This window comes from Schistocerca americana, unplaced genomic scaffold, assembly GCF_021461395.2.
Source record: "Schistocerca americana isolate TAMUIC-IGC-003095 unplaced genomic scaffold, iqSchAmer2.1 HiC_scaffold_16, whole genome shotgun sequence".
In the NCBI taxonomy this organism is placed as follows: Eukaryota; Metazoa; Arthropoda; class Insecta; order Orthoptera; family Acrididae; genus Schistocerca; species Schistocerca americana.
The window spans coordinates 1,262,716-1,334,804 of record NW_025725687.1 but is presented as its reverse complement, the minus strand read 5'-3'; positions in this window follow the sequence as shown (position 1 = coordinate 1,334,804).

Here is a 72,089-nt window from a genome sequence, read left to right as displayed (position 1 = left end):
ATAAAACGGTCCAAGGTATACAGAAAACCTGAAGTAAATCATCGGAATCTAAAACTAGTCTTACAGGAGAGGTTCAAATCATAGAAATTTATTGTGTCGGTCCTCTTGTACTTAAGACGGCGTTGTGCCTTTTGTATTAAATTCGGATGCAATATCTGAGTTTCATCGGCAATAAGAAGGTCCAAGTGATACAGTAAACCTGAAGTGAGGAATCGGAATCTAAAACTGGACTCACAGGAGAGTTTCAACTCATAGAAAGTTTGAGTGTCAGTCCTCTTGTACCTAAGTCTGGATTGTGCCTTTTGTATTAAATTCGGATGGAATTTCTGCGTTTCATCGTCAAAAAGAAGGTCTAAGGTTTACAGTAAACCTGAAGTTAAGCATCGGAACCTAAACTGGACTCACATGAGAGGTTGAAATCATAGAAAGTTATAGTGTGAGTCCTCTTGTACTTAAGACTGGAATGTGCCTTTTGTATTACATTCGGATGAAATTTATGTGTTTCATCGGCGATAAGTATGTCCAAGGTATACAGTAAACCTGAGGTGAAGCATCGGAGTCTAAAACTGGACTCACAGGAGAGGTTCAACTCACAGAAAGTTAGAGTGTCAGTACTCTTGTACGTAAAACGGCATTGTGCGTTTTGTATTAAATTCGGATGCAATTTCTGTGTTTCATCGTCATCAAGAATGTCCAAGGTACACAGTAAACCTGAAGTGAAGCAGCGCAATCTAGAACTGGATTCACAGGAGAGGTTCTAACCATAGAAAGTTAGGGTGTCAGTCCTCTTGTACTTACGTTGGCATTGTGCTTTTGTATTAAATTCGGATGCAATTTCTGTGTTTCATCGTCAATAAGACGGTCCAAGGTATACAGTAAACCTGAAGTCAATCATCGGAATCTAAAACTGGACTCACAGGAGTGGTTCAAATCATAGAAAGTTATTGTGTCAGTCCTCTTGTACTTAAGTCGGCATTGTGCCTTTTGTACCAAATTCGGATGCAATTTCAGTGTTTCATCGTCAATGAGAAGGTCCATGGGATACAGTAAACCTGAAGTGAAAAATCGGAATCTAAAACTGGACTCACAGGAGAGGTTCAACTCATAGAAAGTTAGAGTGTCAGTCCTGTTGCACTTAAGTCGGCATTGTGCCTTTTGTATTAAATTCGGATGCAATTTCTGTGTTTCAACGTCAATAAGAAGGTCCAAGGTATACAGTAAACCTGAAGTGAAGCGTGAGAATCTAAAACTAAACTCGCAGGAGAGGATCAGATCGTAGAAAGTTATTGTGTCAGTCCTCTTGGACTTAAGTCGGCATTGTGCCTTTTGTATTAAATTCGGATGCAATTTCTGTGTTTCATCGTCAATTAGAGGGTCCAAGGGATACAGTAAACCTGAAGTGAAAAATCGGAATCCAAAACTGGACTCACAGGAGAGGTTCAACTCATAGATAGTTAGAGTGTCAGTCCTCTTGTACTTAAGTCGGCATTGTGCCTTTTGTATTAAATTCGGATGCTATTTCTGTGTTTCATCGACAATAAGAAGGTCCAAGGTATACAGTAAACCTGAAGTGAAGGATCGGAATCCAAATCTGGACTCACAGGAGAGGTTCAACTCATAGTAAGTTAGAGTGTCAGTCCTCTTGTACTTATGTCGGCATTGAGTGTTTTGTATTAATTTCGGATGCAATTTCTGTGTTTCATCGTCAATAAGAAGGTCCAAGGGATACAGTAAACCTGAAGTGAAGCATCGGAATCTAAAACTGGACTCACCGGAGAGGTTCAACTTATAGAAAGTTAGAGTGTCAGTCCTCTTGTAATTAAGTCGGCATTGTGCTTTTTGTATTAAATTCGGATGCAATATCTGTGTTTCATCGTCAATAAGAAGGTCCTAAGTATACAGTAAACCTGAAATGAAGCATCGGAATCTAAAAGTGGACTCAGAGGAGAGGTTCAACTCACTGTAAGTTAAAGTGTCAGTCCTCTTGTACTTAAGTCGGCATTGTGTATTTGGTATTAAATTCGGATTCAATTTCTGTGTTTCATCGTCAATAAGAAGGTCCAAGGGATACAGTAAATCTGAAGTGAAGCATCGGAGTCTAAAACTGGACACACAGGAGAGGTTCAACTCATAGAAAGTTAGAGTGTCAGTCCTCTTGTACTTAAGTCGGCATTGTGCCTTTGTATTAAATTCGGATGCAGTTTCTGTGTTTCATCGTCAATAAGAAGGTCCAAGGTATACAGTAAACCTGAAGTGAAGCATGGGAATCTAAAACTAAACTCACAGGAGAGGTTTAAATCATAAAAAGTTAGAGTGTCATTGCTCTTGTACTTAAGTCGGCATTGTGCCTTTTGTATTAATTTCGGATGCAATTTCTGTGTTTCATCGTCAATAAGATGGTCCAAGGGATACAGTAAACCTGAAGTGATCCATCGGAATCTAAACCTGGACTCACAGGAAAGGTTCAACTCATAGAAAGTTAGAGTGTCAGTCCACTTGTACTTAAGTCGGCATTGTGCCTTTTATAATAAATTCGGATGCAATTTCTGTGTTTCATCGTCAATAAGAAGGTCCAAGGGATACAGTAAACCTGAAGTGAAGCATCGGAATGTAAAACTGGGCTCACAGGAGAGGTTCAAATCATAGAAAGTTAGAGTGCCATTCCCCTTATACTGAAGTCGGCTTTGTGCTTTTGTATTAGATTCGGATGCAATTTCTGTGTTTCATCGTCAATATGAAGGTCCAAGGGATACAGCAAAACCTGAAGTGAAGCATCGGAATCTAAAACTGGGCTCACAGGAGAGGTTCAAATCCTAGAAAGTTAGAGTATCAGTCCTCTTGTACTTAAGTCGGCATTGTGTCTTTTGTATTAGATTCGGATGCAATTTCTGTGTTTCATCGTCAATATGAAGGTCCAAGGATTATGGCAAAACCTGAAGTGAAGCATCGGAATCTAAAACTGGACTCATAGGAGAGGTTCAAATCCTAGAAAGTTAGAGTGTCAGTCCTCTTGTACCTTAGTCGGCATTGTGTCTTTTGTATTAAATTCGGATGCAATGTCTGTGTTTCATCGGCAATAAGAAGGTCCAAGGTATACAGTAAACCTGAAGTGAAGCATCGGAATCTAAAACTGGACTCACAGTAGGGGTTCAACTCATAGAAAGTTAGAGTGTTAGTCCTCTTGTACTTAAGCCGGCATTGTGCCTTTTGTATTAAAAACGGATGCAATTTCTGTGTTTGATCGTCAATAAGTAGGTCCAAGGTATACAGTAAACCTGAAGTAAATCATCGGAATCTAAAACTGGACTCACAGGAGAGGTTCAAATCATAGAAAGTTGGTGTGTCAGTCCTCTTGTACTTAATTAGGCATCGTGCCTTTTTTACTATATTCGGATGCAATTTCCGTTTTTCATCGTCAATAAGAAGGTGCAAGGGATACATTAAACCTGAAGTGAAGCATCGGAATCTAAAACTGGACTCACAGGAGAGGTTCAATCATAGAAAGTTAGAGTGTCAGTCCTCTTGTACTTAAGTCGGCATTGTGCATTTTGTGTTAAATTCGGATGCAATTTCTGTGTTTCATCGTCAATAAGAAGGTCCAAGGGATACATAAACCTGAAATGAAGCATCGGAATCTAAAACTGGACTCGGAGGAGAGGTTCAACTCACCGTAAGTTAGAGTGTCAGTCCTCTTGTACTTAAGTCGGCATTGTGCATTTTGTATTAAATTCGGATTCAATATCTGTGTTTCATCGTCAATAAGAAGGTCTAAGGGATACAGTAAATCTGAAGTGAAGCATCGGAATCTAAAACTGGACTCACAGGAGAGGTTCAACTCAAAGAAAGTTAGAGTGTCAGTCCTCTTGTACTTTAGTCAGCATTGTGCCTTTTCTAATAAATTCGGATGCAATTTCAGTGTTTCATCGTCAATAAGAAGGTCCAAGGGATACAGTAAACCTGAAGTGAAGCATTGGAATCCAAAACTGGACTCACAGGAGAGGTTCAAATCATAGAAAGTTAGAGTGTCAGTCCCCTTATACTTTAGTCGGCATTGTGCTTTTGTATTAGATTCCGATGCAATTTCTGTGTTTCATCGTCAGTATGAAGGTCCAAGGGATACAGAATAACCTGAAGTGAAGCATCGGAATCTAAAACTGGACTCACAGGAGAGGTTCAAATCCTAGAAAGTTAGAGTGTCAGTCCTCTTTTACTTAAGTCGGCATTGTGCCTTTTGTATTAAATTCGGATGCAATTTCTGCGTTTCATCGTCAATAAGAAGGTCCAAGGGATGCAGTAAACCTGAAGTGAAGCTTCGGAATCTAAAACTGGACTCACAGGAGAGGTTCAAATCATTGAAATTTAGAGTGTCATTCCCCTTGTACTTTAGTCGGCATTGTGCCTTTTGTATTATATTCGGATGCAATTTCTGTGTTTCATCGTCAATAAGAAGGTCCAAGGGATATAGTAAATCTGAAGTGAAGCATCGGAATCTAAAACTGGACTCACAGGAGGGGTTCAAAACATAGAAAGTTAGAGTGTCAGTCCTCTTGTACTTAAGTCGGCATTGTGCCTTTTGTATTAAATTCGGATGCAATTTCTGTGTTTCATCGTCAATAAGAAGGTCCAAGGGATACAGTAAACCTAAAGTGAATCATCGGAATCTAAAACTGGACTCACAGGAGAGGTTCAACTCATAGAAAGTTAGAGTGTCAGTCCTCATGTACATAAGTCGGAATTGTGCCCTTTGTATTAAATTCGGATGCAATTTCTGTGTTTCACCGTCAATAAGAAGGTCCAAGGTATACAATAAACCTGAAGTAAAGCATCGGAATCTAAAACTGGACTCACAGGAGAGGTTGAAATCATAGAAAGTTAGAGTGTCAGTCCTCTTGTACTTTAGTCGACATTGTGCCTTTTGTATTTAATTCGGATGCAATTTCTGTGTTTCATCGTCAATAAGAAGGTCCAAGGGATACAGTAAACCTGAAGTGAAGCATCGGAATCTGAAACTGGACTCACTGGAGATGTTCAACTCATAGTAAGTTAGAGAGTCTGTCCTCTTGTACTTATGTCGGTATTGGGCTTATTCTATTAATTTCGGATGCAATGTCTGTGTTCATCGTCAATAAGAAGGTCCAAGGAATACAGTAAACCTGAAGTGAACCATCGGAATCTAAACCTGGAGTCACAGGAGAGGTTCAACCCATAGGAAGTTAGAGTGTCAGTCCTCTTGTACTTATGTTGGCATTGTGCCATTTGTTTTAAATTCGTTTGCAATATCTGTGTTTCATCGTCATTAAGAAGGTCCAAGGGATACTGTAAACCTGAAGTGAAGCATCGGAATCTAAAACTGGACTCACCGGAGAGGCTCAAACCATAGAAAGTTAGAGTGTCAGTCCTCTTGTACTGAAGTCAGCATTGTGCCGTTTGTAATAAATTCGGATGCAATTTCTGTGTTTCATAGTCAATAAGAAGGTCCAAGGGATACAGCAAAACCTGAAGTGAAGCATTGGAATCTAAAACTGGACTCACAGGAGAGGTTCAAATCCTAGAAAGTTAGAGTGTCAGTCCTCTTGTACTTAAGTCGGCATTGTGCCTTTTGTATTAAATTCGGATCCTATTTCTGCGTTTCATCGTCAATAAGAGTGTCCAAGGGATATAGTAAACCTGAAGTGAAGCATCGGAATCTAAAACTGGACTCACAGGAGAGGTTCAAATCATAGAAAGTTAGAGTGTCAGTCCTCTTGTACTTAAGTCAGCATTGTGCCTTTTGTAATAAATTCGGATGCAATTTCTGTGTTTCATAGTCAATAAGAAGGTCCAAGGGATACAGTAAACCTGAAGTGAAGCATCGGAATCTAAAACTGGACTCACAGGAGAGGTTCAAATCATAGGAAGTTAGAGTGTCAGTCCCCTTATACTTAATCGGCATTGTGCTTCTGTATTAGATTCGGATGCAATTTCTGTGTTTCATCGTCAATATGAAGGTCCAAGGGATACAGCAAAACCTGAAGTGAAACATCGGAATCTAAAACTGGACTCACAGGAGAGGTTCAAATCCTAGAAAGTTAGAGTGTCAGTCCTCTTTTACTTAAGTCGGCATTGTGCCTTTTGTATTAAATTCGGATGCAATTTCTGTGTTTCATCGTCAATATGAAGGTCCAAGGGATACAGCAAAACCTGAAGTGAAGCATCGGAATCTAAAACTGGACTCAGAGGAGATGTACAACTCATAGAAAGTTAGAGTGTCAGTCCTCTTTTACTGAAGTCGGCATTGTGCCTTTTGTATTAAATTCGGATGCAATTTCTGCGTTTCATCGTCAATAAGAAGGTCCAAGAGATGCAGTAAACATGAAGTGAATCATCGGAATGTAAAACTGGACTCACAGGAGAGGTTCAAATCATAGAAAGGTAGAGTGTCATTCCCCTTGTACTTTAGTCTGCATTGTGCCTTTTGTATTAAATTCGGATGCAATTTCTGTGTTTCATCGTCAATAAGAAGGTCCAAGGGATATAGTAATCCTGAAGTGAAGCATCGGAATCTAAAACTGGACTCACAGGAGAGGTTCAAATCATAGAAAGTTAGAGTGTCAGTCCTCTTGTACTTAAGTCGGCATTGTGCCTTTTGTATTACATTCGGATGCAATTTCTGTGTTTCATCGTCAATAAGAAGGTCCAAGGGATACAGTAAACCTAAAGTAAAGCATCGGAATCTAAAACTTGACTCACAGGAGAGGTTCAACTCATAGAAAGTTAGAGTGTCAGTCCCCTTTTACTTAAGTCGGCATTGCGTCTTTTGTATTAAATTCGGATGCAATTTCTGTGTTTGATCGTCAATAAGAAGGTCCAAGGGATATAGTAAACCTGAAGGTAAGCATCGGAATCTAAAACTCAACTCACAGGAGAGGTTCAACTCATAGAAAGTTAGAGTGTCTGTCCCCTTGCACTGAAGTCGGCATTGTGTCTTTTGTATTAAATTTGGATGCAATTTCTTTGTTTCATCGTCAATACGAATGTCCAAGGTATACAATAAACCTGAAGTGAAACATCGGAATCTAAAACTGGAATCACAGGAGAGGTTCAAATCATAGAAAGTTAGAGTGTCAGTCCTTATGTACTTAAGTCGGCATTGTGCCTTTTGTATCAAATTCGGATGCAATTTCTGTGTTTCATCGTCAATAAGAAGGACCAAGGTATACAATAAAGCTGTAGTAAAGCATCGGAATCTAAAACTGGACTGACAGGAGTGGTTCAACTCATAGAAAGTTAGAGTGTCAGTCCACTTGTACTTAAGTCGGCATTTGCCTTTTGTATTAAATTCGGATGCAATATCTGTGTTTCATCGTCAATAAGAAGGTTCTAGGTATACAGTAAACCTGAAGTGAAGCATCGGAATCTAAAACTGGACTCACAGTAGGGGTTCAACTCATAGAAAGTTAGAGTGTTAGTCCTCTTGAACTTAAGCCGGCATTGTGCCTTTTGTATTAAAAACGGATGCAATTTCTGTGTTTGATCGTCAATAAGTAGGTCCAAGGTATACAGTAAACCTGAAGTGAAGCATCGGAATCTAAAACTGTACTCACAGGAGAGGTTCAACCCATAGAGAGTTAGAGTGTCAGTCCTCTTGTACTTAAGTCGGCATTGTGCTTTATTATTAAATTCGGATGCAATTTCTGTGTTTCATCGTCAATAAGACGGTCCAAGGTATACAGTAAACCTGAAGTAATTCATCGGAATCTAAAACTGGACTCACAGGAGAGGTTCAAATCATAGAAAGTTGGTGTGTCAGTCCTCTTGTACTTAAGTAGGCATCGTGCCTTTTGTACTGAATTCGGATGCAATTTCCGTTTTTCATCGTCAATAAGAAGGTGCAAGGGATACATTAAACGTGAAGTGAAGCATCGGAATCTAAAACTGGACTCACAGGAGAGGTTCAATCATAGAAAGTTAGAGTGTCAGTCCTCTTGTACTTAAGTCGGCATTGTGCATTTTGTGTTAAATTCGGATGCAATTTCTGTGTTTCATCGTCAATAAGAAGGTCCAAGGGATACAGTAAACCTGAAATGAAGCATCGGAATCTAAAACTGGACTCGGAGGAGAGGTTCAACTCACCGTAAGTTAGAGTGTCAGTCCTCTTGTACTTAAGTCGGCATTGTGCATTTTGTATTAAATTCGGATTCAATATCTGTGTTTCATCGTCAATAAGAAGGTCTAAGGGATACAGTAAATCTGAAGTGAAGCATCGGAATCTAAAACTGGACTCACAGGAGAGGTTCAACTCAAAGAAAGTTAGAGTGTCAGTCCTCTTGTACTTTAGTCAGCATTGTGCCTTTTCTAATAAATTCGGATGCAATTTCAGTGTTTCATCGTCAATAAGAAGGTCCAAGGGATACAGTAAACCTGAAGTGAAGCATTGGAATCCAAAACTGGACTCACAGGAGAGGTTCAAATCATTGAAAGTTAGAGTGTCAGTCCCCTTATACTTTAGTCGGCATTGTGCTTTTGTATTAGATTCCGATGCAATTTCTGTGTTTCATCGTCAGTATGAAGGTCCAAGGGATACAGAAAAACCTGAAGTGAAGCATCGGAATCTAAAACTGGACTCACAGGAGAGGTTCAAATCCTAGAAAGTTAGAGTGTCAGACCTCTTGTTCTTATGTCGGCATTGTGTCTTTTGTATTAAATTCGGATGCAATGTCTGTGTTTCATCGTCAATAAGAAGGTCCAAGGGATACAGTAAACCTAAAGTGAAGCATCGGAATCTAAAACTGGACTCACAGGAGAGGTTGAACTCATAGAAAGTCAGAGTGTCAGTCCTCTTTTACTTAAGTCGGCATTGTGCCTTTTGTATTAAATTCGGATGCAATTTCTGCGTTTCATCGTCAATAAGAAGGTCCAAGGGATGCAGTAAACATGAAGTGAAGCATCGGAATCTAAACCTGGACTCACAGGAGTGGTTCAAATCATTGAAAGTTAGAGTGTCATTCCCCTTGTACTTTAGTCGGCATTGTGCCTTTTGTATTATATTCGGATGCAATTTCTGTGTTTCATCGTCAATAAGAAGGTCCAAGGGATATGGTAAACCTGAAGTGAAGCATCGGAATCTAAAACTGGACTCACAGGAGAGGTTCAAAACATAGAAAGTTAGAGTGTCAGTCCTCTTGTACTTAAGTCGGCATTGTGCCTTTTGTATTAAATTCGGATGCAATTTCTGTGTTTCATCGTCAATAAGAAGGTCCAAGGAATACAGTAAACCTAAAGTGAATCATCGAAATCTAAAACTGGACTCACAGGAGAAGTTCAACTCATAGACAGTTAGAGTGTCAGTCCTCATGTACATAAGTCGGCATTGTGCCCTTTGTATTAAATTCGGATGCAATTTCTGTGTTTCATCGTCAATAAGAAGGTCCAAGGTATACAATAAACCTGAAGTAAAGCATCGGAATCTAAAACTGGACTCACAGGAGAGGTTGAAATCATAGAAAGTTAGAGTGTCAGTCCTCTCGTACTTTAGTCGACATTGTGCCTTTTGTATTTAATTCGGATGCAATTTCTGTGTTTCATCGTCAATAAGAAGGTCCAAGGGATACAGTAAACCTGAAGTGAAGCATCGGAATCTGAAACTGGACTCACTGGAGATGTTCAACTCATAGTAAGTTAGAGAGTCTGTCCTCTTGAACTTATGTCGGTATTGGGCTTATTCTATTAATTTCGGATGCAATGTCTGTGTTTCATCGTCAATAAGAAGGTCCAAGGGATACAGTAAACCTGAAGTGAAGCATCGGAATCTAAAACTGGACTCACCGGAGAGGCTCAAACCATAGAAAGTTAGAGTGTCAGTCCTCTTGTACTGAAGTCAGCATTGTGCCGTTTGTAATAAATTCGGATGCAATTTCTGTTTTTCCTCGTCAATAAGAAGGTCCAAGGGATACAGTAAACCTGAAGTGAAGCATCGGAATGTAAAACTGGACTCACAGGAGAGGTTCAAATCATAGAAAGTTAGAGTGTCAGGCCCCTTGTACTTAAGTCGGCATTGTGCGTCTGTATTAGATTCGGATGCAAGTTCTGTGTTTCATCGTCAATATGAAGGTCCAAGGGATACAGCAAAACCTGAAGTGAAGCATCGGAATCTAAAACTGGACTCACAGGAGAGGTTCAAATCCTAGAAAGTTAGAGTGTCAGTCCTCTTGTACTTAAGTCGGCATTGTGCCTTCTGTATTAAATTCGGATCCTATTTCTGCGTTTCATCGTCAATAAGAGGGTCCAAGGGATATAGTAAACCTGAAGTGAAGCATCGGAATCTAAAACTGGACTCACAGGAGTGGTTCAAATCATAGAAAGTTAGAGTGTCAGTCCTCTTGTACTTAAGTCAGCATTGTGCCTTTTGTAATAAATTCGGATGCAATTTCTGTGTTTCATAGTCAATAAGAAGGTCCAAGGGATACAGTAAACCTGAAGTGAAGCATCGGAATCTAAAACTGGACTCACAGGAGAGGTTCAAATCATAGGAAGTTAGAGTGTCAGTCCCCTTATACTTAATCGGCATTGTGCTTCTGTATTAGATTCGGATGCAGTTTCTGTGTTTCATCGTCAATATGAAGGTCCAAGGGATACAGCAAAACCTGAAGTGAAACATCGGAATCTAAAACTGGACTCACAGGAGAGGTTCAAATCCTAGAAAGTTAGAGTGTCAGTCCTCTTTTACTTAAGTCGGCATTGTGCTTTTTGTATTAAATTCGGATGCAATTTCTGTGTTTCATCGTCAATATGAAGGTCCAAGGGATACAGCAAAACCTGAAGTGAAGCATCGGAATCTAAAACTGGACTCAGAGGAGATGTACAACTCATAGAAAGTTAGAGTGTCAGTCCTCTTTTACTGAAGTCGGCATTGTGCCTTTTGTATTAAATTCGGATGCAATTTCTGCGTTTCATCGTCAATAAGAAGGTCCAAGAGATGCAGTAAACATGAAGTGAATCATCGGAATGTAAAACTGGACTCACAGGAGAGGTTCAAATCATAGAAAGGTAGAGTGTCATTCCCCTTGTACTTTAGTCTGCATTGTGCCTTTTGTATTAAATTCGGATGCAATTTCTGTGTTTCATCGTCAATAAGAAGGTCCAAGGGATATAGTAATCCTGAAGTGAAGCATCGGAATCTAAAACTGGACTCACAGGAGAGGTTCAAATCATAGAAAGTTAGAGTGTCAGTCCTCTTGTACTTAAGTCGGCATTGTGCCTTTTGTATTACATTCGGATGCAATTTCTGTGTTTCATCGTCAATAAGAAGGTCCAAGGGATACAGTAAACCTAAAGTAAAGCATCGGAATCTAAAACTTGACTCACAGGAGAGGTTCAACTCATAGAAAGTTAGAGTGTCAGTCCCCTTTTACTTAAGTCGGCATTGTGTCTTTTGTATTAAATTCGGATGCAATTTCTGTGTTTGATCGTCAATAAGAAGGTCCAAGGGATATAGTAAACCTGAAGGTAAGCATCGGAATCTAAAACTCAACTCACAGGAGAGGTTCAACTCATAGAAAGTTAGAGTGTCTGTCCCCTTGCACTGAAGTCGGCATTGTGACTTTTGTATTAAATTTGGATGCAATTTCTTTGTTTCATCGTCAATACGAATGTCCAAGGTATACAATAAACCTGAAGTGAAACATCGGAATCTAAAACTGGAATCACAGGAGAGGTTCAAATCATTGAAAGTTAGAGTGTCAGTCCTTATGTACTTAAGTCGGCATTGTGCCTTTTGTATTAAATTCGGATGCAATTTCTGTGTTTCATCGTCAATAAGAAGGACCAAGGTATACAATAAAGCTGAAGTAAAGCATCGGAATCTTAAACTGGACTGACAGGAGTGGTTCAACTCATAGAAAGTTAGAGTGTCAGTCCACTTGTACTTAAGTCGGCATTTGCCTTTTGTATTAAATTCGGATGCAATATCTGTGTTTCATCGTCAATAAGAAGGTTCTAGGAATACAGTAAACCTGAAGTGAAGCATCGGAATCTAGAACTGGACTCACAGGAGAGGTTCAACTCATAGAAAGTTAGAGTGTCAGTCCACTTGTACTTAAGTCGGCATTTGCCTTTTGTATTAAATTCGGATGCAATATCTGTGTTTCATCGTTAATAAGAAGGTTCTAGGTATACAGTAAACCTGAAGTGAAGCATCGGAATCTAAAACTGGACTCACAGTAGGGGTTCAACTCATAGAAAGTTAGAGTGTTAGTCCTCTTGAACTTAAGCCGGCATTGTGCCTTTTGTATTAAAAACGGATGCAATTTCTGTGTTTGATCGTCAATAAGTAGGTCCAAGGTATACAGTAAACCTGAAGTGAAGCATCGGAATCTAAAACTGTACTCACAGGAGAGGTTCAACCCATAGAGAGTTAGAGTGTCAGTCCTCTTGTACTTAAGTCGGCATTGTGCTTTATTATTAAATTCGGATGCAATTTCTGTGTTTCATCGTCAATAAGACGGTCCAAGGTATACAGTAAACCTGAAGTAATTCATCGGAATCTAAAACTGGACTCACAGGAGAGGTTCAAATCATAGAAAGTTGGTGTGTCAGTCCTCTTGTACTTAAGTAGGCATCGTGCCTTTTGTACTGAATTCGGATGCAATTTCCGTTTTTCATCGTCAATAAGAAGGTGCAAGGGATACATTAAACGTGAAGTGAAGCATCGGAATCTAAAACTGGACTCACAGGAGAGGTTCAACTCAAAGAAAGTTAGAGTGTCAGTCCCCTTATACTTTAGTCGGCATTGTGCTTTTGTATTAGATTCCGATGCAATTTCTGTGTTTCATCGTCAGTATGAAGGTCCAAGGGATACAGAAAAACCTGAAGTGAAGCATCGGAATCTAAAACTGGACTCACAGGAGAGGTTCAAATCCTAGAAAGTTAGAGTGTCAGACCTCTTGTTCTTATGTCGGCATTGTGTCTTTTGTATTAAATTCGGATGCAATGTCTGTGTTTCATCGTCAATAAGAAGGTCCAAGGGATACAGTAAACCTAAAGTGAAGCATCGGAATCTAAAACTGGACTCACAGGAGAGGTTGAACTCATAGAAAGTCAGAGTGTCAGTCCTCTTTTACTTAAGTCGGCATTGTGCCTTTTGTATTAAATTCGGATGCAATTTCTGCGTTCATCGTCAATAAGAAGGTCCAAGGGATGCAGTAAACCTGAAGTGAAGCATCGGAATCTAAACCTGGACTCACAGGAGTGGTTCAAATCATTGAAAGTTAGAGTGTCATTCCCCTTGTACTTTAGTCGGCATTGTGCCTTTTGTATTATATTCGGATGCAATTTCTGTGTTTCATCGTCAATAAGAAGGTCCAAGGGATACAGTAAACCTGAAGTGAAGCATCGGAATCTAAAACTGGACTCACAGGAGAGGTTCAAAACATAGAAAGTTAGAGTGTCAGTCCTCTTGTACTTAAGTCGGCATTGTGCCTTTTGTATTAAATTCGGATGCAATTTCTGTGTTTCATCGTCAATAAGAAGGTCCAAGGGATACAGTAAACCTAAAGTGAATCATCGGAATCTAAAACTGGACTCACAGGAGAAGTTCAACTCATAGACAGTTAGAGTGTCAGTCCTCATGTACATAAGTCGGCATTGTGCCCTTTGTATTAAATTCGGATGCAATTTCTGTGTTTCATCGTCAATAAGAAGGTCCAAGGTATACAATAAACCTGAAGTAAAGCATCGGAATCTAAAACTGGACTCACAGGAGAGGTTGAAATCATAGAAAGTTAGAGTGTCAGTCCTCTCGTACTTTAGTCGACATTGTGCCTTTTGTATTTAATTCGGATGCAATTTCTGTGTTTCATCGTCAATAAGAAGGTCCAAGGGATACAGTAAACCTGAAGTGAAGCATCGGAATCTGAAACTGGACTCACTGGAGATGTTCAACTCATAGTAAGTTAGAGAGTCTGTCCTCTTGAACTTATGTCGGTATTGGGCTTATTCTATTAATTTCGGATGCAATGTCTGTGTTTCATCGTCAATAAGAAGGTCCAAGGGATACAGTAAACCTGAAGTGAAGCATCGGAATCTAAAACTGGACTCACCGGAGAGGCTCAAACCATAGAAAGTTAGAGTGTCAGTCCTCTTGTACTGAAGTCAGCATTGTGCCGTTTGTAATAAATTCGGATGCAATTTCTGTTTTTCCTCGTCAATAAGAAGGTCCAAGGGATACAGTAAACCTGAAGTGAAGCATCGGAATGTAAAACTGGACTCACAGGAGAGGTTCAAATCATAGAAAGTTAGAGTGTCAGGCCCCCTTGTACTTAAGTCGGCATTGTGCGTCTGTATTAGATTCGGATGCAATTTCTGTGTTTCATCGTCAATATGAAGGTCCAAGGGATACAGCAAAACCTGAAGTGAAGCATCGGAATCTAAAACTGGACTCACAGGAGAGGTTCAAATCCTAGAAAGTTAGAGTGTCAGTCCTCTTGTACTTAAGTCGGCATTGTGCCTTCTGTATTAAATTCGGATCCTATTTCTGCGTTTCATCGTCAATAAGAGGGTCCAAGGGATATAGTAAACCTGAAGTGAAGCATCGGAATCTAAAACTGGACTCACAGGAGTGGTTCAAATCATAGAAAGTTAGAGTGTCAGTCCTCTTGTACTTAAGTCAGCATTGTGCCTTTTGTAATAAATTCGGATGCAATTTCTGTGTTTCATAGTCAATAAGAAGGTCCAAGGGATACAGTAAACCTGAAGTGAAGCATCGAATCTAAAACTGGACTCACAGGAGAGGTTCAAATCATAGGAAGTTAGAGTGTCAGTCCCCTTATACTTAATCGGCATTGTGCTTCTGTATTAGATTCGGATGCAGTTTCTGTGTTTCATCGTCAATATGAAGGTCCAAGGGATACAGCAAAACCTGAAGTGAAACATCGGAATCTAAAACTGGACTCACAGGAGAGGTTCAAATCCTAGAAAGTTAGAGTGTCAGTCCTCTTTTACTTAAGTCGGCATTGTGCTTTTTGTATTAAATTCGGATGCAATTTCTGTGTTTCATCGTCAATATGAAGGTCCAAGGGATACAGCAAAACCTGAAGTGAAGCATCGGAATCTAAAACTGGACTCAGAGGAGATGTACAACTCATAGAAAGTTAGAGTGTCAGTCCTCTTTTACTGAAGTCGGCATTGTGCCTTTTGTATTAAATTCGGATGCAATTTCTGCGTTTCATCGTCAATAAGAAGGTCCAAGAGATGCAGTAAACATGAAGTGAATCATCGGAATGTAAAACTGGACTCACAGGAGAGGTTCAAATCATAGAAAGGTAGAGTGTCATTCCCCTTGTACTTTAGTCTGCATTGTGCCTTTTGTATTAAATTCGGATGCAATTTCTGTGTTTCATCGTCAATAAGAAGGTCCAAGGGATATAGTAATCCTGAAGTGAAGCATCGGAATCTAAAACTGGACTCACAGGAGAGGTTCAAATCATAGAAAGTTAGAGTGTCAGTCCTCTTGTACTTAAGTCGGCATTGTGCCTTTTGTATTACATTCGGATGCAATTTCTGTGTTTCATCGTCAATAAGAAGGTCCAAGGGATACAGTAAACCTAAAGTAAAGCATCGGAATCTAAAACTTGACTCACAGGAGAGGTTCAACTCATAGAAAGTTAGAGTGTCAGTCCCCTTTTACTTAAGTCGGCATTGTGTCTTTTGTATTAAATTCGGATGCAATTTCTGTGTTTGATCGTCAATAAGAAGGTCCAAGGGATATAGTAAACCTGAAGGTAAGCATCGGAATCTAAAACTCAACTCACAGGAGAGGTTCAACTCATAGAAAGTTAGAGTGTCTGTCCCCTTGCACTGAAGTCGGCATTGTGACTTTTGTATTAAATTTGGATGCAATTTCTTTGTTTCATCGTCAATACGAATGTCCAAGGTATACAATAAACCTGAAGTGAAACATCGGAATCTAAAACTGGAATCACAGGAGAGGTTCAAATCATAGAAAGTTAGAGTGTCAGTCCTTATGTACTTAAGTCGGCATTGTGCCTTTTGTATTAAATTCGGATGCAATTTCTGTGTTTCATCGTCAATAAGAAGGACCAAGGTATACAATAAAGCTGAAGTAAAGCATCGGAATCTTAAACTGGACTGACAGGAGTGGTTCAACTCATAGAAAGTTAGAGTGTCAGTCCACTTGTACTTAAGTCGGCATTTGCCTTTTGTATTAAATTCGGATGCAATATCTGTGTTTCATCGTCAATAAGAAGGTTCTAGGAATACAGTAAACCTGAAGTGAAGCATCGGAATCTAGAACTGGACTCACAGGAGAGGTTCAACTCATAGAAAGTTAGAGTGTCAGTCCTCTTGCACTGAAGTCGGCATTGTGCCTTTTGTATTAAATTCGGATGCAATTTCTTTTTTTCATCGTCAATTCGAATGTCCAAGGTATACAATGAATCTGAAGTGAAGCATCGGAATCTAAAACTGGAACCACAGGAGAGGTTCAAATCATAGAAACTTAGAGTGTCAGTCCTCATGTACTTAAGTCGGCATTGTGCCTTTTGAATTAAATTCGGATGCAATTTCTGTGTTTCATCGTCAATAAGAAGGTCCGAGGGATACAGTAAACCTAAAGTGAAACATCGGAATCCAAAACTGGACTCACAGGAGTGGTTCAACTTATAGAAAATTAGAGTGTCAGTCCACTTGTACTTAAGTCGGCATTTGCCTTTTGTATTAAATTCGGATGCAATTTCTGTGTTTCATCGTCAATAAGAAGGTCCAAGGGATACAGTAAACCTGAAGAGAAGGATCGGAATCTAAAACTGGACTCACAGGAGAGGTTCAAATCATAGAAAGTCAAAGTTTCAGTCCTCTTGTACTTAGTTCGGCATATTGCCTTTTGTATTAAATTCGGATGTAATTTCTGTGTTTCATCGTCAATAAGAAGGTCCAAGGGATACAGTAAACCTGAAGTGAAGCATCGAAATCTAAAACTGGACTCACAGAAGAGGTTCTAATCATAGAAAGTTAGAGTGTCAGTCGTCTTGTACTTAAGTCGGCATTGTGCCTTTTGTATTAAAATCAGATGCAATTTCTGTGTTTTGTCGTCAATAAGAAGGTCCAAGGTATACAATAAACCTGAAGTGAAGCATCGGATTCTAAAACTGGACTCACAGGAGAGGTTCAAATCATACTAAGTTGGAGTGTCAGACCTCTTGTACTTAAGTCGGCATTGTGCCTTTTGTATTAAATCCGGATGCAATTTCTGTGTTTCATCGTCAATAAGAAGGTCCAAGTATACTTGAAGTGAAGCATCGGAATCTAAAACTGGAACCACAGGAGAGGTTCAAATCATAGAGTGTTAGTGTGTCAGTCCTCCTGTACTTAAGTCAGCTTTGTGCCTTTTGTATTAAATTAGGATGCAATTTCTGTGTTTCATCGTCAATAAGAAGGTCCAAGGGATACAGTAAACCTGAAGTGAAGCTTCAGAGTCTAAAACTGGCCTCACAGGAGAGGTTCAAGTCATAGAAAGTTAGAGTGTCACTCCTGTTGTTCTTAAGTCGCCGTTGTGCCTTTTGTATTAAATTCGGATGCAATTTCTGTGTTTCATCGTCAATAAGAGGGTCCAAGGGATACAGTAAATCTGAAGTGAAGTATCGGAATCTGAAACTGCACTCACAGGAGAGGTCTAAATCATAGAATGTTAGAGTGTCAGTCCCCTTGTACTTAAGTTGGCATTGTGCTTTTGTATTAAATTCGGATGCAATTTCTGTGTTTCATCGTCAATAAAAAGGTCCAAGGGATACAGTAAACCAGAAGTGAAGCATCGGAATCTAAAACTGGACTCACAGGAGAGGTGCAGAACATAGAAAGTTAGAGTGTCAGTCCCCTTGTACTTAAGTCGGCATTGTGCCGTTTGTATTTAATTCCGATGCAATTTCTGTGTTTCATCGTCAATAAGAAAGTCCAAGGGATACAGTAAACCTGAAGTGAAGCATCGGAATCTGAAACTGGACTCACTGGAGATGTTCAACTCATAGTAAGTTAGAGAGTCTGTGCTCTTGTACTTATGTCGGCATTGGGCTTTTTCTATTAATTTCGGATGCAATGTCCGTGTTTCGTCGTCAATAAGAAGGTCTAAGGAATACAGTAAACCTGAAGTGAACCATCGGAATCTAAACCTGGAGTCACAGGAGAGGTTCAACTCATAGGAAGTTAGAGTGTCAGTCCTCTTGTACTTATGTTGGCATTGTGCCGTTTGTTTTAAATTCGTTTGCAATATCTGTGTTTCATCGTCAATAAGTAGGTCCAAGGGATACAGTAAACCTGAAGTGAAGCATCGGAATCTAAAACTGGACTCACCGGAGAGGCTCAACTCATAGAAAGTTAGAGTGTCAGTCCTCTTGTACTTAAGTCAGCATTGTGCCCTTTGTAATAAATTCGGATGCAATTTCTGTGTTTCATCGTCAATAAGAAGGTCCAAGGGATACAGTAAACCTGAAGTGAAGCATCGGAATCGAAAACTGGACTCACAGGAGAGGTTCAAATCATAGAAAGTTAGAGTGTCATGCCCCTTATACTTAAGTCGGCATTGTGCTCCTGTATTAGATTCGGATGCAATTTCTGTGTATCATCGTCAATATGAAGGTCCAAGGGATACAGCAAAACCTGAAGTGAAGCATCGGAATCTAAAACTGGACTCACAGGAGAGGTTCAAATCCTAGAAAGTTAGAGTGTCAGTCCTCTTGTACTTAAGTCGGGATTGTGTCTTTTGTATTAAATTCGAATGCAATGTCTGTGTTTCATCGTCAATAAGAAGGTCCAAGGGATACAGTAAACCTAAAGAGAAGCATCGGAATCTAAAACTGGACTCACAGGAGAGGTACAACTCATAGAAAGTTAGAGTGTCAGTCCTCTTTTACTTAAGTCGGCATTGTGCCTTTTGTATTAAATTCGGATCCTATTTCTGCGTTTCATCGTCAATAAGAAGGTCCAAGGGATATTGTAAACCTGAAGTGAAGCATCGGAATCTAAAACTGGACTCACAGGAGAGGTTAAAATCATAGAAAGTTAGATTGTCAGTCCTCTTGTACTTAAGTCAGCATTGTGCCTTTTGTAATAAATTCGGATGCAATTTCTGTGTTTCATCGTCAATAAGAAGGTCCAAGGGATACAGTAAACCTGAAGTGAAGCATCGGAATCTAAAACTGGACTCACAGGAGAGGTTCAAATCATAGGAAGTTAGAGTGTCAGTCCCCTTATACTTAATCGGCATTGTGCTTCTGTATTAGATTCGGATGCAATTTCTGTGTTTCATCGTCAATATGAAGGTCCAAGGGATACAGCAAAACCTGAAGTGAAGCATCGGAATCTAAAACTGGACTCATAGGAGAGGTTCAAATCCTAGAAAGTTAGAGTGTCAGTCCTCTTTTACTTAAGTCGGCATTGTGCCTTTTGTATTAAATTCGGATGCAATTTCTGTGTTTCATCGTCAATATGAAGGTCCAAGGGATACAGCAAAACCTGAAGTGAAGCATCGGAATCTAAAACTGGACTCAGAGGAGAGGTACAACTCATAGAAAGTTAGAGTGTCAGTCCTCTTTTACTGAAGTCGGCATTGTGCCTTTTGTATTAAATTCGGATGCAATTTCTGCGTTTCATCGTCAATAAGAAGGTCCAAGGGATGCAGTAAACCTGAAGTGAAGCATCGGAATGTAAAACTGGACTCACAGGAGAGGTTCAATTCATAGAAAGTTAGAGTGTCATTCCCCTTGTACTTTAGTCTGCATTGTGCCTTTTGTATTAAATTCGGATGCAATTTCTGTGTTACATCGTCAATAAGAAGGTCCAAGGGATATAGTAAACCTGAAGTGAAGCATCGGAATCTAAAACTGGACTCACAGGAGAGGTTCAAATCATAGAAAGTTAGAGTGTCAGTCCTCTTGTACTTAAGTCGGCATTGTGCCTTTTGTATTACATTCGGATGCAATTTCTGTGTTTCATCGTCAATAAGAAGGTCCAAGGGATACAGTAAACCTAAAGTAAAGCATCGGAATCTAAAACTTGACTCACAGGAGAGGTTCAACTCATAGAAAGTTAGAGTGTCAGTCCCCTTTTACTTAAGTCGGCATTGTGTCTTTTGTATTAATTTCGGATGCAATTTCTGTGTTTGATCGTCAATAAGGAGGTCCAAGAGATACAGTAAACCTGAAGTGAAGCATCGGAATCTAAAACTCAACTCACAGGAGAGGTTCAACTCATAGAAAGTTAGAGTGTCAGTCCCCTTGCACTGAAGTCGGCATTGTGACTTTTGTATTAAATTCGGATGCAATTTCTTTGTTTCATCGTCAATACGAATGTCCAAGGTATACAATAAACCTGAAGTGAAACATCGGAATCTAAAACTGGAATCACAGGAGAGGTTCAAATCATAGAAAGTTAGAGTGTCAGTCCTTATGTACTTAAGTCGGCATTGTGCCTTTTGTATTAAATTCGGATGCAATTTCTGTGTTTCATCGTCAATAAGAAGGACCAAGGTATACAATAAAGCTGTAGTAAAGCATCGGAATCTAAAACTGGACTGACAGGAGTGGTTCAACTCACAGAAAGTTAGAGTGTCAGTCCACTTGTACTTAAGTCGGCATTTGCCTTTTGTATTAAATTCGGATGCAATATCTGTGTTTCATCGTCAATAAGAAGGTTCTAGGTATACAGTAAACCTGAAGTGAAGCATCGGAATCTAGAACTGGACTCACAGGAGAGGTTCAACTCATAGAAAGTTAGAGTGTCAGTCCTCTTGCACTGAAGTCGGCATTGTGCCTTTTGTATTAAATTCGGATGCAATTTCTTTGTTTCATCGTCAATTCGAATGTCCAAGGTATACAATGAATCTGAAGTGAAGCATCGGAATCTAAAACTGGAACCACAGGAGAGGTTCAAATCATAGAAACTTAGAGTGTCAGTCCTCATGTACTTAAGTCGGCATTGTGCCTTTTGAATTAAATTCGGATGCAATTTCTGTGTTTCATCGTCAATAAGAAGGTCCGAGGGATACAGTAAACCTAAAGTGAAACATCGGAATCCAAAACTGGACTCACAGGAGTGGTTCAACTTATAGAAAATTAGAGTGTCAGTCCACTTGTACTTAAGTCGGCATTTGCCTTTTGTATTAAATTCGGATGCAATTTCTGTGTTTCATCGTCAATAAGAAGGTCCAAGGGATACAGTAAACCTGAAGTGAAGCATCGGAATCGAAAACTGGACTCACAGGAGAGGTTCAAATCATAGAAAGTTAGAGTGTCATGCCCCTTATACTTAAGTCGGCATTGTGCTCCTGTATTAGATTCGGATGCAATTTCTGTGTATCATCGTCAATATGAAGGTCCAAGGGATACAGCAAAACCTGAAGTGAAGCATCGGAATCTAAAACTGGACTCACAGGAGAGGTTCAAATCCTAGAAAGTTAGAGTGTCAGTCCTCTTGTACTTAAGTCGGGATTGTGTCTTTTGTATTAAATTCGAATGCAATGTCTGTGTTTCATCGTCAATAAGAAGGTCCAAGGGATACAGTAAACCTAAAGAGAAGCATCGGAATCTAAAACTGGACTCACAGGAGAGGTACAACTCATAGAAAGTTAGAGTGTCAGTCCTCTTTTACTTAAGTCGGCATTGTGCCTTTTGTATTAAATTCGGATCCTATTTCTGCGTTTCATCGTCAATAAGAAGGTCCAAGGGATATTGTAAACCTGAAGTGAAGCATCGGAATCTAAAACTGGACTCACAGGAGAGGTTAAAATCATAGAAAGTTAGATTGTCAGTCCTCTTGTACTTAAGTCAGCATTGTGCCTTTTGTAATAAATTCGGATGCAATTTCTGTGTTTCATCGTCAATAAGAAGGTCCAAGGGATACAGTAAACCTGAAGTGAAGCATCGGAATCTAAAACTGGACTCACAGGAGAGGTTCAAATCATAGGAAGTTAGAGTGTCAGTCCCCTTATACTTAATCGGCATTGTGCTTCTGTATTAGATTCGGATGCAATTTCTGTGTTTCATCGTCAATATGAAGGTCCAAGGGATACAGCAAAACCTGAAGTGAAGCATCGGAATCTAAAACTGGACTCATAGGAGAGGTTCAAATCCTAGAAAGTTAGAGTGTCAGTCCTCTTTTACTTAAGTCGGCATTGTGCCTTTTGTATTAAATTCGGATGCAATTTCTGTGTTTCATCGTCAATATGAATGTCCAAGGGATACAGCAAAACCTGAAGTGAAGCATCGGAATCTAAAACTGGACTCAGAGGAGAGGTACAACTCATAGAAAGTTAGAGTGTCAGTCCTCTTTTACTGAAGTCGGCATTGTGCCTTTTGTATTAAATTCGGATGCAATTTCTGCGTTTCATCGTCAATAAGAAGGTCCAAGGGATGCAGTAAACCTGAAGTGAAGCATCGGAATGTAAAACTGGACTCACAGGAGAGGTTCAATTCATAGAAAGGTAGAGTGTCATTCCCCTTGTACTTTAGTCTGCATTGTGCCTTTTGTATTAAATTCGGATGCAATTTCTGTGTTACATCGTCAATAAGAAGGTCCAAGGGATATAGTAAACCTGAAGTGAAGCATCGGAATCTAAAACTGGACTCACAGGAGAGGTTCAAATCATAGAAAGTTAGAGTGTCAGTCCTCTTGTACTTAAGTCGGCATTGTGCCTTTTGTATTACATTCGGATGCAATTTCTGTGTTTCATCGTCAATAAGAAGGTCCAAGGGATACAGTAAACCTAAAGTAAAGCATCGGAATCTAAAACTTGACTCACAGGAGAGGTTCAACTCATAGAAAGTTAGAGTGTCAGTCCCCTTTTACTTAAGTCGGCATTGTGTCTTTTGTATTAATTTCGGATGCAATTTCTGTGTTTGATCGTCAATAAGGAGGTCCAAGAGATACAGTAAACCTGAAGTGAAGCATCGGAATCTAAAACTCAACTCACAGGAGAGGTTCAACTCATAGAAAGTTAGAGTGTCAGTCCCCTTGCACTGAAGTCGGCATTGTGACTTTTGTATTAAATTCGGATGCAATTTCTTTGTTTCATCGTCAATACGAATGTCCAAGGTATACAATAAACCTGAAGTGAAACATCGGAATCTAAAACTGGAATCACAGGAGAGGTTCAAATCATAGAAAGTTAGAGTGTCAGTCCTTATGTACTTAAGTCGGCATTGTGCCTTTTGTATTAAATTCGGATGCAATTTCTGTGTTTCATCGTCAATAAGAAGGACCAAGGTATACAATAAAGCTGTAGTAAAGCATCGGAATCTAAAACTGGACTGACAGGAGTGGTTCAACTCACAGAAAGTTAGAGTGTCAGTCCACTTGTACTTAAGTCGGCATTTGCCTTTTGTATTAAATTCGGATGCAATATCTGTGTTTCATCGTCAATAAGAAGGTTCTAGGTATACAGTAAACCTGAAGTGAAGCATCGGAATCTAGAACTGGACTCACAGGAGAGGTTCAACTCATAGAAAGTTAGAGTGTCAGTCCTCTTGCACTGAAGTCGGCATTGTGCCTTTTGTATTAAATTCGGATGCAATTTCTTTGTTTCATCGTCAATTCGAATGTCCAAGGTATACAATGAATCTGAAGTGAAGCATCGGAATCTAAAACTGGAACCACAGGAGAGGTTCAAATCATAGAAACTTAGAGTGTCAGTCCTCATGTACTTAAGTCGGCATTGTGCCTTTTGAATTAAATTCGGATGCAATTTCTGTGTTTCATCGTCAATAAGAAGGTCCGAGGGATACAGTAAACCTAAAGTGAAACATCGGAATCCAAAACTGGACTCACAGGAGTGGTTCAACTTATAGAAAATTAGAGTGTCAGTCCACTTGTACTTAAGTCGGCATTTGCCTTTTGTATTAAATTCGGATGCAATTTCTGTGTTTCATCGTCAATAAGAAGGTCCAAGGGATACAGTAAACCTGAAGAGAAGGATCGGAATCTAAAACTGGACTCACAGGAGAGGTTCAAATCATAGAAAGTCAAAGTTTCAGTCCTCTTGTACTTAGTTCGGCATATTGCCTTTTGTATTAAATTCGGATGTAATTTCTGTGTTTCATCGTCAATAAGAAGGTCCAAGGGATACAGTAAACCTGAAGTGAAGCATCGAAATCTAAAACTGGACTCACAGAAGAGGTTCTAATCATAGAAAGTTAGATGGTCAGTCGTCTTGTACTTAAGTCGGCATTGTGCCTTTTGTATTAAAATCAGATGCAATTTCTGTGTTTTGTCGTCAATAAGAAGGTCCAAGGTATACAATAAACCTGAAGTGAAGCATCGGATTCTAAAACTGGACTCACAGGAGAGGTTCAAATCATACTAAGTTGGAGTGTCAGACCTCTTGTACTTAAGTCGGCATTGTGCCTTTTGTATTAAATCCGGATGCAATTTCTGTGTTTCATCGTCAATAAGAAGGTCCAAGTATACTTGAAGTGAAGCATCGGAATCTAAAACTGGAACCACAGGAGAGGTTCAAATCATAGAGAGTTAGTGTGTCAGTCCTCCTGTACTTAAGTCAGCTTTGTGCCTTTTGTATTAAATTAGGATGCAATTTCTGTGTTTCATCGTCAATAAGAAGGTCCAAGGGATACAGTAAACCTGAAGTGAAGCTTCAGAGTCTGAAACTGGCCTCACAGGAGAGGTTCAAGTCATAGAAAGTTAGAGTGTCACTCCTGTTGTACTTAAGTCGGCGTTGTGCCTTTTGTATTAAATTCGGATGCAATTTCTGTGTTTCATCGTCAATAAGAGGGTCCAAGGGATACAGTAAATCTGAAGTGAAGTATCGGAATCTGAAACTGCACTCACAGGAGAGGTCTAAATCATAGAATGTTAGAGTGTCAGTCCCCTTGTACTTAAGTCGGCATTGTGCTTTTGTATTAAATTCGGATGCAATTTCTGTGTTTCATCGTCAATAAAAAGGTCCAAGGGATACAGTAAACCAGAAGTGAAGCATCGGAATCTAAAACTGGACTCACAGGAGAGGTGCAGAACATAGAAAGTTAGAGTGTCAGTCCCCTTGTACGTAAGTCGGCATTGTGCCGTTTGTATTTAATTCGGATGCAATTTCTGTGTTTCATCGTCAATAAGAAAGTCCAAGGGATACAGTAAACCTGAAGTGAAGCATCGGAATCTGAAACTGGACTCACTGGAGATGTTCAACTCATAGTAAGTTAGAGAGTCTGTGCTCTTGTACTTATGTCGGCATTGGGCTTTTTCTATTCATTTCGGATGCAATGTCCGTGTTTCGTCGTCAATAAGAAGGTCCAAGGAATACAGTAAACCTGAAGTGAACCATCCGAATCTAAACCTGGAGTCACAGGAGAGGTTCAACTCATAGGAAGTTAGAGTGTCAGTCCTCTTGTACTTATGTTGGCATTGTGCCGTTTGTTTTAAATTCGTTTGCAATATCTGTGTTTCATCGTCAATAAGTAGGTCCAAGGGATACAGTAAACCTGAAGTGAAGCATCGGAATCTAAAACTGGACTCACCGGAGAGGCTCAACTCATAGAAAGTTAGAGTGTCAGTCCTCTTGTACTTAAGTCAGCATTGTGCCCTTTGTAATAAATTCGGATGCAATTTCTGTGTTTCATCGTCAATAAGAAGGTCCAAGGGATACAGTAAACCTGAAGTGAAGCATCGGAATCGAAAACTGGACTCACAGGAGAGGTTCAAATCATAGAAAGTTAGAGTGTCAGGCCCCTTATACTTAAGTCGGCATTGTGCTTCTGTATTAGATTCGGATGCAATTTCTGTGTTTCATCGTCAATATGAAGGTCCAAGGGATACAGCAAAACCTGAAGTGAAGCATCGGAATCTAAAACTGGACTCACAGGAGAGGTTCAAATCCTAGAAAGTTAGAGTGTCAGTCCTCTTGTACTTAAGTCGGCATTGTGTCTTTTGTATTAAATTCGAATGCAATGTCTGTGTTTCATCGTCAATAAGAAGGTATAAGGGATACAGTAAACCTAAAGAGAAGCATCGGAATCTAAAACTGGACTCACAGGAGAGGTACAACTCATAGAAAGTTAGAGTGTCATTCCTCTTTTACTTAAGTCGGCATTGTGCCTTTTGTATTAAATTCGGATCCTTATTCTGCGTTTCATCGTCAATAAGAAGGTCCAAGGGATATAGTAAACCTGAAGTGAAGCATCGGAATCTAAAACTGGACTCACAGGAGAGGTTAAAATCATAGAAAGTTAGATTGTCAGTCCTCTTGTACTTAAGTCAGCATTGTGCCTTTTGTAATAAATTCGGATGCAATTTCTGTGTTTCATCGTCAATAAGAAGGTCCAAGGGATACAGTAAACCTGAAGTGAAGCATCGGAATCTAAAACTGGACTCACAGGAGAGGTTCAAATCATAGGAAGTTAGAGTGTCAGTCCCCTTATACTTAATCGGCATTGTGCTTCTGTATTAGATTCGGATGCAATTTCTGTGTTTCATCGTCAATATGAAGGTCCAAGGGATACAGCAACACTTGAAGTGAAGCATCGGAATCTAAAACTGGACTCACAGGAGAGGTTCAAATCCTAGAAAGTTAGAGTGTCAGTCCTCTTTTACTTAAGTCGGCATTGTGCCTTTTGTATTAAATTCGGATGCAATTTCTGTGTTTCATCGTCAATATGAAGGTCCAAGGGATACAGCAAAACCTGAACTGAAGCATCGGAATCTAAAACTGGACTCAGAGGAGAGGTACAACTCATAGAAAGTTAGAGTGTCAGTCCTCTTTTACTGAAGTCGGCATTGTGCCTTTTGTATTAAATTCGGATGCAATTTCTGCGTTTCATCGTCAATAAGAAGGTCCAAGGGATGCAGTAAACATGAAGTGAAGCATCGGAATGTAAAACTGGACTCACAGGAGAGGTTCAAATCATAGAAAGGTAGAGTGTCATTCCCCTTGTACTTTAGTCTGCATTGTGCCTTTTGTATTAAATTCGGATGCAATTTCTGTGTTACATCGTCAATAAGAAGGTCCAAGGGATATAGTAAACCTGAAGTGAAGCATCGGAATCTAAAACTGGACTCACAGGAGAGGTTCAAATCATAGAAAGTTAGAGTGTCAGTCCTCTTGTACTTAAGTCGGCATTGTGCCTTTTGTATTAAATTCGGATGCAATTTCTGTGTTTCATCGTCAATAAGAAGGTCCAAGGGATACAGTAAACCTAAAGTAAAGCATCGGAATCTAAAACTTGACTCACAGGAGAGGTTCAACTCATAGAAAGTTAGAGTGTCAGTCCCCTTTTACTTAAGTCGGCATTGTGTCTTTTGTATTAATTTCGGATGCAATTTCTGTGTTTGATCGTCAATAAGAAGGTCCAAGAGATACAGTAAACCTGAAGTGAAGCATCGGAATCTAAAACTCAACCCACAGGAGAGGTTCAACTCATAGAAAGTTAGAGTGTCAGTCCCCTTGCACTGAAGTCGGCATTGTGACTTTTGTATTAAATTCGGATGCAATTTCTTTGTTTCATCGTCAATACGAATGTCCAAGGTATACAATAAACCTGAAGTGAAACATCGGAATCTAAAACTGGAATCACAGGAGAGGTTCAAATCATAGAAAGTTAGAGTGTCAGTCCTTATGTACTTAAGTCGGCATTGTGCCTTTTGTATTAAATTCTAATACAATTTCTGTGTTTCATCGTCAATAAGAAGGACCAAGGTATACAATAAAGCTGAAGTAAAGCATCGGAATCTAAAACTGGACTGACAGGAGTGGTTCAACTCGTAGAAAGTTAGAGTGTCAGTTCTCTTGTACTTAAGTCGGCATTTGCCTTTTGTATTAAATTCGGATGCAATATCTGTGTTTCATCGTCAATAAGAAGGTTCTAGGTATACAGTAAACCTGAAGTGAAGCATCGGAATCTAGAACTGAACTCACAGGAGAGGTTCAACTCATAGAAAGTTAGAGTGTCAGTCCTTATGTACTTAAGTCGGCATTGTGCCTTTTGTATTAAATTCTAATGCAATTTCTGTGTTTCATCGTCAATAAGAAGGACCAAGGTATACAATAAATCTGAAGTGAAGCATCGGAATCTAAACTGGAACCACAGGAGAGGATCAAATCATAGAAACTTAGAGTGTCAGTCCTCATGTACTTAAGTCGGCATTGTGCCTTTTGAATTAAATTTGGATGCAATTTCTGTGTTTCATCGTCAATAAGAAGGTCCGAGGGATACAGTAAACCTAAAGTGAAGCATCGGAATCCAAAACTGGACTCACAGGAGTGGTTCAACTTATAGAAAATTAGAGTGTCAGTCCACTTGTACTTAAGTCGGCATTGTGCCTTTTGTATTAAAATCAGATGCAATTTCTGTGTTTTGTCGTCAATAAGAAGGTCCAAGGTATACAATAAGCCTCAGTTGAAGCATCGGATTCTAAAACTGGACTCACAGGAGAGGTTCAAATCATACAAAGTTGGAGTGTCAGTCCTCTTGTACTTAAGTCGGCATTGTGCCTTTTGTATTAAATCCGGATGCAATTTCTGTGTTTCATCGTCAATAAGAAGGTCCAAGGTATACAGTATACTTGAAGTGAAGCATCGGAATCTAAAACTGGAACCACAGGTGAGGTTCAAATCATAGAGAGTTAGTGTGTCAGACCTCCTGTACTTAAGTCAGCTTTGTGCCTTTTGTATTAAATTCGGATGCAATTTCTGTGTTTCATCGTCAATAAAAAGGTCCAAGGGATACAGTAAACCTGAAGTGAATCATCGGAATCTAAAACGCAACTCACAGGAGAGGTTCAACTCATAGAAAGCTACAGTGTAGGTTCTCTTGTACGTAATTCGGCATTGTGCGATTTGTATTAAATTAGGATGCAATTTCTGTGTTTCATCGTCAATAAGAAGGTCCAAGGTGTACAATAAACATGAAGTGAAGCATCGTAATCTAAAACTGGAATCACTGGAGAGGTTCAAATCATAGAAAGTTAGAGAGTCAGTCCTCTTGTACTAAAGTCGGCATTGTGCCTTTTGTATTAAATTCGGATGCAATTTCTGTGTTTCATCGTCAATAAGAAGGTCCAAGGTATACAATAAACCTAAAATGAAGCATCGGAATCTAAAACGTGAATCACAGGCGAGGTTCAAATCATAGAAAATTAGTGTGTCAGTCCTCTTGTACTTAAGTCGGCGTTGTGCCTTTTGTATTAAATTCGGATGCAATTTATGTGTTTCATCGTCAATAAGAAGGTACAAGGTATACAATAAACCTGAAGTAAGGCATCGGAATCTAAACCTAGACTCACAGGAGTGGTTTAAATCATAGCAAGATAGAGTGTCAGTGCTCTTGTACTTAAGTCGGCATTGTGCCTTTTGTATTAAATTTGGATGCAATTTCTGTGTTTCATCGTCAATAAGAAGGTCCAAGGGATACAGTAAACCTGAAATGAAGCATCGGAATCTAAAACTGGGCTCACAGGAGAGGTTCAACTCATAGAAAGTTAGAGTGTCAGTACTCTTGTACTTAAGTCGGCATTGTGCCTTTTGTATTAAATTCGGATTCAATTTCTGTGTTTCATCGCCAATAAGAAGGTCCAAGGTGTACAGAAATCCTTAAGTAAAGCATCGGAATCTAAAACGGGACTCACAGGAGAGTTTCAACTCAAAGAAAGTTAGAGTGTCAGTCGTCTTGTACTTAAGTTGGCATTGTGCTTTTTGTATTTAATCCGGATGCAATTTCTGTGTTTCATCGTCAATAAGAAGGTCCAAGGTATATAGTAAACCTGAAGTGAAGCGACTGAATCTAAAACTGGACTCACAGGAGAGGTTCAAATCATAGAAAACTAGAGTGTCAGTCCTCTTGTACTTAAGTCGGCATTGTGCCTTTTGTGTTAAATTCGATTGCAATTTCTGTGTTTCATCGTCTACAAAAAGGTCCAAGGAATGCAGTAAATCTGAAGTGAAGCATCGGAATCTAAAACTGGACTCACTGGACAGGTTCAAATCATAGAGAGTTAGAATGTCAGTCCATTTGTACTTAAGTCGGCATTGTGCCTTTTGTATTGAAATCGGATGCAATTTCTGTGTTTCATCGTCAATATGAAGGTCCAAGGGATACAGTAATACTGAACTGAAGCATCGGAAACTAAAACTGGACTCACTGGAGAGGTTCAACTCATAGAAAGTTAGAGTGTCAGTCCTCTTGTACTTATGTCGGCATTGAGAGTTTTGTATTAATTTCGGATGCAATTTCTGTGTTTCATCGTCAATAACAAGGTCCAAGGGACACAGTATACCTGAAGTGAAGCATCGGAATCTAAAACTGGACTCACAGGAGAGGTTCAACTCATAGAAAGTTAGAGTGTCAGTCCTCTTGTACTTAAGTCGGCATTGTGCCTTTTGTATTAAATTCGGATGCAATTTCTGTGCTTCATCGTCAATAAGAAGGTCCAAGGTATACAGTCAACCTGAAGTGAAGCATCGGAATCTAAAACTGGAATCATAGGAGAGGTTCAAATCATAGAAAGATAGAGAGTCAGACCTCTTGTACTTAAGTCGGCATTGTGCCTTTTGTATTAAATTAGGATGCAATTTCTGCGTTTCATCGTCAATAAGAAGGTCCAAGGGATACAGTAAGCCTGAAGTGAAGCATCGGAATCTAAAACTGGACTCACAGGAGAGGTTTTACTCATAGAAAGTTAGAGTGTCAGTCGTCTTGTACTTAAGTTGGCATTGTGCTTTTTCTATTAAATCCGGATGCAATTTCTGTGTTTCATCGTCAATAAGAAGGGCCAAGGTATATAGTAAACCTGAAGTGAAGCGTCGGAATCTAAAACTGGACTCACAGGAGAGGTTCAAATCATAGAAAGTTAGAGTGTCGGTCCTCTTGTACTTAAGTCGGCATTGTGCATTTTGTGTTAAATTCGGATGCAATTTCTATGTTTCATCGTCAATAAGAAGGTCCAAGGGATACAGTAACCCTGAAGTGAAGCATCGGAATCTAAAACTGGACTCATAGGAGGGGTCCAACTCATAGAAAGTTAGAGTGTCTGTTCTCTTGTACTTAAGTCGGCATTGTGCCTTTGTATTAAATTCGGATGCAATTTCTGTGTTTCATCGTCAATAAGAAGGTCCATGGGATACAGTAATACTGAGCTGAAGCATCGGAATCTAAAACTTTACTCACTGGTGAGGTTCAACTCATAGAAAGTTAGAGTGTCAGTCCTATTGTACTTATGTCGGCATTGGCCTTTGTATTAATTTCGGATGCAATTTCTGTGTTTCATCGTCAATAAGAAGGTCCAAGGGATATAGTAAACCTGAAGTGAACCATCGGAATCTAAAAATGGAGTCACAGGAGAGGTGCTACTCATAGAAAGTTAGAGTGTCAGTCCTCTTGTACTTAAGTCGGCATTGTGCCTTTTGTATTAAATTCGGGTGCAATTTCTGTGTTTCATCGTCAATAAGAAGGTCCAAGGTATACAGGAAACCTGAAGTGAAGCATCGGAATCTAAAACTGGAATCATAGGAGAGGTTCAAATCACAGAATGGTAGAGAGTCAGTCCTCTTGTATGTAAGTCAGCATTGTGCCTTTTGTATTAAATTCGTATGCAATTTCTGTGTTTCATCGTCAATAAGAAAGTCCATGGTATACAGTAAACCTGAAGTGAAGCATCGGAATCTAAAACTGGCCTCACAGGAGAGGTTCAACTCATAGAAAGTTAGAGTGTCAGTCCTCTTGTACTTAAGTCGGCATTGTGCCGTTTGTTTTAAATTCGGTTGCAATTTCTGTGTTTCATCGTCAATAAGAAGGTCCAAGGGATACAGTAAACCTGAAGTGAAGCATCGGAAACTAAAACTGGACTCACAGGAGAGGTTCAACTCATAGAAAGTTAGAGTGTCAGTCGTCTTGTACTTAAGTTGGCATTGTGCTTTTTCTATTAAATCCGGATGCAATTTCTGTGTTTCATCGTCAATAAGAAGGGCCAAGGTATATAGTATACCTGAAGTGAAGCGTCGGAATCTAAAACTGGACTCACAGGAGAGGTTCAAATCAAAGAATGTTAGAGTGTCAGTCCTCTTGTACTTAAGTCGGCATTGTGCTTTTTGTGTTAAATTCGGATGCAATTTCTATGTTTCATCGTCAATAAGAAGGTCCAAGGGATACAGTAACCCTGAAGTGAAGCATCGGAATCTAAAACTGGACTCATAGGCGTGGTTCAACTCATTGAAAGTTAGAGTGTCTGTCCTCTTCTACTTAAGTCGGCATTGTGCTTTGTATTAAATTCGGATGCAATTTCTGTGTTTCATCGTCAATAAGAAGGTCCATGGAATACAGTAAATCTGAAGTGAAGCATCGGAATCTAAAACTGGACTCACTGGACTGCTTCAAATCATAGAAAATTAGAGTGTTAGTCCTCTTGTACTTAAGTCGGCATCGTGCCGATTGTATTGAATTCGGATGCAATTTCTGTGTTTCATCGTCAATAAGAAGGTCCAAGGTGTACAGAAATCCTTAAGTAAAGCATCGGGATCTAAAACGGGACTCACAGGAGAGGTTCAACTCAAAGAAAGTTAGAGTGTCAGTCGTCTTGTACTTAAGTTGGCATTGTGCTTTTTGTATTTAATCCGGATGCAATTTCTGTGTTTCATCGTCAATAAGAAGATCCATGGTATATAGTAAACCTGAAGTGAAGCGTCTGAATCTAAAACTGGACTCACAGGAGAGGTTCAAATCATAGAAAACTAGAGTGTCAGTCCTCTTGTACTTAAGTCGGCATTGTGCCTTTTGTGTTAAATTCGGATGCAATTTCTGTGTTTCATCGCCTACAAAAAGGTCCAAGGAATGCAGTAAATCTGAAGTGAAGCATCGGAATCTAAAACTGGACTCACTGGACAGGTTCAAATCATAGAAAGTTAGAATGTCAGTCCTTTTGTACTTAAGTCGGCATTGTGCCTTTTGTATTGAAATCGGATGCAATTTCTGTGTTTCATCGTCAATATGAAGGTCCAAGGGATACAGTAATACTGAACTGAAGCATCGGAAACTAAAACTGGACTCACTGGAGCGGTTCAACTCATAGAAAGTTAGAGTGTCAGTCCTCTAGTACTTATGTCGGCATTGAGCCTTTTGTATTAATTTCGGATGCAATTTCTGTGTTTTATCGTCAATAACAAGGTCCAAGGGACACAGTATACCTGAAGTGAAGCATCGGAATCTAAAACTGGACTCACAGGAGAGGTTCAACTCATAGAAAGTTAGAGTGTCAGTCCTCTTGTACTTAAGTCGGCATTGTGCCTTTTGTATTAAATTCGGATGCAATTTCTGTGTTTCATCGTCAATAAGAAGGTCCAAGGTATACAGTCAACATGAAGTGAAGCATCGGAATCTAAAACTGGAATCATAGGAGAGGTTCAAATCATAGAAAGGTAGAGAGTCAGTCCTCTTGTACTTAAGTCGGCATTGTGCCTTTTGTATTTAATTAGGATGCAATTTCTGTGTTTCATCGTCAATAAGAAGGTCCAAGGTATACAGTAAACCTGAAGTGAAGCATCGGAATCTAAAACTGGACTCACAGGAGAGGTTCAACTCATAGAAAGTTAGAGTGTCAGTCCTCTTGTACTTAAGACGGCATTGTGGCGTTTGTTTTAAATTCGGATGCAATTTCTGCGTTTCATCGTCAATAAGAAGGTCCAAGGGATACAGTAAGCCTGAAGTGATGCATCGGAATCTATAACTGGACTCACAGGAGAGGTTATACTCATTGAAAGTTAGAGTGTCAGTCGTCTTGTACTTAAGTTGGCATTGTGCTTTTTCTATTAAATCCGGATGCAATTTCTGTGTTTCATCGTCAATTAGAAGGGCCGAGGTATATAGTAAACCTGAAGTGAAGCGTCGGAATCTGAAACTGGACTCACAGGAGAGGTTCAAATCATAGAAAGTTAGAGTGTCAGTCCTCTTGTACTTAAGTCGGCATTGTGCCTTTTGTGTTAAATTCGGATGCAATTTCTATGTTTCATCGTCAATAAGAAGGTCCAAGGGATACAGTAACCCTGAAGTGAAGCATCGGAATCTAAAACTGGACTCATAGGAGAGGTCCAACTCATAGAAAGTTAGAGTGTCTGTCCTCTTGTACTTAAGTCGGCATTGTGCCGTTGTATTAAATTCGGATGCAATTTCTGTGTTTCATCGTTAATAAGAAGGTCCAAGGAATACAGTAAATCTGAAGTGAAGCATCGGAATCTAAAACTGGACTCACTGGACTGGTTCAAATCATAGAAAATTAGAGTGTCAGTCCTCTTGTACTTAAGTCGGCATTGTGCCGTTTGTATTGAATTGGGATGCAATTTCTGTGTTTCATCGTCAATAAGAAGGTCCAAGGGATACAGTAATACTGAACTGAAGCATCGGAATCTAAAACTTTACTCACTGGAGAGGTTCAACTCATAGAAACTTAGAGTGTCAATCCTCTTGTACTTATGTCGGCATTGAGGGTTTTGTATTAATTTCGGATGCAATTACTGTGTTTCATCGTCAATAAGAAGGTCCAAGGGATATAGTAAACCTGAAGTGAACCATCGGAATCTAAAAATGAACTCACAGGAGAGGTGCAACTCATAGAAAGTTAGAGTGTCAGTCCTCTTGTACTTAAGTCGGCATTGTGCCTTTTGTATTAAATTCGGGTGCAATTTCTGTGCTTCATCGTCAATAAGAAGGTCCATGGTATACAGGAAACCTGAAGTGAAGCATCGGAATCTAAAACTGGAATCATAGGAGAGGTTCAAATCATAGAATGATAGAGAGTCAGTCCTCTTGTACGTAAGTCGGCATTGTGCCTTTTGTATTAAATTCGGATGCAATTTCTGTGTTTCATCGTCAATAAGAAGGTCCAAGGTATACAGTAAACCTGAAGTGAAGCATCGGAATCTAAAACTGGCCTCACAGGAGAGGTTCAACTCATAGAAAGTTAGAGTGTCAGTCCTCTTGTACTTAAGTCGGCATTGTGCCGTTTGTTTTAAATTCGGTTGCAATTTCTGTGTTTCATCGTCAATAAGAAGGTCCAAGGGATACAGTAAACCTGAAGTGAAGCATCGGAATCTAGAACTGGACTCACAGGAGAGGTTCAACTCATAGAAAGTTAGAGTGTCAGTCGTCTTGTACTTAAGTTGGCATTGTGCTTTTTCTATTAAATCCGGATGCAATTTCTGTGTTTCATCGTCAATAAGAAGGGCCAAGGTATATAGTATACCTGAAGTGAAGCGTCGGAATCTAAAACTGGACTCACAGGAGAGGTTCAAATCATAGAATGTTAGAGTGTCAGTCCTCTTGTACTTAAGTCGGCATTGTGCTTTTTGTGTTAAATTCGGATGCAATTTCTATGTTTCATCATCAATAAGAAGGTCCAAGGGATACAGTAACCCTGAAATGAAGCATCGGAATCTAAAACTGGACTCATAGGAGTGGTTCAACTCATAGAAAGTTAGAGTGTCTGTCCTCTTCTACTTAAGTCGGCATTGTGCTTTGTATTAAATTCGGATGCAATTTCTGTGTTTCATCGTCAATAAGAAGGTCCAAGGAATACAGTAAATCTGAAGTGAAGCATCGGAATCTAAAACTGGACTCACTGGACTGCTTCAAATCATAGAAAATTAGAGTGTCAGTCCTCTTGTACTTAAGTCGGCATCGTGCCGTTTGTATTGAATTCGGATGCAATTTCTGTGTTTCGTCGTCATTAAGATGGTCCAAGGTGTACAGAAATCCTTAAGTAAAGCATCGGAATCTAAACCGGGACTCACAGGAGAGGTTCAACTCAAAGAAAGTTAGAGTGTCAGTCGTCTTGTACTTACGTTGGCATTGTGCTTTTTGTATTTAATCCGGATGCAATTTCTGTGTTTCATCGTCAATAAGAAGGTCCAAGGTATATAGTAAACCTGAAGTGAAGCGTCTGAATCTGAAACTGGACTCACAGGAGAGGTTCAAATCATAGATAACTAGAGTGTAAGTCCTCTTGTACTTAAGTCGGCATTGTGCCTTTTGTGTTAAATTCGGATGCAATTTCTGTGTTTCATCGCCTACAAAAAGGTCCAAGGAATGGAGTAAATCTGAAGTGAAGCATCGGAATCTAAAACTGGACTCACTGGACAGGTTCAAATCATAGAAAGTTAGAATGTCAGTCCTTTTGTACTTAAGTCGGCATTGTGCCTTTTGTATTGAAATCGGATGCAATTTCTGTGTTTCATCGTCAATATGAAGGTCCAAGGGATACAGTAATACTGAACTGAAGCATCGGAAACTAAAACTGGACTCACTGGAGCGGTTCAACTCATAGAAAGTTAGAGTGTCAGTCCTCTAGTACTTATGTCGGCATTGAGCCTTTTGTATTAATTTCGGATGCAATTTCTGTGTTTTATCGTCAATAACAAGGTCCAAGGGACACAGTATACCTGAAGTGAAGCATCGGAATCTAAAACTGGACTCACAGGAGAGGTTCAACTCATAGAAAGTTAGAGTGTCAGTCCTCTTGTACTTAAGTCGGCATTGTGCCTTTTGTATTAAATTCGGATGCAATTTCTGTGTTTCATCGTCAATAAGAAGGTCCAAGGTATACAGTAAACCTGAAGTGAAGCATCGGAATCTAAAACTGGACTCACAGGAGAGGTTCAACTCATAGAAAGTTAGAGTGTCAGTCCTCTTGTACTTAAGACGGCATTGTGCCGTTTGTTTTAAATTCGGATGCAATTTCTGCGTTTCATCGTCAATAAGAAGGTCCAAGGGATACAGTAAGCCTGAAGTGAAGCATCGGAATCTAAAACTGGACTCACAGGAGAGGTTATACTCATTGAAAGTTAGAGTGTCAGTCGTCTTGTACTTAAGTTGGCATTGTGCTTTTTCTATTAAATCCGGATGCAATTTCTGTGTTTCATCGTCAATTAGAAGGGCCGAGGTATATAGTAAACCAGAAGTGAAGCGTCGGAATCTAAAACTGGACTCACAGGAGAGGTTCAAATCATAGAAAGTTAGAGTGTCAGTCCTCTTGTACTTAAGTCGGCATTGTGAATTTTGTGTTAAATTCGGAAGCAATTTCTATGTTTCATCGTCAATAAGAAGGTCCAAGGGATACAGTAACCCTGAAGTGAAGCACCGGAATCTAAAACTGGACTCATAACAGAGGTCCAACTCATAGAAAGTTAGAGTGTCTGTCCTCTTGTACTTAAGTCGGCATTGTGCCGTTGTATTAAATTCGGATGCAATTTCTGTGTTTCATCGTCAATAAGAAGGTCCAAGGAATACAGTAAATCTGAAGTGAAGCATCGGAATCTAAAACTGGACTCACTGGACTGGTTCAAATCATAGAAAATTAGAGTGTCAGTCCTCTTGTACTTAAGTCGGCGTTGTGCCGTTTGTATTGAATTCGGATGCAATTTCTGTGTTTCATCGTCAATAAGAAGGTCCAAGGGATACAGTAATACTGAACTGAAGCATCGGAATCTAAAACTTTACTCACTGGAGAGGTTCAACTCATAGAAAGTTAGAGTGTCAATCCTCTTGTACTTATGTCGGCATTGAGGGTTTTGTATTAATTTCGGATGCAATTTCTGTGTTTCATCGTCAATAAGAAGGTCCAAGGGATATAGTAAACCTGAAGTGAACCATCGGAATCTAAAAATGAACTCACAGGAGAGGTGCAACTCATAGAAAGTTAGAGTGTCAGTCCTCTTGTACTTAAGTCGGCATTGTGCCTTTTGTATTAAATTCGGGTGCAATTTCTGTGCTTCATCGTCAATAAGAAGGTCCATGGTATACAGGAAACCTGAAGTGAAGCATCGGAATCTAAAACTGGAATCATAGGAGAGGTTAAAAGCATAGATTGATAGAGAGTCAGTCCTCTTGTACGTAAGTCGGCATTGTGCCTTTTGTATTAAATTCGGATGCAATTTCTGTGTTTCATCGTCAATAAGAAGGTCTAAGGTATACAGTAAACCTGAATTGAACCATCGGAATCTAAAACTGGACTCACAGGAGAGGTTCAAATCATAGAATGTTAGAGTGTCTGTCCTCTTGTACTTAAGTCGGCATTGTGCTTTTTGTGTTAAATTCGGATGCAATTTCTATGTTTCATCGTCAACAAGAAGGTCCAAGGGATACAGTAACCCTGAAATGAAGCATCGGAATCTAAAACTGGACTCATAGGAGTGGTTCAACTCATTGAAAGTTAGAGTGTCTGTCCTCTTCTACTTAAGTCGGCATTGTGCTTTGTATTAAATTCGGATGCAATTTCTGTGTTTCATCGTCAATGAGAAGGTCCAAGGAATACAGTAAATCTGAAGTGAAGCATCGGAATTTAAAACTGGACTCACTGGACTGCTTCAAATCATAGAAAATTAGAGTGTCAGTCCTCTTGTACTTAAGTCGGCATCGTGCCGTTTGTATTGAATTCGGATGCAATTTCTGTGTTTCATCGTCAATAAGAAGGTCCAAGGTGTACAGAAATCCTTAAGTAAAGCATCGGAATCTAAACCGGGACTCACAGGAGAGGTTCAACTCAAAGAAAGTTAGAGTGTCAGTCGTCTTGTACTTAAGTTGGCATTGTGCTTTTTGTATTTAATCCGGATGCAATTTCTGTGTTTCATCGTCAATAAGAAGGTCCAAGGTATATAGTAAACCTGAAGTGAAGCGTCTGAATCTAAAACTGGACTCACAGGAGAGGTTCAAATCATAGAAAACTAGAGTGTCAGTCCTCTTGTACTTAAGTCGGCATTTTGCCTTTTGTGTTAAATTCGGATGCAATTTCTGTGTTTCATCGGCTACAAAAAGGTCCAAGGAATGCAGTAAATCTGAAGTGAAGCATCGGAATCTAAAACTGGACTCACTGGACAGGTTCAAATCATAGAAAGTTAGAATGTCAGTCCTTTTGTACTTAAGTCGGCATTGTGCCTTTTGTATTGAAATCGGATGCAATTTCTGTGTTTCATCGTCAATATGAAGGTCCAAGGGATACAGTAATACTGAACTGAAGCATCGGAAACTAAAACTGGACTCATTATAGCGGTTCAACTCATAGAAAGCTAGAGTGTCAGTCCTCTGGTACTTATGTCGGCATTGAGCCTTTTGTATTAATTTCGGATGCAATTTCTGTGTTCTATCGTCAATAACAAGGTCCAAGGGACACAGTATACCTGAAGTGAAGCATCGGAATCTAAAACTGGACTCACAGGAGAGGTTCAACTCATAGAAAGTTAGAGTCTCAGTCCTCTTGTACTTAAGTCGGCATTGTGCCTTTTGTATTAAATTCGGATGCAATTTCTGTGTTTCATCGTCAATAAGAAGGTCCAAGGTATACAGTCAACCTGAAGTGAAGCATCGGAATCTAAAACTGGAATCATAGGAGAGGTTCAAATCATAGAAAGATAGAGGGTCAGTCCTCTTGTACTTAAGTCGGCATTGTGCCTTTTGTATTAAATTAGGATGCAATTTCTGTGTTTCATCGTCAATAAGAAGGTCCAAGGTATACAGTAAACCCGAAGTGAAGCATCGGGATCTAAAACTGGACTCACAGGAGAGGTTCAACTCATAGAAAGTTAGAGTGTCAGTCCTCTTGTACTTAAGACGGCATTGTGCCGTTTGTTTTAAATTCGGATGCAATTTCTGCGTTTCATCGTCAATAAGAAGGTCCAAGGGATACAGTAAGCCTGAAGTGAAGCATCGGAATCTAAAACTGGACTCACAGGAGAGGTTATACTCATTGAAAGTTAGAGTGTCAGTCGTCTTGTACTTAAGTTGGCATTGTGCTTTTTCTATTAAATCCGGATGCAATTTCTGTGTTTCATCGTCAATTAGAAGGGCCGAGGTATATAGTAAACCAGAAGTGAAGCGTCGGAATCTAAAACTGGACTCACAGGAGAGGTTCAAATCATAGAATGTTAGAGTGTCTGTCCTCTTGTACTTAAGTCGGCATTGTGCTTTTTGTGTTAAATTCGGATGCAATTTCTATGTTTCATCGTCAATAAGAAGGTCCAAGGGATACAGTAACCCTGAAATGAAGCATCGGAATCTAAAACTGGACTCATAGGAGTGGTTCAACTCATAGAAAGTTAGAGTGTCTGTCCTCTTCTACTTAAGTCGGCATTGTGCTTTGTATTAAATTCGGATGCAATTTCTGTGTTTCATCGTCAATAAGAAGGTCCAAGGAATACAGTAAATCTGAAGTGAAGCATCGGAATCTAGAACTGGACTCACTGGACTGGTTCAAATCATAGAAAATTAGAGTGTCAGTCCTCTTGTACTTAAGTCGGCATTGTGCCGTTTGTATTGAATTCGGATGCAATTTCTGTGTTTCATCGTCAATAAGAAGGTCCAAGGGATACAGTAATACTGAACTGAAGCATCGGAATCTAAAACTTTACTCACTGGAGAGGTTCAACTCATAGAAAGTTAGAGTGTCAATCCTCTTGTACTTATGTCGGCATTGAGGGTTTTGTATTAATTTCGGATGCAATTTCTGTGTTTCATCGTCAATAAGTAAGTCCAAGGGATATAGTAAACCTGAAGTAAACCATCGGAATCTAAAAATGAACTCACAGAAGAGGTGCAACTCATAGAAAGTTAGAGTGTCAGTCCTCTTGTACTTAAGTCGGCATTGTGCCTTTTGTATTAAATTCGGGTGCAATTTCTGTGCTTCATCGTCAATAAGAAGGTCCATGGTATACAGGAAACCTGAAGTGAAGCATCGGAATCTAAAACTGGAATCATAGGAGAGGTTCAAATCATAGAATGATAGAGAGTCAGTCCTCTTGTACGTAAGTCGGCATTGTGCCTTTTGTATTAAATTCGGATGCAATTTCTGTGTTTCATCGTCAATAAGAAGGTCTGAGGTATACAGTAAACCTGAAGTGAAGCATCGGAATCTAAAACTGGCCTCACAGGAGAGGTTCAACTCATAGAAAGTTAGAGTGTCAGTCCTCTTGTACTTAAGTCGGCAATGTGCCGTTTGTTTTAAATTCGGATGCAATTTCTGTGTTTCATCGTCATTAAGAAGGTCCAAGGGATACAGTAAACCTGAAGTGAAGCATCGGAATCTAAAACTGGACTCACAGGAGAGGTTCAACTCATAGAAAGTTAGAGTGTCAGTCGTCTTGTACTTAAGTTGGCATTGTGGTTTTTCTATTAAATCCGGTTGCAATTTCTGTGTTTCATCGTCAATAAGAAGGGACAAGGTATATAGTATACCTGAAGTGAAGCGTCGGAATCTAAAACTGGACTCACAGGAGAGGTTCATATCATAGAAAGTTAGAGTGTCAGTCCTCTTGTACTTAAGTCGGCATTGTGCCTTTTGTGTTAAATTCGGATGCAATTTCTGTGTTTCATCGTCTACAAAAAGGTCCAAGGAATGCAGTAAATCTGAAGTAAAGCATCGGAATCTAAAACTGGACTCACTGGACAGGTTCAAATCATAGAAAGTTAGAATGTCAGTCCATTTTGTACTTAAGTCGGCATTGTGCCTTTTGTATTGAAATCGGATGCAATTTCTGTGTTTCATCGTCAATATGAAGGTCCAAGGGATTTAGTAATACTGAACTGAAGCATCGGAAACTAAAACTGGACTCACTGGAGAGGTTCAACTCATAGAAAGTTAGAGTGTCAGTCCTCTTGTACTTATGTCGGCATTGAGCCTTTTGTATTAATTTCGGATGCAATTTCTGTGTTTCATCGTCAATAACAAGGTCCAAGGGACACAGTATACCTGAAGTGAAGCATCGGAATCTAAAACTGGACTCACAGGAGAGGTTCAAATCATAGAAAGATAGAGAGTCAGTCCTCTTGTACTTAAGTCGGCATTGTGCTTTTGCTATTAAATCCGGATGCAATTTCTGTGTTACATCGTCAATAAGAAGGTCCAAGGGAACAGTAACCCTGAAGTGAAGCATCGGAATCTAAAACTGGACTCATAGGAGAGGTCCAACTCATAGAAAGTTAGAGTGTCTGTCCTCCTGTACTTAAGTCGGCATTGTGCCTTTGTATTAAATTCGGATGCAATTTCTGTGTTTCATCGTCAATAAGAAGGTCCAAGGAATACAGTAAATCTGAAGTGAAGCATCGGAATCTAAAACTGGACTCACTGGACTGGTTCATATCATAGAAAATTAGAGTGTCAGTCCTCTTGTACTTAAGTCGGCATTGTGCCGTTTGTATTGAATTCGGATGCAATTTCTGTGTTTCATCGTCAATAAGAAGTTCCAAGGGATACAGTAATACTGAACTGAAGCATCGGAATCTAAAACTTTACTCACTGGAGAGGTTCAACTCATAGAAAGTTAGAGTGTCAGTCCTCTTGTACTTATGTCGGCATTGAGCCTATTGTATTAATTTATGATGCAATTTCTGTGTTTCATCGTCAATAAGAAGGTCCAAGGGATATAGTAAACCTGAAGTGAACCATCGGAATCTAAAAATGGACTCACAGGAGAGGTGCAACTCATAGATAGTTAGAGTGTCAGTCCTCTTGTACTTAAGTCGGCATTGTGCCTTTTGTATTAAATTCGGATGCAATTTCTGTGTTTCATCGTCAATGAGAAGGTCCAAGGGATACAGTGAACCTGAAGTGAAGCATCGGAATCGAAAACTGGACTCACAGGAGAGGTTCAACTCATAGAAAGTTAGAGTGTCAGTCCTCTTGTACTTAAGTCAGCATAGTGCCTTCTGTAATAAATTCGGGTGCAATATCTGTGTTTCATCGTCAATAAGAAGGTCCGAGGTATACAGTAGACCTGAAGTGAAGCATCGGAATCTAAAACTGGACTCACAGGAGAGGTTCAACTCATAGAAAGTTAGAGTGTCAGTCCTCTTGTACTTAAGACGGTATTGTGCCGTTTTTTTTAAATTCGGATGCAATTTCTGCGTTTCATCGTCAATAAGATGGTCCAAGGGATACAGTAAACCTGAAGTGAAGCATCGGAATCTAAAACTGGACTCACAGGAGAGGTTCAACTCATAGAAAGTTAGAGTGTCAGTCGTCTTGTACTTAAGTTGGCATTGTGCTTTTTCTTTTAAATCCGGATGCAATTTCTGTGTTTCATCGTCAATAAGAAGGGCCAAGGGATACAGAAACCCTGAAGTGAAGCATCGGAATCTAAAACTGGACTCATAGGAGTGGTTCAACTCATAGAAAGTTAGAGTGTCAGTCCTCTTGTACTTAAGTCGGCATTGTGCCTTTTGTGTTAAATTCGGATGCAATTTCTATGTTTCATCGTCAATAAGAAGGTCCAAGGGATACAGTAACCCTGAAGTGAAGCACCGGAATCTAAAACTGGACTCATAACAGAGGTCCAACTCATAGAAAGTTAGAGTGTCTGTCCTCTTGTACTTAAGTCGGCATTGTGCCATTGTATTAAATTCGGATGCAATTTCTGTGTTTCATCGTCAATAAGAAGGTCCAAGGAATACAGTAAATCTGAAGTGAAGCATCGGAATCTAAAACTGGACTCACTGGACTGGTTCAAATCATAGAAAATTAGAGTGTCAGTCCTCTTGTACTTAAGTCGGCATTGTGCCGATTGTATTGAATTCGGATGCAATTTCTGTGTTTCATCGTCAATAAGAAGGTCCAAGGGATACAGTAATACTGAACTGAAGCATCGGAATCTAAAACTTTACTCACTGGAGAGGTTCAACTCATAGAAAGTTAGAGTGTCAATCCTCTTGTACTTATGTCGGCATTGAGGGTTTTGTATTAATTTCGGATGCAATTTCTGTGTTTCATCGTCAATAAGAAAGTCCAAGGGATATAGTAAACCTGAAGTGAACCATCGGAATCTAAAAATGAACTCACAGGAGAGGTGCAACTCATAGAAAGTTAGAGTGTCAGTCCTCTTGTACTTAAGTCGGCATTGTGCCTTTTGTGTTAAATTCGGGTGCAATTTCTGTGCTTCATCGTCAATAAGAAGGTCCATGGTATACAGGAAACCTGAAGTGAAGCATCGGAATCTAAAACTGGAATCATAGGAGAGGTTCAAATCATAGAATGATAGAGAGGCAGTCCTCTTGTACGTAAGTCGGCATTGTGCCTTTTGTATTAAATTCGGATGCAATTTCTGTGTTTCATCGTCAATAAGAAGGTCTAAGGTATACAGTAAACCTGAAGTGAAGCATCGGAATCTAAAACTGGCCTCACAGGAGAGGTTCAACTCATAGAAAGTTAGAGTGTCAGTCCTCTTGTACTTAAGTCGGCAATGTGCCGTTTGTTTTAAATTCGGATGCAATTTCTGTGTTTCATCGTCATTAAGAAGGTCCAAGGGATACAGTAAACCTGAAGTGAAGCATCGGAATCTAAAACTGGACTCACAGGAGAGGTTCAACTCATGGAAAGTTAGAGTGTCAGTCGTCTTGTACTTAAGTTGGCATTGTGGTTTTTCTATTAAATCCGGTTGCAATTTCTGTGTTTCATCGTCAATAAGAAGGGGCAAGGTATATAGTATACCTGAAGTGAAGCGTCGGAATCTAAAACTGGACTCACAGGAGAGGTTCATATCATAGAAAGTTAGAGTGTCAGTCCTCTTGTACTTAAGTCGGCATTGTGCCTTTTGTGTTAAATTCGGATGCAATTTCTGTGTTTCATCGTCTACAAAAAGGTCCAAGGAATGCAGTAAATCTGAAGTGAAGCATCGGAATCTAAAACTGGACCCACTGGACAGGTTCAAATCAGAGAAAGTTAGAATGTCAGTCCATTTTGTACTTAAGTCGGCATTGTGCCTTTTGTATTGAAATCGGATGCAATTTCTGTGTTTCATCGTCAATATGAAGGTCCAAGGGATTTAGTAATACTGAACTGAAGCATCGGACACTAAAACTGGACTCACTGGAGAGGTTCAACTCATAGAAAGTTAGAGTGTCAGTCCTCTTGTACTTATGTCGGCATTGAGCCTTTTGTATTACTTTCGGATGCAATTTCTGTGTTTCATCGTCAATAACAAGGTCCAAGGGACACAGTATACCTGAAGTGAAGCATCGGAATCTAAAACTGGACTCACAGGAGAGGTTCAAATCATAGAAAGATAGAGAGTCAGTCCTCTTGTACTTAAGTCGGCATTGTGCTTTTTCTATTAAATCCGGATGCAATTTCTGTGTTACATCTTCAATAAGAAGGTCCAAGGGAACAGTAACCCTGAAGTGAAGCATCGGAATCTAAAACTGGTTTCATAGGAGAGGTCCAACTCATAGAAAGTTAGTGTGTCTGTCCTCCTGTACTTAAGTCGGCTTTGTGCCTTTGTATTAAATTCGGATGCAATTTCTGTGTTTCATCGTCAATAAGAAGATCCAAGGAATACAGTAAATCTGAAGTGAAGCATCGGAATCTAAAACTGGACTCACTGGACTGGTTCATATCATAGAAAATTAGAGTGTCAGTCTTCTTGTACTTAAGTCGCCATTGTGCCGTTTGTATTGAATTCGGATGCAATTTCTGTGTTTCATCGTCAATAAGAAGTTCCAAGGGATACAGTAATACTGAACTGAAGCATCGGAATCTAAAACTTTAATCACTGGAGAGGTTCAACTCATAGAAAGTTAGAGTGTCAGTCCTCTAGTACTTATGTTGGCATTGAGCCTATTGTATTAATTTCTGATGCAATTTCTGTGTTTCATCGTCAATAAGAAGGTCCAAGGGATATAGTAAACCTGAAGTGAACCATCGGAATCTAAAAATGGACTCACAGGAGAGGTGCAACTCATAGATAGTTAGAGTGTCAGTCCTCTTGTACTTAAGTCGGCATTGTGCCTTTTGTATTAAATTCGGATGCAATTTCTGTGTTTCATCGTCAATGAGAAGGTCCAAGTTATACAGTAAACCTGAAGTGAAGCATCGGAATCTAAAACTGGCCTCTCAGGAGAGGTTCAACTCATAGAACGTTAGAGTGTCAGTCCTCTTGTACTTAAGTCGGCATTGTACCGTTTGTTTTAAATTCGGATGCAATTTCTGTGTTTCATCGTCAATAAGAAGGTCCAAGGGATACAGTAAACCTGAAGTGAAGCATCGGAATCGAAAACTGGACTCACAGGAGAGGTTCAACTCATAGAAAGTTAGAGTGTCAGTCCTCTTGTACTTAAGTCAGCATAGTGCCTTCTGTAATAAATTCGGGTGCAATATCTGTGTTTCATCGTCGATAAGAAGGTCCGAGGTATACAGTAGACCTGAAGTGAAGCATCGGAATCTAAAACTGGACTCACAGGAGAGGTTCAACTCATAGAAAGTTAGAGTGTCAGTCCTCTTGTACTTAAGACGGTATTGTGCCGTTTGCTTTAAATTCGGATGCAATTTCTGCGTTTCATCGTCAATAAGAAGGTCCAAGGGATACAGTAAACCTGAAGTGAAGCATCGGAATCTAAAACTGGACTCACAGGAGAGGTTCAACTCATAGAAAGTTAGAGTGTCAGTCGTCTTGTACTTAAGTTGGCATTGTGCTTTTTCTTTTAAATCCGGATGCAATTTCTGTGTTTCATCGTCAATAAGAAGGGCCAAGGTATATAGTATACCTGAAGTGAAGCGTCGGAATCTAAAACTGGACTCACAGGAGAGGTTCAAATCATAGAAAGTTAGAGGGTCAGTCCTCTTGTACTTAAGTCGGCATTGTGCCTTTTGTGTTAAATTCGGATGCAATTTCTATGTTTCATCGTCAATAAGAAGGTCCAAGGGATAAAGTAACCCTGAAGTGAAGCATCGGAATCTAAAACTGGACTCATAGGAGTGGTTCAACTCATAGAAAGTTAGAGTGTCTGTCCTCTTCCACTTAAGTCGGCATTGTGCCTTTATATTAAATTCGGATGCAATTTCTGTGTTTCATCGTCAATAAGAAGGTCCAAGGAATACAGTAAATCTGAAGTGAAGCATCGGAATCTAAAACTGGACTCACTGGACTGGTTCAAATCATAGAAAATTAGAGTGTCAGTCCTCTTGTACTTAAGTCGGCATTGTGCCGTTTGTATTGAATTCGGATGCAATTTCTGTGTTTCATCGTCAATAAGAGGGTCCAAGGTATACAGTAAACCTGAAGTGAAGCATCGGAATCTAAAACTGGCCTTACAGGAGAGGTTCAACTCATAGAAAATTAGAGTGTCAGTCCTCTTGTACTTAAGTCGGCATTGTGCCGTTTGTTTTAAATTCGGATGCAATTTCTGTGTTTCATCGTCAATAAGAAGGTCCAAGGGATACAGTAAACCTGAAGTGAAGCATCGGAATCTAAAACTGGACTCACAGGAGAGGTTCAACTTATAGAAAGTTAGAGTGTCAGTCCTCTTGTACTTAAGTCAGCATAGTGCCTTTTGTAATAGATTCGGATGCAATTTCTGTGTTTCATCGTCAATAAGAAGGTCCGAGGTATACAGTAGACCTGAAGTGAAGCATCGGAATCTAAAACTGGACTCACAGGAGAGGTTCAAATCATAGAAAGTTAGAGTGTCCGTCCCCTTATACTTAAGTCGGCATTGTCCTTTTGTATTAGATTCGGATGCAATTTCTGTGTTTCATCGTCAATATGAAGGTCCAAGGGATACAGCAAAAACTGAAGTGAAGCATCGGAATCTAAAACTGGACTCACAGGAGAGGTTCAAATCATAGAAAGTTAGAGTGTCAGTCCTCTTGTACTTAAGTCGGCATTGTGCCTTTTGTATTAAATTCGGATGCAATTTCTGTGTTTTATCGTCAATAAGAAGGTCCAAGGTATACAATAAACCTGAAATGAAGCATCGGCATCTAAAACTTGAATCACAGGAGAGGTTCAAATCATAGAAAATTAGTGTGTCAGACCTCTTGTACTTAAGTCGGCATTGTGCCTTTTGTATTAAATTCGGAAGCAATTTATGTGTTTTATCGTCAATAAGAAGGTCCAAGGTATACAATAAACCTGAAGTAAGGCATCGGAATCTAAACCCAGACTCACAGGAGAGGTTTAAATCATAGCAAGTTAGAGTGTCAGTCCTCTTTACTTAAGTCTGCATTGTGCCTCTTGTATTAAATTCGGATGCAATTTCTGTGTTTCATCGTCAATAAGAAGGTCCAAGAGATACAGTAATCCTGAAGTGAAGCATCGGAATCTAAAACTGGGCCCACAGGAGAGCTTCAACTAATAGAAAGTTAGAGTGTCAGTCCTCTTGTACTTAAGTCGGCATTGTGCCTTTTGTATTAGATTCGGATGCAATTTCTGTGTTTCATCGTCAATAAGAGGGTCCAAGGTGTACAGAAATCCTGATGTAAAGCATCGGAATCTAAAACGGGACTCACAGGAGAGGTTCAACTCATAGAAAGTTAGAGGGTCAGACGTCTTGTACTTAAGTTGGCATTGTGCTTTTTCTATTAAATCCGGATGCAACTTCTGTGTTTCATCGTCAATAAGAAGGTCCAAGGGATACAGTAAACCTGAAGTGAAGCATCGGAATCTAAAACTGGACTCACACGAGAGGTTCAAATCATAGGATGTTAGAGTGTCAGTCTCCTTGTACTTGAGTCGGCATTGTGCTTTTGTATTAAATTCGGATGCAATTTCTGTGTTCCATCGTCAATAAGATGGTCCAAGGTATACAATGAGCCTGAAGTGAAGGATCGGAATCTAAAACTGGACTCACAGGAGAGGTTTAAATCATAGAAGGTTGGAGTGTCAGTCCCCTTGAACTATAGTAGGCATTGTGATTTTGTATTAATTTCGGATGCAATTTCTATGTTTAATCGTCTACAAAAAGGTCCAAGGTATACAGTAAACCTGAAGTGAAGCATCGGAATCTAAAACTGGAATCATAGGAGAGGTTCAAATCATAGAAAGATAGAGAGTCAGTCCTTTTGTACTTAAGTCGGTATTGTGCCTTCTGTATTAAATTCGGATGCAATTTCTGTGTTTCATCGTCAATAAGAAGGTCCAAGGGATACAGTAATACTGAACTGAAGCATCGGAATCTAAAACTGGACTCACTGGAGAGGGTCAACTCATAGAAAGTTAGAGTGTCAGTCCTCTTGTACTTAAGTCGGCATTGTGCCGTTTGTTTTAAATTCGCATCCAATTTCTGTGTTTCATCGTCAATAAGAAGGTCCAAGGGATACAGTAAACCTGAAGTGAAGCATCGGAATCTAAAACTGGACTCACAGGAGGGATTCAACTCATAGAAAGTTAGAGTGTCAGTCCTCTTGTACTTAAGTCGGCATTGTGCCTTTTGTAATAAATTCGGATGCAATTTCTGTGTTTCATCGTCAATAAGAAGGTCCGAGGTATACAGTAAACCTGAAGTGAAGCATCGGAATCTAAAACTGGACTCACAGGAGAGGTTCAAATCATAGAAAGTTAGAGTGTCAGTCCTCTTGTATTTAAGTCGGCGTTGTGCCTTTTGTATTAAATTCGGATGCAATTTCTGTGTTTTATCGTCAATAAGAAGGTGCAAGGTATACAATAAACCTGAAATGAAGCATCGGAATCTAAAACTTGAATCACAGGAGAGGTTCAAACCATAGAAAATTAGTGTGTCAGTCCTCTTGTACTTAAGTCGGCATTGTGCCTTTTGTATTAAATTCGGATGGAATTTATGTGCTTTATCGTCAATATGAAGGTCCGAGGTATACAATAAACCTGAAGTAAGGCATCGGAATCTAAACCCAGACTCACAGGAGAGGTTTAAATCATAGCAAGTTAGAGTGTCAGTCCTCTTGTACTTAAGTCGGCATTGTGCCTTTTGTATTAAATTCGGATGCAATTTATGTGTTTCATCGTCAATAAGAGGGTCCAAGGTGTACAGAAATGCTGAAGTAAAGCATCGGAATCTAAAACGGGACTCACAGGAGAGGTTCAACTCATAGAAAGTTAGAGAGTCAGTCGTCTTGTACTTAAGTTGGCATTGTGCTTTTTGTATTAAATCCGGATGCAATTTCTGTGTTTCATCGTCAATAAGAAGGTCCAAGGGATACAGTAAATCTGAAGTGAAGCATCGGAATCTAAAACTGGACTCACACGAGAGGTTCTAATCATAGAATGTTAGAGTGTCAGTCTCCTTGTACTTGAGTCGGCATTGTGCTTTTGTATTAAATTCGGATGCAATTTCTGAGTTCCATCGTCAATAAGAAGGTCCAAGGAATACAATGAACCTGAAGTGAAGGATCGGAATCTAAAACTGGACTCACAGGAGAGGTTTAAATCATAGAAGGTTGGTGTGTCAGTCCCCTTGTACTATAGTCGGCATTGTGCCTTTTGTATTAAATTCGGATGCAATTTCTGTGTTTAATCGTCTACAAAAAGGACCAAGGTATACAGTAAACCTGAAGTGAAACATCGGAATCTAAAACTGGAATCACAGGAGAGGTTCAAATCATCGAGAGTTAGAGTTTCAGTCCTCTTGTACTTAAGTCGGCATTGTGCCTTTGTATGAAATTCGGATGCAATTTCTGTGTTCCATCGTCAATAAGAAGGTCCAAGGTATACAGTAAACCTGAAGTGAAGCATCGGGTTCTAAAACTGGACTCACAGGAGAGGTTCAACTCATAGAAAGTTAGAGTCTCTGTCCTCTTGTACTTAAGTCGGCATTGTGCCTTTATATTAAATTCGGATGCAATTTATGTGTTTCATCGTCAATAAGAGGGTCCAAGGTGTACAGAAATGCTGAAGTAAAGCATCGGAATCTAAAACGGGACTCACAGGAGAGGTTCAACTCATAGAAAGTTAGAGTGTCAGTCCTCTTGTACTTAAGTCGGCATTGTGCCTTTTGTATTGAATTCGGATGCAATTTCTGTGTTTCATCGTCAGTAAGAAGGTCCAATGGATACAGTAAACCTGAACTGACGCATCGGAATCTATAACTGGACTCACTGGAGAGGTTCAATTCATAGAAAGTTAGAGTGTCAGTCCTCTTGTACTTAAGGCGGCATTGTGGCTTTGTATTAAATTCGGATGCAATTTCTGTGTTTCATCGTCAATAAGAAGGTCCAAGGTATACAGTCAACCTGAAGTGAAGCATCGTAATCTAAAACTGGACTCACTGGTCAGGTTCAAATCATGGAAAGTTAGAGTGTCAGTCCTCTTTTACTTAAGTCGACATTGTGCCATTTGTATTAAATTCGGATGCTATTTCTGTGTTTCATCGTCAATAAGAAGGTCCAAGGTATATAGTAAACCTGAAGTGAAGCGTCGGAATCTAAAACTGGACTCACAGGAGAGGTTCAAATCATAGAAAACTAGAGTGTCAGTCCTCTTGTACTTAAGTCGGCATTGTGCCTTTTGTGTTAAATTCGGATGCAATTTCTGTGTTTCATCGTCTACAAAAAGGTCCAAGGAATGCAGTAAATCTGAAGTGAAGCATCGGAATCCAAAACTGGACTCACTGGACAGGTTCAAATCATAGAAGATTAGAGTGTCAGTCCTCTTGTATTTAAGTCGGCATTGTGCCTTTTGTATTGAATTCGGATGCAATTTCTGTGTTTCATCGTCAATAAGAAGGTCCAAGGGATACAGTAATACTGAACTGATGCATCGGAACCTAAAACTGGACTCACTGGAGAGGTTCAACTCATAGAAAGTTAGAGTGTCAGTCATCTTGTACTTATGTCGGCATTGTGCCTTTTGTATTAAATTCGGATGCAATTTCTGTGTTTCATCGTCAATAAGAAGGTCCAAGGTATACAGTAAACCTGAAGTGAACCATCGGAATCTAAAACTTGACTCACAGGAGAGGTTCAACTCATAGAAAGTTAGAGTGTCAGTCCTCTTGTACTTAAGTCGTCATTGTGCCTTTTGTATTAAATTCGGATGCAATTTCTGTGTTTCATCGTCAATAAGAAGGTCCAAGGTATACAGTCAACCTGAAGTGAAGCATCGGAATCTAAAACTGGAATCATGGGAGAGGTTCAAATCATAGAAAGATAGAGAGTCAGTCCTCTTGTACTTAAGTCGGCATTGTGCCTTTTGTATTAAATTCGGATGCAATTTCTGTGTTTCATCGCCAATAAGAATGTCCAAGGTATACAGTAAACCTGAAGTGAAGCATCGGAATCTAAAACTGGACTCACAGGAGAGGTTCAACTCATAGAAAGTTAGAGTGTTAGTCCTCTTGTACTTAAGACTTCATTGTGCCGTTTGTTTGAAATTCGGATGCAATTTCTGTGTATCATCGTCAATAAGAAGGTAGAAGGGATACAGTAAACCTGAAGTGAAGCATCGGAATCTAAAACTGGACTCACAGGAGAGGTTCAACTCATAAAAAGATAGAGTGTCAGTCGTCTTGTACTTAAGTTGGCATTGTGCTTTTTCTATTAAATCCGGATGCAATATCTGTGTTTCATCGTCAATAAGAGGGTCCAAGGTATATAGTAAACCTGAAGTGAAGCGTCGGAATCTAAAACTGGACTCACAGGAGAGGTTTAAATCATAGAAGGTTGGAGTGTCAGTCCCCTTGTACTATAGTCGGCATTGTGCCTTTTGTATTAAATTCGGATGCAATTTCTGTGTTTCATCGTCTACAAAAAGGTCCAAGGTATACAGTAAACCTGACGTGAAGAATCGGAATTTAAAACTGGAATCACAGGAGAGTTTTAAATCATAGAAAGTTAGAGTGTCAGTCCTCTTGTACTTAAGTCGGCATTGTGCCTTTGTATTAAATTCTGATGCAATTTCTGTGTTCCATCGTCAATAAGAAGGTCCAAGGTATACAGTAAACCTGAAGTGATGCATCGGGTTCTAAAACTGGACTCACAGGAGAGGTCCAACTCATAGAAAGTTAGAGTGTCTGTCCTCTTGTACTTAAGTCGGCATTGTGCCTTTGTATCAAATTCGGATGCAATTTCTGTGTTTCATCGTCAATAAGAAGGTCCAAGGAATACAGTAAACCTGAAGTGAAGCATTGGAATCTAAAACTGGACTCACTGGACAGGTTCAAAACATAGAAAATTAGAGTGTCAGTCCTCTTGTACTTAAGTCGGCATTGTGCATTTCGGATGCAATTTCTGTGTTTCATCGTCAATAAGAAGGTCCAAGGGATACAGTAATACTGAACTGAAGCATCGGAATCTAAAACTGGACTCACTGGAGAGGTTTAACTCATAGAAAGTTAGAGTGTCAGTCCTCTTGTACTTATGTCGGCATTGAGCCTTTTGTATTAATTTCGGATGCAATTTCTTTGTTTCATCGTCAATAAGAAGGTCCAAGGGATACAGTAAACCTGAAGTGAACCATCGGTATGTAAAAATGGACTCACAGGAGAGGTGCAACTCATAGAAAGTTAGAGTGTCAGTCCTCTTGTACTTAAGTCGGCATTGTGCCTTTTGTATTAAATTCGGATGCAATTTCTGTGTTTCATCGTCAATAAGAAGGGCCAAGGTATACAGGAAACCTGAAGTGAAGCATCGGAATCTAAAACTGGAATCATAGGAGAGGTTCAAATCATAGAATGATAGAGAGTCAGTCCTCTTGTACGTAAGTCGGCATTATGCCTTTTGTATTAAATTCGGATGCAATTTCTGTGTTTAATCGTCAATATGAAGGTCCAAGGGATACAATAAAGGTGAAGTAAGGAATCGGAATCTAAACCCAGACTCTAGGAGAGGTTTAAATCATAGCAAGTTAGAGTGTCAGTCCTCTTATACTTAAGTCGGCATTGTGCCTCTTGTATTAAATTCGGATGCAATTTCTGTGTTTCATCGTCAATAAGAAGGTCCAAGGAATACAGTAAACCTGAAGTGAAGCATCGGAATCTAAAACTGGGCTCACAGGAGAGGTTCAACTCATAGAAAGTTAGAGTGTCAGTCCTCTTGTACTTAAGTCGGCATTGTGACTTTTGTATTAAATTCGGATGCAATTTCTGTGTTTCATCGTCAATAAGAAGGTCCAAGGTGTACAGAAATCCTGAAGTAAAGCATCGGAATCCAAAACGGGACTCACAGGAGGGGTTCAACTAATAGAAAGTTAGAGTGTCAGTCGTCTTGTACTTAAGTTGGCATTGTGCATTTTGTATTAAATCCGGATGCAATTTCTGTGTTTCATCGTCAATAAGAAGGTACAAGGGATACAGTAAACCTGAAGTGAAGCATCGGAATCTAAAACTCGACTCACACGAGAGGTTCAATTCATAGAATGTTAGGGTGTCTGTCTCCTTGTACTTGAGTCGGCATTGTGCTTTTGTATTAAATTCGGATGCAATTTCTATGTTCCATCGTCAATAAGAAGGTTTAAGGTATACAATGAACCTGAAGTGAAGGATCGGAATCTAAACCTGGACTCACAGGAGAGTTTTAAATCATAGAAGGTTGGAGTGTCAGTCCCCTTGTACTATACTCGGCATTGTGCCTTTTGTATTAAATTCGGATGCAATTTCTGTGTTTAATCGTCTACAAAAAGGTCCAAGTTACACAGTAAACCTGAAGTGAAACATCGGAATCTAAAACTGGAATCACAGGAGAGGTTCAAATCATAGAAAGTTAGAGTGTCACTCCTCTTGTACTTAACTCGGCATTGTGCCTTTGTATTAAATTCGGATGCAATTTCTGTGTTCCATCGTCAATAAGAAGGTCCAAGGTATACAGTAAACCTAAAGTGAAGCATCGGGTTCTAAAACTGGACTCACAGGAGAGGTTCAACTCATAGAAAGTTAGAGTCTCTGTCCTCTTGTACTTAAGTCGGCATTGTGCCTTTGCATTAAATTCGGATGCAATTTCTGTGTTTCATCGTCAATAAGAAGGTCCCAGGAATACAGTAAATCTGAAGTGAAGCATCGGAATCTAAAACTGGACTCTCTGGACAGGTTCAAATCATAGAAAGTTAGAGTGTCCGTCCTCTTGTACTTAAGTGGGCATTGTGCCTTTTGTATTGAATTCGGATGTAATTTCTGTGTTTCATCGTCAATGAGAAGGTCCAAGGGATACAGTAAACCTGAACTGAAGCATCGGAATCTATAACTGGACTCACTGGAGAGGTTCAACTCATAGAAAATTAGAGTGTCAGTCCTCTTGTACATAAGTCGGCATTGTGGCTTTTGTATTGAATTCGGATGCAATTTCTGTGTTTCATCGTCAATAAGAAGGTCCAAGGTATACAGTCAACCTGAAGTGAAGCATCGGAATCTAAAACTGGAATCCTAGGAGAGGTTCAAATCATAGAAAGATAGAGAGTCAGTCCTCCTGTACTTAAGGAAACATTGTGCCTTTTGTATTAAATTCGGATGCAATCTCTGTGTTTCATCGTCAATAAGAAGGTCCAAGGGATACAGTAAACCTGAAGTGAAGCATCGGAATCTAAAACTGGACTCACAGGAGAGCTTCAACTCATAAAAAGATAGAGTGTCAGTCGTCTTGTACTTAAGTTGGCATTGTGCTTTTTCTATTAAATCCGGATGCAATGTCTGTGTTTCATCGTCAATAAGAAGGTCCAAGGTATATAGTAAACCTGAAGTGAAGCGTCGGAATGTAAAACTGGACTCACAGGAGAGGTTTAAATCATAGAAGGTTGGGGTGTCAGTCCCCTTGTGCTATAATCGGCATTGTGCCTTTTGTATTAAATTCGGATGCAATTTCTGTGTTTCATCGTCTACAAAAAGGTCCAAGGTATACAGTAAACCTGAAGTGAAGCATCGGAATTTAAAACTGGAATCACAGGGGAGTTTTAAATCATAGAATGTTAGAGTGTCAGTCCTCTTGTACTTAAGTCGGCATTGTGCCTTTGTATTAAATTCGGATGCAATTTCTGTGTTCCATCGTCAATACGAAGGTCCAAGGTATACAGTAAACCTGAAGTGATGCATCGGGTTCTAAAACTGGACTCACAGGAGAGGTTCAACTCATAGAAAGTTAGAGTGTCTGTCCTCTTGTACTTAAGTCGGCATTGTGCCTTTGTATTAAATTCGGATGCAATTTCTGTGTTTCATCGTCAATAAGAAGGTCCAAGGAATACAGTAAATCTGAAGTGAAGCATTGGAATCTAAAACTGGACTCACTGGACAGGTTTAAAACATAGAAAATTAGAGTGTCATTCCTCTTGTACTTAAGTCGGCATTGTGCATTTCGGATGCAATTTCTGTGTTTCATCGTCAATAAGAAGGTCCAAGGGATACAGTAATACTGAACTGAAGCATCGGAATCTAAAACTGGACTCACTGGAGAGGTTCAACTCATTGAAAGTTAGAGTGTCAGTCCTCTTGTACTTATGTCGGCATTGAGCCTTTTGTATTAATTTCGGATGCAATTTCTTTGTTTCATCGTCAATAAGAAGGTCCAAGGGATACAGTAAACCTGAAGTAAACCATCGGTATGTAAAAATGGACTCACAGGAGAGGTGCAACTCATAGAAAGTTAGAGTGTCAGTCCTCTTGTACTTAAGTCGGCATTGTGCCTTTTGTAATAAATTCGGATGCTATTTCTGTGTTTCATCGTCAATAAGAAGGTCCAAGGTATACGGGAAACCTGAAGTGAAGCATCGGAATCTAAAACTGGAATCATAGGAGAGGTTCAAATCATAGAATGATAGAGAGTCAGTCCTCTTGTACGTAAGTCGGCATTGTGCCTTTTGTATTAAATTCGGATGCAATTTCTGTGTTTCATCGTCAATAAGAAGGTCCAAGGTATACAGTAAACCTGAAGTGAAGCATCGGAATCTAAAACTGGTCTCACAGGAGAGGTTGAACTCATAGAAAGTTAGAGTGTCAGTCCTCTTGTACTTAAGTCGGCATTGTGCCGTTTGTTTTAAATTCGGATGCAATTTCTGTGTTTCACCGTCAATAAGAAGGTCCAAGGGATACAGTAAACCTGAAGTGAAGCATCGGAATCTAAAACTGGACTCACAGGAAAGGTTCAACTCGTAGAAAGTTAGAGTGTCAGTCCTCTTGTACTTAAGTCAGCATTGCTCCTTTTGTAATAAATTTGAATGCAATTTCTGTGTTTCATCGTCAATAAGAAGGTCCGAGGGATACAGTAAACCTGACGTGAAGCATCGGAATCTAAAACTGGACTCACAGGGGAGGTTCATATCATAGAAAGTTAGAGTGTCAGTCCCCTTATACTTAAGTCGGCTTTGTGCTTTTGTATTAGATTCGGATGCAATTTCTGTGTTTAATCGTCAATATGAAGGTCCAAGGGATACAATAAACCTAAAGTAAGGCATCGGAATCTAAACCCAGACTCTAGGAGAGGTTTAAATCATAGCAAGTTAGAGTGTCAGTCCTCTTATACTTAAGTCGGCATTGTGCCTCTTGTATTAAATTCGGATGCAATTTCTGTGTTTCATCGTCAATAAGAAGGTCCAAGGTATACAGTAAACCTGAAGTGAAGCATCGGTATCTAAAACTGGGCTCACAGGAGAGGTTCAACTCATAGAAAGTTAGAGTGTCAGTCCTCTTGTACTTAAGTCGGCATTGTGACTTTTGTATTAAATTCGGATGCAATTTCTGTGTTTCATCGTCAATAAGAAGGTCTAAGGTGTACAGAAATCCTGAAGTAAAGCATCGGAATCCAAAACGGGACTCACAGGAGGGGTTCAACTCATAGAAAGTTAGAGTGTCAGTCGTCTTGTACTTAAGTTGGCGTTGTGCTTTTTGTATTAAATCCGGATGCAATTTCTGTGTTTCATCGTCAATAAGAAGGTCCAAGGGATACAGTAAACCTGAAGTGAAGCATTGGAATCTAAAACTGGACCCACACGAGAGGTTCAAATCATAGAATGTTAGAGTGTCAGTCTCCTTGCACTTGAGTCGGCATTGTGCTTTTGTATTAAATTCGGATGCAATTTCTGTGTTCCATCGTCAATAAGAAGGTTTAAGGTATACAATGAACCTGAAGTGAAGGATCGGAATCTAAAACAATACTCACAGGAGAGTTTTAAATCATAGAAGGTTGGAGTGTCAGTCCCCTTGTACTATAGTCGGCATTGTGCCTTTTCTATTAAATTCGGATGCAATTTCTGTGTTTAATCGTCTACAAAAAGGTCCAAGTTATACAGTAAACCTGAAGTGAAACATCGGAATCTAAAACTGGAATCACAGGAGAGGTTCAAATCATAGAAAGTTAGAGTGTCAGTCCTCTTGTACTTAAGTCGGCATTGTGCCCTTGTATTAAATTCGGATGCAATTTCTGTGTTCCATCGCCAATAAGAAGGTCCAAGGTGTACAGTAAACCTGAAGTGAAGCATCGGGTTCTAAAACTGGACTCACAGGAAAGGTTCAACTCATAGAAAGTTAGAGTCTCTGTCCTCTTGTACTTAAGTCGGCATTGTGCCTTTGTATTAAATTTGGATGCAATTTCTGTGTTTCATCGTCAATGAGAAGGTCCAAGGGATACAGTAAACCTGAACTGAAGCATCGGAATCTATAACTGGACTCACTGGAGAGGTTCAACTCATAGAAAGTTAGAGTGTCAGTCCTCTTGTACTTAAGTCGGCATTGTGGCTTTTGTATTGAATTCGGATGCAATTTCTGTGTTTCATCGTCAATAAGAAGGTCCAAGGTATACAGTCAACCTGAAGTGAAGCATCGGAATCTAAAACTGGAATCATAGGAGAGGTTCAAATCATAGAAAGATAGAGAGTCAGTCCTCCTGTACTTAAGTAAACATTGTGCCTTTTGTATTAAATTCGGATGCAATTTCTGTGTTTCATCGTCAATAAGAAGGTCCAAGGAATACAGTAAATCTGAAGTGAAGCATTGGAATCTAAAACTGGACTCACTGGACAGGTTCAAAACATAGAAAATTAGAGTGTCAGTCCTCTTGTACTTACGTCGGCATTGTGCATGTCGGATGCAATTTCTGTGTTTCATCGTCAATAAGAAGGTCCAAGGGATACGGTAATACTGAACTGAAGCATCGGAATCTAAAACTGGACTCACTGGAGAGGTTCAACTCATTGAAAGTTAGAGTGTCAGTCCTCTTGTACTTATGTCGGCATTGAGCCTTTTGTATTAATTTCGGATGCAATTTCTTTGTTTCATCGTCAATAAGAAGGTCCAAGGGATACAGTAAACCTGAAGTGAACCATCGGTATGTGAAAATGGACTCACAGGAGAGGTGCAACTCATAGAAAGTTAGAGTGTCAGTCCTCTTGTACTTAAGTTGGCATTGTGCCTTTTGTATTAAATTCGGATGCAATTTCTGTGTTTCATCGTCAATAAGAAGGTCCAAGGGATACAGTACACCTGAAGTGAAGCATCGGAATCTAAAACTGGACTCACAGGAAAGGTTCAACTCATAGAAAGTTAGAGTGTCAGTCCTCTTGTACTTAAGTCAGCATTGCTCCTTTTGTAATAAATTGGGATGCAATTTCTGTGTTTCATCGTCAATAAGAAGGTCCGAGGGATACAGTAAACCTGAAGTGAAGCATCGGAATCTAAAACTGGACTCACAGGAGAGGTTCAAATCATAGAAAATTAGAGTGTCAGTCCCCTTATACTTAAGTCGGCTTTGTGCTTTTGTATTAGATTCGGATGCAATTTCTGAGTTTAATCGTCAATATGAAGGTCCAAGGGATACAATAAACCTAAAGTAAGGCATCGGAATCTAAACCCAGACTCTAGGAGAGGTTTAAATCATAGCAAGTTAGAGTGTCAGTCCTCTTATACTTAAGTCGGCATTGTGCCTCTTGTATTAAATTCGGATGCAATTTCTGTGTTTCATCGTCAATAAGAAGGTCCAAGGGATACAGTAAACCTGAAGTGAAGCATCGGTATCTAAAACTGGGCTCACAGGAGAGGTTCAACTCATAGAAGGTTAGAGTGTCAGTCCTCTTGTACCTAAGTCGGCATTGTGACTTTTGTATTAAATTCGGATGCAATTTCTGTGTTTCATCGTCAATAAGAAGGTCCAAGGTGTACAGAAATCCTGAAGTAAAGCATCGGAATCCAAAACGGGACTCACAGGAGGGGTTCAACTCATAGAAAGTTAGAGTGTCAGTCGTCTTGTACTTAAGTTGGCATTGTGCTTTTTGTATTAAATCCGGATGCAATTTCTGTGTTTCATCGTCAATAAGAAGGTCCAAGGGATACAGTAAACCTGAAGTGAAGCATTGGAATCTAAAACTGGACTCACACGTGAGGTTCAAATCATAGAATGTTAGAGTGTCAGTCTCCTTGTACTTGAGTCGGCATTGTGCTTTTGTATTAAATTCGGATGCAATTTCTGTGTTCCATCGTCAATAAGAAGGTTTAAGGTATACAATGAACCTGAAGTGAAGGATCGGAATCTAAAACAATACTCACAGGAGAGTTTTAAATCATAGAAGGTTGGAGTGTCAGTCCCCTTGTACTATAGTCGGCATTGTGCCTTTTGTATTAAATTCGGATGCAATTTCTGTGTTTAATCGTCTACAAAAAGGTCCAAGTTATACAGTAAACCTGAAGTGAAACATCGGAATCTAAAACTGGAATCACAGGAGAGGTTCAAATCATAGAAAGTTAGAGTGTCAGTCCTCTTGTACTTAAGTCGGCATTGTGCCTTTGTATTAAATTCGGATGCAATTTCTGTGTTCCATCGTCAATAAGAAGGTCCAAGGTGTACAGTAAACCTGAAGTGAAGCATCGGGTTCTAAAACTGGACTCACAGGAGAGGTTCAACTCATGGAAAGTTAGAGTGTCAGTCCTCTTGTACTTAAGTCGGCATTGTGGCTTTTGTATTGAATTCGGATGCAATTTCTGTGTTTCATCGTCAATAAGAAGGTTTAAGGTATACAATGAACCTGAAGTGAAGGATCGGAATCTAAAACAATACTCACAGGAGAGTTTTAAATCATAGAAGGTTGGAGTGTCAGTCCCCTTGTACTATAGTCGGCATTGTGCCTTTTGTATTAAATTCGGATGCAATTTCTGTGTTTAATCGTCTACAAAAAGGTCCAAGTTATACAGTAAACCTGAAGTGAAACATCGGAATCTAAAACTGGAATCACAGGAGAGGTTCAAATCATAGAAAGTTAGAGTGTCAGTCCTCTTGTACTTAAGTCGGCATTGTGCCTTTGTATTAAATTCGGATGCAATTTCTGTGTTCCATCGTCAATAAGAAGGGCCAAGGTGTACAGTAAACCTGAAGTGAAGCATCGGGTTCTAAAACTGGACTCACAGGAGAGGTTCAACTCATAGAAAGTTAGAGTCTCTGTCCTCTTGTACTTAAGTCGGCATTGTGCCTTTTGTATTGAATTCGGATGTAATTTCTGTGTTTCATCGTCAATGAGAAGGTCCAAGGGATACAGTAAACCTGAACTGAAGCATCGGAATCTATAACTGGACTCACTGGAGAGGTTCAACTCATAGAAAGTTAGAGTGTCAGTCCTCTTGTACTTAAGTCGGCATTGTGGCTTTAGTATTGAATTCGGATTCAATTTCTGTGTTTCATCGTCAATAAGAAGGTCCAAGGTATACAGTCAACCTGAAATGAAGCATCGGAATCTAAAACTGGAATCATAGGAGAGGTTCAAATCATAGAAAGATAGAGAGTCAGTCCTCCTGTACTTAAGTAAACATTGTGCCTTTTGTATTAAATTCGGATGCAATCTCTGTGTTTCATCGTCAATATGAAGGTCCAAGGGATAAAGTAAACATGAAGTGAAGCATCGGAAGCTAAAATTGGACTCACAGGAGAGGTTCAACTCATAAAAAGTTAGAGTGTCAGTCCTCTTGTACTTAAGTCAGCATTGTGATTTTCTAATAAATTCGGATGCAATTTCTGTGTTTCATCGTCAATAAGAGGGTCCGAGGGATACAGTAAACCTGAAGTGAAGCATCGGAATCTAAAACTGGACTCACAGGAGTCCCCTTATACTTAAGTCGGCATTGTGCTTTTGTATTAGATTCGGATGCAATTTTTGTGTTTCATCGTCAATATGAAGGTCCAAGGGATACAGCAAAACCTGAAGTGAAGCATCGGAATCTAAAACTGGACCCACAGGAGAGGTTCAAATCATAGAAAGTTAGAGTGTCAGTCCACTTGTACTTAAGTCGGCATTGTGCCTTTTGTATTAAATTCGGATGCAATTTCTGTGTTTCATCGTCAATAAGAAGGTCCAAGGGTACAGTAAACCTAAAGTGAAGCATCGGAATCAAAAACTGGGCTCACAGGAGAGGCTCAACTCATAGAAAGTTAGAGTGTCAATCCGCTTTTACTTAAGTCGACATTGTGCAATTTGTATTAAATTCGGATGCAATTTCTGTGTTTCATCGTCAATAAGAAGGTCCAAGGGATATAGTAAACCTGAAGGTAAGCATCGGAATCTAAAACTCAACTAACAGGAGAGGTTCAACTCATAGAAAGTTAGAGTGTCAGTCCTCTTGTACTTAAGTCGGCATTGTTCCTTTTGTATTAAATTCGGATGCAATTTCTGTGTTTCATCGTCAATAAGAAGGTCAAAGGGTACAGTAAACCTAAAGTGAAGCATCGGAATCTAAAACTGGACTCACAGGAGAGGTTCAACTCATAGAAAGTTAGAGTGTCACTCCTGTTGTACTTAAGTCGGCATTGTGCCTTTTGTATTAAATTCGGATGCAATTTCTGTGTTTCATCGTCAATAAGAGGGTCCAAGGAATACAGTAAATCTGAAGTGAAGCATCGGAATCTAAAACTGGACTCACAGGAGAGGTTCAACTCATAGAAAGTTAGAGTGTCAGTCCTCTTGTACTTAAGTCGGCATTGTGCTGTTTGTTTTAAATTCGGATGCAACTTCTGTGTTTCACCGTCAATAAGAAGGTCCAAGGGATACAGTAAACCTGAAGTGAAGCATCTGAATCTAAAACTGGACTCACAGGAAAGGTTCAACTCATAGAAAGTTAGAGTGTCAGTCCTCTTGTACTTAAGTCAGCATTGCTCCTTTTGTAATAAATTTGGATGCAATTTCTGTGTTTCATCGTCAATAAGAAGGTCCGAGGGATACAGTAGACCTGAAGTGAAGCATCGGAATCTAAAACTGGACTCACAGGAGAGGTTCAAATCATAGAAAGTTAGAGTGTCAGTCCCCTTATACTTAATTCGGCTTTGTGCTTTTGTATTAGATTCGGATGCAATTTCTGTGTTTAATCGTCAATATGAAGGTCCAAGGGATACAATAAACCTAAAGTAAGGCATCGGAATCTAAACCCAGACTCTAGGAGAGGTTTAAATCATAGCAAGTTAGAGTGTCAGTCCTCTTATACTTAAGTCGGCATTGTGCCTCTTGTATTAAATTCGGATGCAATTTCTGTGTTTCATCGTCAATAAGAAGGTCCAAGGGATACAGTAAACCTGAAGTGAAGCATCGGTATCTAAAACTGGGCTCACAGGAGAGGTTCAACTCATAGAAGGTTAGAGTGTCAGTCCTCTTGTACTTAAGTCGGCATTGTGACTTTTGTATTAAATTCGGATGCAATTTCTGTGTTTCATCGTCAATAAGAAGGTCCAAGGTGTACAGATATCCTGAAGTAAAGCATCGGAATCCAAAACGGGACTCACAGGAGGGGTTCAACTCATAGAAAGTTAGAGTGTCAGTCGTCTTGTACTTAAGTTGGCATTGTGCTTTTTGTATTAAATCCGGATGCAATTTCTGTGTTTCATCGTCAATAAGAAGGTCCAAGGGATACAGTAAACCTGAAGTGAAGCATTGGAATCTAAAACTGGACTCACACGAGAGGTTCAAATCATAGAATGTTAGAGTGTCAGTCTCCTTGTACTTGAGTCGGCATTGTGCTTTTGTATTAAATTCGGATGCAATTTCTGTGTTCCATCGTCAATAAGAAGGTTTAAGGTATACAATGAACCTGAAGTGAAGGATCGGATTCTAAAACAATACTCACAGGAGAGTTTTAAATCATAGAAGGTTGGAGTGTCAGTCCCCTTGTACTATAGTCGGCATTGTGCCTTTTGTATTAAATTCGGATGCAATTTCTGTGTTTAATCGTCTACAAAAAGGTCCAAGTTATACAGTAAACCTGAAGTGAAAGATCGGAATCTAAAACTGGAATCACAGGAGAGGTTCAAATCATAGAAAGTTAGAGTGTCAGTCCTCTTGTACTTAAGTCGGCATTGTGCCTTTGTATTAAATTCGGATGCAATTTCTGTGTTCCATCGTCAATAAGAAGGTCCAAGGTGTACAGTAAACCTGAAGTGAAGCATCGGGTTCTAAAACCGGACTCACAAGAGAGGTTCAACTCGTAGAAATTTAGAGTCTCTGTCCTCTTGTACTTAAGTCGGCATTGTGCCTTTGTATTAAATTTGGATGCAATTTCTGTGTTTCATCGTCAATAAGAAGGTCCCAGGAATACAGTAAATCTGAAGTGAAGCTTCGGAATATAAAACTGGACTCAGTGGACAGGTTCAAATCATAGAAAATTAGAGTGTCAGTCCTCTTGTACTTAAGTCGGCATCGTGCCTTTTGTATTGAATTCGGATGTAATTTCTGTGTTTCATCGTCAATGAGAAGGTCCAAGGGATACAGTAAACCTGAACTGAAGCATCGGAATCTATAACTGGACTCACTGGAGAGGTTCAACTCATAGAAAGTTAGAGTGTCAGTCTTCTTGTACTTAAGTCGGCATTGTGGCTTTTGTATTGAATTCGGATGCAATTTCTGTGTTTCATCGTCAATAAGAAGGTCCAAGGTATACAGTCAACCTGAAGTGAAGCATCGGAATCTAAAACTGGAATCATAGGAGAGGTTCAAATCATAGAAAGATAGAGAGTCAGTCCTCCTGTACTTAAGTAAACATTGTGCCTTTTGTATTAAATTCCAATGCAATTTCTGTGTTTCATCGTCAATAAGAAGGTCTAAGGAATACAGTAAATCTGAAGTGAAGCATTGGAATCTAAAACTGGACTAACTGGACAGGTTCAATACATAAAAAATTAGAGTGTCAGTCCTCTTGTACTTACGTCGGCATTGTGCATTTTGGATGCAATTTCTGTGTTTCATCGTCAATAAGAAGGTCCAAGGGATACAGTAATACTGAACTGAAGCATCGGAATCTAAAACTGGACTCTCTGGAGAGGTTCAACTCATTGAAAGTTAGAGTGTCAGTCCTCTTGTACTTATGTCGGCATTGAGCCTTTTGTATTAATTTCGGATGCAATTTCTTTGTTTCATCGTCAATAAGAAGGTCCAAGAGATACAGTAAACCTGAAGTGAACCATCGGTATGTAAAAATGGACTCACAGGAGAGGTGCAACTCATAGAAAGTTAGATTGTCAGTCCTCTTGTACTTAAGTCGGCATTGTGCCTTTTGTATTAAATTCGGATGCAATTTCTGTGTTTCATCGTCAATAAGAAGGTCCAAGGTATACAGGAAACCTGAAGTGAAGCATCGGAATCTAAAACTGGAATCATAGGAGAGGTTCAAATCATAGAATGATAGAGAGTCAGTCCTCTTGTACGTAAGTCGGCATTGTGCCTTTTGTATTAAATTCGGATGCAATTTCTGTGTTTCATCGTCAATAAGAAGGTCCAAGGTATACAGTAAACCTGAAGTGAAGCATCGGAATATAAAACTGGTCTCACAGGAGAGGTTCAACTCATAGAAAGTTAGAGTGTCAGTCCTCTTGTACTTAAGTCGGCATTGTGCCGTTTGTTTTAAATTCGGATGCAATTTCTGTGTTTCACCGTCAATAAGAAGGTCCAAGGGATACAGTAAACCTGAAGTGAAGCATCGGAATCTAAAACTGGACTCACAGGAGAGGTTCAAATCATAGAAAGTTAGAGTGTCAGTCCCCTTATACTTAAGTCGGCTTTGTGCTTTTGTATTAGATTCGGATGCAATTTCTGTGTTTAATCGTCAATATTAAGGTCCAAGGGATACAATAAACCTAAAGTAAGGCATCGGAATCTAAACCCAGACTCTAGGAGAGGTTTAAATCATAGCAAGTTAGAGTGTCAGTCCTCTTATACTTAAGTCGGCATTGTGCCTCTTGTATTAAATTCGGATGCAATTTCTGTGTTTCATCGTCAATAAGAAGGTCCAAGGGATACAGTAAACCTGAAGTGAAGCATCGGTATCTAAAACTGGGCTCACAGGAGAGGTTCAACTCATAGAAGGTTAGAGTGTCAGTCCTCTTGTACTTAAGTCGGCATTGTGACTTTTGTATTAAATTCGGATGCAATTTCTGTGTTTCATCGTCAATAAGAAGGTCCAAGGTGTACAGAAATCCTGAAGTAAAGCATCGGAATCCAAAACGGGACTCACAGGAGGGGTTCAACTCATAGAAAGTTAGAGTGTCAGTCGTCTTGTACTTAAGTTGGCATTGTGCTTTTTGTATTAAATCCGGATGCAATTTCTGTGTTTCATCGTCAATAAGAAGGTCCAAGGGATACAGTAAACCTGAAGTGAAGCATTGGAATCTAAAACTGGACTCACACGAGAGGTTCAAATCATAGAATGTTAGAGTGTCAGTCTCCTTGTACTTGAGTCGGCATTGTGCTTTTGTATTAAATTCGGATGCAATTTCTGTGTTCCATCGTCAATAAGAAGGTTTAAGGTATACAATGAACCTGAAGTGAAGGATCGGAATCTAAAACAATACTCACAGGAGAGTTTTAAATCATAGAAGGTTGGAGTGTCAGTCCCCTTGTACTATAGTCGGCATTGTGCCTTTTGTATTAAATTCGGATGCAATTTCTGTGTTTCATCGTCAATAAGAAGGTCCAAGGGTACAGTAAACCTAAAGTGAAGCATCGGAATCAAAAACTGGGCTCACAGGAGAGGCTCAACTCATAGAAAGTTAGAGTATCAATCCGCTTTTACTTAGGTCGACATTGTGCAATTTGTATTAAATTCGGATGCAATTTCTGTGTTTCATCGTCAATAAGAAGGTCCAAGGGATATAGTAAACCTGAAGGTAAGCATCGGAATCTAAAACTCAACTAACAGGAGAGGTTCAACTCATAGAAAGTTAGAGTGTCAGTCCTCTTGTACTTAAGTCGGCATTGTTCCTTTTGTATTAAATTCGGATGCAATTTCTGTATTTCATCGTCAATAAGAAGGTCCAAGGGTACAGTAAACCTAAAGTGAAGCATCGGAATCTAAAACTGGACTCACAGGAGAGGTTCAACTCATAGAAAGTTAGAGTGTCACTCCTGTTGTACTTAAGTCGGCATTGTGCCTTTTGTATTAAATTCGGATGCAATTTCTGTGTTTCATCGTCAATAAGAGGGTCCAAGGAATACAGTAAATCTGAAGTGAAGCATCGGAATCTAAAACTGGACTCACAGGAGAGGTTCAACTCATAGAAAGTTAGAGTGTCAGTCCTCTTGTACTTAAGTCGGCATTGTGCCGTTTGTTTTAAATTCGGATGCAACTTCTGTGTTTCACCGTCAATAAGAAGGTCCAAGGGATACAGTAAACCTGAAGTGAAGCATCGGAATCTAAAACTGGACTCACAGGAAAGGTTCAACTCATAGAAAGTTAGAGTGTCAGTCCTCTTGTACTTAAGTCAGCATTGCTCCTTTTGTAATAAATTTGGATGCAATTTCTGTGTTTCATCGTCAATAAGAAGGTCCGAGGGATACAGTAGACCTGAAGTGAAGCATCGGAATCTAAAACTGGACTCACAGGAGAGGTTCAAATCATAGAAAGTTAGAGTGTCAGTCCCCTTATACTTAATTCGGCTTTGTGCTTTTGTATTAGATTCGGATGCAATTTCTGTGTTTAATCGTCAATATGAAGGTCCAAGGGATACAATAAACCTAAAGTAAGGCATCGGAATCTAAACCCAGACTCTAGGAGAGGTTTAAATCATAGCAAGTTAGAGTGTCAGTCCTCTTATACTTAAGTCGGCATTGTGCCTCTTGTATTAAATTCGGATGCAATTTCTGTGTTTCATCGTCAATAAGAAGGTCCAAGGGATACAGTAAACCTGAAGTGAAGCATCGGTATCTAAAACTGGGCTCACAGGAGAGGTTCAACTCATAGAAGGTTAGAGTGTCAGTCCTCTTGTACTTAAGTCGGCATTGTGACTTTTGTATTAAATTCGGATGCAATTTCTGTGTTTCATCGTCAATAACAAGGTCCAAGGTGTACAGATATCCTGAAGTAAAGCATCGGAATCCAAAACGGGACTCACAGGAGGGGTTCAACTCATAGAAAGTTAGAGTGTCAGTCGTCTTGTACTTAAGTTGGCATTGTGCTTTTTGTATTAAATCCGGATGCAATTTCTGTGTTTCATCGTCAATAAGAAGGTCCAAGGGATACAGTAAACCTGAAGTGAAGCATTGGAATCTAAAACTGGACTCACACGAGAGGTTCAAATCATAGAATGTTAGAGTGTCAGTCTCCTTGTACTTGAGTCGGCATTGTGCTTTTGTATTAAATTCGGATGCAATTTCTGTGTTCCATCGTCAATAAGAAGGTTTAAGGTATACAATGAACCTGAAGTGAAGGATCGGATTCTAAAACAATACTCACAGGAGAGTTTTAAATCATAGAAGGTTGGAGTGTCAGTCCCCTTGTACTATAGTCGGCATTGTGCCTTTTGTATTAAATTCGGATGCAATTTCTGTGTTTAATCGTCTACAAAAAGGTCCAAGTTATACAGTAAACCTGAAGTGAAAGATCGGAATCTAAAACTGGAATCACAGGAGAGGTTCAAATCATAGAAAGTTAGAGTGTCAGTCCTCTTGTACTTAAGTCGGCATTGTGCCTTTGTATTAAATTCGGATGCAATTTCTGTGTTCCATCGTCAATAAGAAGGTCCAAGGTGTACAGTAAACCTGAAGTGAAGCATCGGGTTCTAAAACCGGACTCACAAGAGAGGTTCAACTCGTAGAAATTTAGAGTCTCTGTCCTCTTGTACTTAAGTCGGCATTGTGCCTTTGTATTAAATTTGGATGCAATTTCTGTGTTTCATCGTCAATAAGAAGGTCCCAGGAATACAGTAAATCTGAAGTGAAGCTTCGGAATATAAAACTGGACTCACTGGACAGGTTCAAATCATAGAAAATTAGAGTGTCAGTCCTCTTGTACTTAAGTCGGCATCGTGCCTTTTGTATTGAATTCGGATGTAATTTCTGTGTTTCATCGTCAATGAGAAGGTCCAAGGGATACAGTAAACCTGAACTGAAGCATCGGAATCTATAACTGGACTCACTGGAGAGGTTCAACTCATAGAAAGTTAGAGTGTCAGTCTTCTTGTACTTAAGTCGGCATTGTGGCTTTTGTATTGAATTCGGATGCAATTTCTGTGTTTCATCGTCAATAAGAAGGTCCAAGGTATACAGTCAACCTGAAGTGAAGCATCGGAATCTAAAACTGGAATCATAGGAGAGGTTCAAATCATAGAAAGATAGAGAGTCAGTCCTCCTGTACTTAAGTAAACATTGTGCCTTTTGTATTAAATTCCAATGCAATTTCTGTGTTTCATCGTCAATAAGAAGGTCTAAGGAATACAGTAAATCTGAAGTGAAGCATTGGAATCTAAAACTGGACTCACTGGACAGGTTCAATACATAAAAAATTAGAGTGTCAGTCCTCTTGTACTTACGTCGGCATTGTGCATTTTGGATGCAATTTCTGTGTTTCATCGTCAATAAGAAGGTCCAAGGGATACAGTAATACTGAACTGAAGCATCGGAATCTAAAACTGGACTCTCTGGAGAGGTTCAACTCATTGAAAGTTAGAGTGTCAGTCCTCTTGTACTTATGTCGGCATTGAGCCTTTTGTATTAATTTCGGATGCAATTTCTTTGTTTCATCGTCAATAAGAAGGTCCAAGAGATACAGTAAACCTGAAGTGAACCATCGGTATGTAAAAATGGACTCACAGGAGAGGTGCAACTCATAGAAAGTTAGATTGTCAGTCCTCTTGTACTTAAGTCGGCATTGTGCCTTTTGTATTAAATTCGGATGCAATTTCTGTGTTTTTTATCGTCAATAAGAAGGTCCAAGGTATACAGGAAACCTGAAGTGAAGCATCGGAATCTAAAACTGGAATCATAGGAGAGGTTCAAATCACAGAATGATAGAGAGTCAGTCCTCTTGTACGTAAGTCGGCATTGTGCCTTTTGTATTAAATTCGGATGCAATTTCTGTGTTTCATCGTCAATAAGAAGGTCCAAGGTATACAGTAAACCTGAAGTGAAGCATCGGAATCTAAAACTGGTCTCACAGGAGAGGTTCAACTCATAGAAAGTTAGAGTGTCAGTCCTCTTGTACTTAAGTCGGCATTGTGCCGTTTGTTTTAAATTCGGATGCAATTTCTGTGTTTCACCGTCAATAAGAAGGTCCAAGGGATACAGTAAACCTGAAGTGAAGCATCGGAATCTAAAACTGGACTCACAGGAGAGGTTCAAATCATAGAAAGTTAGAGTGTCAGTCCCCTTATACTTAAGTCGGCTTTGTGCTTTTGTATTAGATTCGGATGCAATTTCTGTGTTTAATCGTCAATATGAAGGTCCAAGGGATACAATAAACCTAAAGTAAGGCATCGGAATCTAAACCCAGACTCGAGGAGAGGTTTAAATCATAGCAAGTTAGAGTGTCAGTCCTCTTATACTTAAGTCGGCATTGTGCCTCTTGTATTAAATTCGGATGCAATTTCTGTGTTTCATCGTCAATAAGAAGGTCCAAGGGATACAGTAAACCTGAAGTGAAGCATCGGTATCTAAAACTGGGCTCACAGGAGAGGTTCAACTCATAGAAGGTTAGAGTGTCAGTCCTCTTGTACTTAAGTCGGCATTGTGACTTTTGTATTAAATTCGGATGCAATTTCTGTGTTTCATCGTCAATAAGAAGGTCCAAGGTGTACAGAAATCCTGAAGTAAAGCATCGGGTTCCAAAACTGGACTCACAGGAGAGGTTCAACTCATAGAAAGTTAGAGTCTCTGTCCTCTTGTACTTAAGTCGGCATTGTGCCTTTGTATTAAATTTGGATGCAATTTCTGTGTTTCATCGTCAATAAGAAGGTCCCAGGAATACAGTAAATCTGAAGTGAAGCATCGGAATCTAAAACTGGACTCACTGGACAGGTTCAAATCATAGAAAGTTAGAGTGTCAGTCCTCTTGTACTTAAGTCGGCATTGTGCCTTTTGTATTGAATTCGGATGTAATTTCTGTGTTTCGTCGTCAATGAGAAGGTCCAAGGGATACAGTAAACCTGAACTGAAGCATCGGAATCTATAACTGGACTCACTGGAGAGGTTCAACTCATAGAAAGTTTGAGTGTCAGTCCTCTTGTACTTAAGTCGGCATTGTGGCTTTTGTATTGAATTCGGATGCAATTTCTGTGTTTCATCGTCAATAAGAAGGTCCAAGGTATACAGTCAACCTGAAGTGAAGCATCGGAATCTAAAACTGGAATCATAGGAGAGGTTCAAATCATAGAAAGATAGAGAGTCAGTCCTCCTGTACTTAAGTAAACATTGTGCCTTTTGTATTAAATTCGGATGCAATCTCTGTGTTTCATCGTCAATATGAAGGTCCAAGGGATAAAGTAAACATGAAGTGAAGCATCGGAATCTAAAACTGGACTCACAGGAGAGGTTCAACTCATAAAAAGTTAGAGTGTCAGTCCTCTTGTACTTAAGTCAGCATTTTGATTTTCTAATAAATTCGGATGCAATTTCTGTGTTTCATCGTCAATAAGAGGGTCCGAGGGATACAGTAAACCTGAAGTGAAGCATCGGAATCTAAAACTGGACTACCAGGAGTCCCCTTATACTTAAGTCGGCATTGTGCTTTTGTATTAGATTCGGATGCAATTTTTGTGTTTCATCGTCAATATGAAGGTCCAAGGGATACAGCAAAACCTGAAGTGAAGCATCGGAATCTAAAACTGGACTCACAGGAGAGGTTCAAATCATAGAAAGTTAGAGTGTCAGTCCACTTGTACTTACGTCGGCATTGTGCCTTTTGTATTAAATTCGGATGCAATTTCTGTGTTTCATCGTCAATAAGAAGGTCCAAGGGTACAGTAAACCTAAAGTGAAGCATCGGAATCAAAAACTGGGCTCACAGGAGAGGTTCAACTCATAGAAAGTTAGAGTGTCAGTCCGCTTTTACTTAAGTCGACATTGTGCAATTTGTATTAAATTCGGATGCAATTTCTGTGTTTCATCGTCAATAAGAAGGTCCAAGGGATATAGTAAACCTGAAGGTAAGCATCGGAATCTAAAACTCAACTAACAGGAGAGGTTCAACTCATAGAAAGTTAGAGTGTCAGTCCTCTTGTACTTAAGTCGGCATTGGTCCTTTTGTATTAAATTC